This window comes from Phyllobates terribilis, unplaced genomic scaffold, assembly GCF_046119375.1.
Source record: "Phyllobates terribilis strain yellow unplaced genomic scaffold, ASM4611937v1 Scaffold_13__5_contigs__length_258822181, whole genome shotgun sequence".
NCBI lineage: Eukaryota > Metazoa > Chordata > Amphibia > Anura > Dendrobatidae > Phyllobates > Phyllobates terribilis.
The window spans coordinates 21,107,594-21,179,682 of record NW_027362773.1 but is presented as its reverse complement, the minus strand read 5'-3'; positions in this window follow the sequence as shown (position 1 = coordinate 21,179,682).

Genomic DNA, 72,089 nt, shown 5'->3' with positions numbered 1-72,089 from the left:
GGGTACCCCAGGAGAGTTCCAAATGTGTGTGGGTAGAATATATATCCCACGGGGGTAAAAATGAAAAAAGGTGAAAAATTTTTTTTGTTGGACTTAGTCATTTTTTCAGCGTTTATCAGACTTTCAGATAGGGAAAATGTCAGTGACCGTTCCGATTTCAGTTCTAGAGCAATTCGCGCAATGAGTCCTTCATATTTAGTCGTTTTCAGCCAGTTTTCAGAATTTTTGAAAATTTCACTTTTTTGTGAAAATATCCACTAAATGAGGGAATAATATGTGTGACGGTACCCCAGGAGAGTTCCAAATGTGTGTGGGTAGAATATATATCCCACGGGGGTAAAATTGAAAAAAGGTGAAAAAAATATTTTTTTTGACTTTGTCATTTTTCCGGCGTTTATCAGACTTTCAGATAGGGGAAATGTCAGTGAGCGTTCCGTTTTCAGTTCCAGAGCAATTTGCCCGATGAGTCCTTCCTATTTAGTCGTTTTCAGCCAATTTTCTGAATTTTTTAAAATTTCACTTTTTTATGAAAATATCCACTAAATGAGGGAATAATATGTGTGAGGGTACCCCAGGAGAGTTCCAAATGTGTGTGGGTAGAATATATATCCCACAGGGGTAAAATTGAAAAAAGGAGAAAAATTTTTTTTTTTGGACTTAGTCATTTTTTCAGCGTTTATCAGACTTTCAGATAGGGGAAATGTCAGTGAGCGTTCCGATTTCAGCTCCAGAGCGATTCGCCCGATGAGTCCTTCATATTTAGTTGTTTTCAGCCAATTTTCAGAATTTTTGAAAATTTCACTTTTTTGTGAAAATATCCACTAAATGAGGGAATAATATGTGTGAGGGTACCCCAGGAGAGTTCCAAATGTGTGTGGGTAGAATATATATCCCACGGGGGTAAAACTGAAAAAAGTTTTAAAAAAATTTTTTTTGGACTTAGCCATTTTTCCGGCGTTAATCAGACGTTCAATTAGGGCAAATGTCAGTGAGCGTTCCGATTTCAGTTCCAGAGCGATTCGCCCGATGAGTCCTTCATATTTAGTCGTTGTCAGCCAATTTTCTGAATATTTGAAAATTTCACTTTTTTGTGAAAATATCCACTAAATGAGGGAATAATATGCGTGAGGGTACCCCAGGAGAGTTCCAAATGTGTGTGGGTAGAATATATATCCCACGGGGGTAAAATTGAAAAAAGGTGAAAAAAAAATTTTTTTTGACTTTGTCATTTTTCCGGCGTTTATCAGACTTTCAGATAGGGGAAATGTCATTGAGCGTTCCGATTTCAGTTCCAGAGCAATTCGCCCGATGAGTCCTTCATATTTAGTCGTTTTCAGCCAATTTTCAGAATTTTTGAAAATTTCACTTTTTTGTGAAAATATCCACTAAATGAGGGAATAATATGTGTGAGGGTACCCCAGGAGAGTTGCAAATGTGTGTGGGTAGAATATATATATATTCCACGGGGGTAAAATAGAAAAAAGTTTAAAAAAAATTTTTTTTAGACTTAGTCATTTTTCCGGCATTTATCAGACTTTCAAATAGAGGAAATGTCAGTGAGCGTTCTGATTTCAGTTCCAGAGCGATTCGCCCGATGAGTCCTTCATATTTAGTTGTTTTCAGCCAATTTTCAGAATTTTTGAAAATTTCACTTTTTTGTGAAAATATCCACTAAATGAGGGAATAATATGTGTGAGGGTACCCCAGGAGAGTTCCAAATGTGTGTGGGTAGAATATATATCCCACGGGGGTAAAATTGAAAAAAGATGAAAAAAAATTTTTTTTGGACTTAGTCATTTTTTCAGCGTTTATCAAACTTTCAGATAGGGGAAATGTCAGTGAGCGTTCCGATTTCAGTTCCAGAGCGATTCGCCCGATGAGTCCTTCATATTTAGTTGTTTTCAGCCAATTTTCAGAATTTTTGAAAATTTCACTTTTTTGTGAAAATATCCACTAAATGAGGGAATAATATGTGTGAGGGTACCCCAGGAGAGTTCCAAATGTGTGTGGGTAGAATATATATCCCACGGGGGTAAAATTGAAAAAAGGTGAAAAAAATTTTTTTTTTGACTTTGTCATTTTTCCGGCGTTTATCAGACTTTCAGATAGGAGAAATGTCAGTGAGCGTTCCGATTTCAGTTCCAGAGCAATTCGCCCGATGAGTCCTTCATATTTAGTCGTTTTCAGCCAATTTTCTGAATTTTTGAAAATTTCACTTTTTTGTGAAAATATCCACTAAATGAGGGAAGAATATGTGTGAGGATACCCCAGGAGAGTTCCAAATGTGTGTGGGTAGAATATATATCCCACGGGGGTAAAATTGAAAAAAGTTTAAAAAAAATATTTTTTGGACTTAGTCATTTTTCCGGCGTTTATCAGACTTTCAGATAGGGGAAATGTCAGTGAGTGTGCCGATTTCAGTTCCAGAGCAATTATCCCGATGAGTCCTTCATATTTAGTCGTTTTCAGCCAATTTTCAGAATTTTTGTAAATTTCACTTTTTTGTGAAAATATCCACTAAATGAGGGAATAATATATGTGAGGGTACCCCAGGAGAGTTCCAAATGTGTGTGGGTAGAATATATATCCCACGGGGGTAAAATTGAAAAAAGATGAAAAAAAATTTTTTTTGGACTTAGTCATTTTTTCAGCGTTTATCAAACTTTCAGATAGGGGAAATGTCAGTGAGCGTTCCGATTTCAGTTCCAGAGCGATTCGCCCGATGAGTCCTTCATATTTAGTTGTTTTCAGCCAATTTTCAGAATTTTTGAAAATTTCACTTTTTTGTGAAAATATCCACTAAATGAGGGAATAATATGTGTGAGGGTACCCCAGGAGAGTTCCAAATGTGCGTGGGTAGAATATATATCCCACGGGGGTAAAATTGAAAAAAGGTGAAAAAAATTTTTTTTTTGACTGTCATTTTTCCGGCGTTTATCAGACTTTCAGATAGGAGAAATGTCAGTGAGCGTTCCGATTTCAGTTCCAGAGCAATTCGCCCGATGAGTCCTTCATATTTAGTCGTTTTCAGCCAATTTTCTGAATTTTTGAAAATTTCACTTTTTTGTGAAAATATCCACTAAATGAGGGAAGAATATGTGTGAGGGTACCCCAGGAGAGTTCCAAATGTGTGTGGGTAGAATATATATCCCACGGGGGTAAAAATGAAAAAAGGTGAAAATTTTTTTTTTGTTGGACTTAGTCATTTTTTCAGCGTTTGTCAGACTTTCAGATAGGGGAAATGTCAGTGAGCGTTCCGATTTCAGCTCCAGAGCGATTCGCCCGATGAGTCCTTCATATTTAGTTGTTTTCAGCCAATTTTCAGTATTTTTGAAAATTTCACTTTTTTGTGAAAATATCCACTAAATGAGGGAATAATATGTTTGAGGGTACCCCAGGAGAGTTCCAAATGTGTTTGGGTAGAATATATATCCCACGGGGGTAAAATTGAAAAAAGGTGAAAAAAAATTTTTTTTTGACTTTATCATTTTTCCGGCGTTTATCAGACTTTCAGATAGGGGAAATGTCATTGAGCGTTCCGATTTCAGTTCCAGAGCAATTCGCCCGATGAGTCCTTCATATTTAGTCGTTTTCAGCCAATTTTCAGAATTTTTGAAAATTTCACTTTTTTGTGAAAATATCCACTAAATGAGGGAATAATATGTGTGAGGGTACCCCAGGAGAGTTGCAAATGTGTGTGGGTAGAATATATATCCCACGGGGGTAAAATTGAAAAAAGTTTAAAAAAAATTTTTTTTAGACTTAGTCATTTTTCCGGCATTTATCAGACTTTCAAATAGAGGAAATGTCAGTGAGCGTTCTGATTTCAGTTCCAGAGCGATTCGCCCGATGAGTCCTTCATATTTAGTTGTTTTCAGCCAATTTTCAGAATTTTTGAAAATTTCACTTTTTTGTGAAAATATCCACTAAATGAGGGAATAATATGTGTGAGGGTACCCCAGGAGAGTTCCAAATGTGTGTGGGTAGAATATATATCCCACGGGGGTAAAATTGAAAAAAGTTTAAAAAAAATATTTTTTAGACTTAGTCATTTTTCCGGCGTTTATCAGACTTTCAGATAGGGGAAATGTCAGTCAGCATTCCGATTTCAGTTCCAGAGCAATTCGCCCAATGAGTCCTTCATATTTAGTCGTTTTCAACCAGTTTTCTGAATTTTTGAAAATTTCACTTTTTTGTGAAAATATCCACTAAATGAGGGAATAATATGTGTGACGGTACCCCAGGAGAGTTCCAAATGTGTGTGGTTAGAATATATATCCCACGGGGGTAAAATTGAAAAAAGTTGAAAAAAAATATTTTTTAGACTTAGTCATTTTTCCGGCGTTTATCAGACTTTCAGATAGGGGAAATGTCAGTCAGCATTCCGATTTCAGTTCCAGAGCAATTCGCCCAATGAGTCCTTCATATTTAATCGTTTTCAACCATTTTTCTGAATTTTTGAAAATTTCACTTTTTTGTGAAAATATCCACTAAATGAGGGAAGAATATGTGTGAGGGTACCCCAGGAGAGTTCCAAATGTGTGTGGGTAGAATATATATCCCACGGGGGTAAAAATGAAAAAAGGTGAAAATTTTTTTTTTTGGACTTAGTCATTTTTTCAGCGTTTATCAGACTTTCAGATAGGGAAAATGTCAGTGACCGTTCCGATTTCAGTTCCAGAGCAATTCGCGCAATGAGTCCTTCATATTTAGTCGTTTTCAGCCAGTTTTCAGAATTTTTGAAAATTTCACTTTTTTGTGAAAATATCCACTAAATGAGGGAATAATATGTGTGACGGTACCCCAGGAGAGTTCCAAATATGTGTGGGTAGAATATATATCCCACGGGGGTAAAATTGAAAAAAGGTGAAAAAAAATTATTTTTTGACTTTGTCATTTTTCCGGCGTTTATCAGACTTTCAGATAGGGGAAATGTCAGTGAGCGTTCCGATTTCAGTTCCAGAGCGATTCGCCCGATAAGTCCTTCATATTTAGTCGTTGTCAGCCAATTTTCTGAATATTTGAAAATTTCACTTTTTTGTGAAAATATCCACTAAATGAGGGAATAATATGTGTGAGGGTACCCCAGGAGAGTTCCAAATGTGTGTGGGTAGAATATATATCCCACGGGGGTAAAATTGAAAAAAGGTGAAAAAAATTTTTTTTTTGACTTTGTCATTTTTCCGGCGTTTATCAGACTTTCAGATAGGGGAAATGTCATTGAGCGTTCCGATTTCAGTTCCAGAGCAATTCGCCCGATGAGTCCTTCATATTTAGTCGTTTTCAGCCAATTTTCAGAATTTTTGAAAATTTCACTTTTTTGTGAAAATATCCACTAAATGAGGGAATAATATGTGTGAGGGTACCCCAGGAGAGTTGCAAATGTGTGTGGGTAGAATATATATCCCACGGGGGTAAAATTGAAAAAAGTTTAAAAAAAATTTTTTTTAGACTTAGTCATTTTTCCGGCATTTATCAGACTTTCAAATAGAGGAAATGTCAGTGAGCGTTCTGATTTCAGTTCCAGAGCGATTCGCCCGATGAGTCCTTCATATTTAGTTGTTTTCAGCCAATTTTCAGAATTTTTGAAAATTTCACTTTTTTGTGAAAATATCCACTAAATGAGGGAATAATATGTGTGAGGGTACCCCAGGAGAGTTTAAAATGTGTGTGGGTAGAATATATATCCCACGGGGGTAAAATTGAAAAAAGTTTAAAAAAAATATTTTTTAGACTTAGTCATTTTTCCGGCGTTTATCAGACTTTCAGATAGGGGAAATGTCAGTCAGCATTCCGATTTCAGTTCCAGAGCAATTCGCCCAATGAGTCCTTCATATTTAATCGTTTTCAACCAGTTTTCTGAATTTTTGAAAATTTCACTTTTTTGTGAAAATATCCACTAAATGAGGGAATAATATATGTGACGGTACCCCAGGAGAGTTCCAAATGTGTGTGGGTAGAATATATATCCCACGGGGGTAAAATTGAAAAAAGTTGAAAAAAAATATTTTTTTTGACTTAGTCATTTTTCCGGCGTTTATCAGACTTTCAGATAGGGGAAATGTCAGTCAGCATTCCGATTTCAGTTCCAGAGCGATTCGCCTGATGAGTCCTTCATATTTAGTCGTTTTCAGCCAATTTTCTGAATTTTTGAAAATTTCACTTTTTTGTGAAAATATCCACTAAATGATGGAATTATATGTGTGACGGCACCCCAGGAGAGTTCCAAATGTGTGTGGGTAGAATATATATCCCACGGGGGTAAAATTGAAAAAAGGAGAAAATTTTTTTTTTTTGGACTTAGTCATTTTTTCAGCGTTTATCAGACTTTCAGATAGGGGAAATGTCAGTGAGCGTTCCGATTTCAGCTCCAGAGCGATTCGCCCGATGAGTCCTTCATATTTAGTTGTTTTCATCCAATTTTCAGAATTTTTGAAAACTTCACTTTTTTGTGAAAATATCCACTAAATGAGGGAATAATATGTGTGAGGGTACCCCAGGAGAGTTCCAAATGTGTGTGGGTAGAATATATATCCCACGGGGGTAAAATTGAAAAATGGTGAAAAAAATATTTATTTTGACTTTGTCATTTTTCCGGCGTTTATCAGACTTTCAGATAGGGGAAATGTCAGTGAGCGTTCCAATTTCAGTTCCAGAGCGATTCGCCCGATGAGTCCTTCATATTTAGTCGTTTTCAGCCAATTTTCTGAATTTTTGAAAATTTCACTTTTTTGTGAAAATATCCACTAAATGAGGGAATAATATGTGTGAGGGTACCCCAGGAGAGTTCCAAATGTGTGTGGGTAGCATATATATCCCACGGGGGTAAAACTGAAAAAAGTTTTAAAAAAATTTTTTTTGGACTTAGTCATTTTTCCGGCGTTAATCAGACGTTCAATTAGGGCAAATGTCAGTGAGCGTTCCGATTTCAGTTCCAGAGCGATTCGCCCGATGAGTCCTTCATATTTAGTCGTTGTCAGCCAATTTTCTGAATATTTGAAAATTTCACTTTTTTGTGAAAATATCCACTAAATGAGGGAATAATATGTGTGAGGGTACCCCAGGAGAGTTCCAAATGTGTGTGGGTGGAATATATATCCCACGGGGGTAAAATTGAAAAAAGATGAAAAAAAATTTTTTTTGGACTTAGTCATTTTTTCAGCGTTTATCAGACTTTCAGATAGGGGAAATGTCAGTGAGCGTTCCGATTTCAGTTCCAGAGCGATTCGCCCGATGAGTCCTTCATATTTAGTTGTTTTCAGCCAATTTTCAGAATTTTTGAAAATTTCACTTTTTTGTGAAAATATCCACTAAATGAGGGAATAATATGTGTGAGGGTACCCCAGGAGAGTTCCAAATGTGTGTGGGTAGAATATAGATCCCACGGGGGTAAAATTGAAAAAAGGTGAAAAAAATTTTTTTTTTGACTTTGTCATTTTTCCGGCGTTTATCAGACTTTCAGATAGGGGAAATGTCAGTGAGCGTTCCAATTTCAGTTCCAGAGCGATTCGCCCGATGAGTCCTTCATATTTAGTCGTTTTCAGCCAATTTTCTGAATATTTGAAAATTTCACTTTTTTGTGAAAATATCCACTAAATGAGGGAATAATATGTGTGAGGGTACCCCAGGAGAGTTGCAAATGTGTGTGGGTAGAATATATATCCCACGGGGGTAAAATTGAAAAAAGTTGAAAAAAAATTTTTTTTAGACTTAGTCATTTTTCCGGCGTTTATCAGACTTTCAAATAGAGGAAATGTCAGTGAGCGTTCCGATTTCAGTTCCAGAGCGATTGGCCCGATGAGTCCTTCATATTTAGTTGTTTTCAGCCAATTTTCAGAATTTTTGAAAATTTCACTTTTTTGTGAAAATATCCACTAAATGAGGGAATAATATGTGTGAGGGTACCCCAGGAGAGTTCCAAATGTGTGTGGGTGGAATATATATCCCACGGGGGTAAAATTGAAAAAAGATGAAAAAAAATTTTTTTTGGACTTAGTCAATTTTCAGCGTTTATCAGACTTTCAGATAGGGGAAATGTCAGTGAGCGTTCCGATTTCAGTTCCAGAGGGATTCGCCCGATGAGTCCTTCATATTTAGTTGTTTTCAGCCAATTTTCAGAATTTTTGAAAATTTCACTTTTTTGTGAAAATATCCACTAAATGAGGGAATAATATGTGTGAGGGTACCCCAGGAGAGTTCCAAATGTGTGTGGGTAGAATATATATCCCACGGGGGTAAAATTGAAAAAAGGTGAAAAAAAATTTTTTTTGAACTTTGTCATTTTTCCGGCGTTTATCAGACTTTCAGATAGGGGAAATGTGATTGAGCGTTCCGATTTCAGTTCCAGAGCAATTCGCCCGATGAGTCCTTCATATTTAGTCGTTTTCAGCCAATTTTCAGAATTTTTGAAAATTTCACTTTTTTTGTGAAAATATCCACTAAATGAGGGAATAATATGTGTGAGGGTACCCCAGGAGAGTTCCAAATGTGTGTGGGTAGAATATATATCCCACGGGGGTAAAATTGAAAAAAGTTTAAAAAAAATATTTTTTAGACTTAGTCATTTTTCCGGCGTTTATCAGACTTTCAGATAGGGGAAATGTCAGTCAGCATTCCGATTTCAGTTCCAGAGCAATTCGCCCAATGAGTCCTTCATATTTAATCGTTTTCAACCATTTTTCTGAATTTTTGAAAATTTCACTTTTTTGTGAAAATATCCACTAAATGAGGGAAGAATATGTGTGAGGGTACCCCAGGAGAGTTCCAAATGTGTGTGGGTAGAATATATATCCCACGGGGGTAAAAATGAAAAAAGGTGAAAATTTTTTTTTTTGGACTTAGTCATTTTTTCAGCGTTTATCAGACTTTCAGATAGGGAAAATGTCAGTGACCGTTCCGATTTCAGTTCCAGAGCAATTCGCGCAATGAGTCCTTCATATTTAGTCGTTTTCAGCCAGTTTTCAGAATTTTTGAAAATTTCACTTTTTTGTGAAAATATCCACTAAATGAGGGAATAATATGTGTGACGGTACCCCAGGAGAGTTCCAAATATGTGTGGGTAGAATATATATCCCACGGGGGTAAAATTGAAAAAAGGTGAAAAAAAATTATTTTTTGACTTTGTCATTTTTCCGGCGTTTATCAGACTTTCAGATAGGGGAAATGTCAGTGAGCGTTCCGATTTCAGTTCCAGAGCGATTCGCCCGATGAGTCCTTCATATTTAGTCGTTGTCAGCCAATTTTCTGAATATTTGAAAATTTCACTTTTTTGTGAAAATATCCACTAAATGAGGGAATAATATGTGTGAGGGTACCCCAGGAGAGTTCCAAATGTGTGTGGGTAGAATATATATCCCACGGGTGTAAAATTGAAAAAAGGTGAAAAAAAATTTTTTTTTGACTTTGTCATTTTTCCGGCGTTTATCAGACTTTCAGATAGGGGAAATGTCATTGAGCGTTCCGATTTCAGTTCCAGAGCAATTCGCCCGATGAGTCCTTCATATTTAGTCGTTTTCAGCCAATTTTCAGAATTTTTGAAAATTTCACTTTTTTGTGAAAATATCCACTAAATGAGGGAATAATATGTGTGAGGGTACCCCAGGAGAGTTGCAAATGTGTGTGGGTAGCATATATATCCCACGGGGGTAAAACTGAAAAAAGTTTTAAAAAAATTTTTTTTGGACTTAGTCATTTTTCCGGCGTTAATCAGACGTTCAATTAGGGCAAATGTCAGTGAGCGTTCCGATTTCAGTTCCAGAGCGATTCGCCCGATGAGTCCTTCATATTTAGTCGTTGTCAGCCAATTTTCTGAATATTTGAAAATTTCACTTTTTTGTGAAAATATCCACTAAATGAGGGAATAATATGTGTGAGGGTACCCCAGGAGAGTTCCAAATGTGTGTGGGTGGAATATATATCCCACGGGGGTAAAATTGAAAAAAGATGAAAAAAAATTTTTTTTGGACTTAGTCATTTTTTCAGCGTTTATCAGACTTTCAGATAGGGGAAATGTCAGTGAGCGTTCCGATTTCAGTTCCAGAGCGATTCGCCCGATGAGTCCTTCATATTTAGTTGTTTTCAGCCAATTTTCAGAATTTTTGAAAATTTCACTTTTTTGTGAAAATATCCACTAAATGAGGGAATAATATGTGTGAGGGTACCCCAGGAGAGTTCCAAATGTGTGTGGGTAGAATATATATCCCACGGGGGTAAAATTGAAAAAAGGTGAAAAAAATTTTTTTTTTGACTTTGTCATTTTTCCGGCGTTTATCAGACTTTCAGATAGGGGAAATGTCAGTGAGTGTTCCAATTTCAGTTCCAGAGCGATTCGCCCGATGAGTCCTTCATATTTAGTCGTTTTCAGCCAATTTTCTGAATATTTGAAAATTTCACTTTTTTGTGAAAATATCCACTAAATGAGGGAATAATATGTGTGAGGGTACCCCAGGAGAGTTGCAAATGTGTGTGGGTAGAATATATATCCCACGGGGGTAAAATTGAAAAAAGTTGAAAAAAAATTTTTTTTAGACTTAGTCATTTTTCCGGCGTTTATCAGACTTTCAAATAGAGGAAATGTCAGTGAGCGTTCCGATTTCAGTTCCAGAGCGATTGGCCCGATGAGTCCTTCATATTTAGTTGTTTTCAGCCAATTTTCAGAATTTTTGAAAATTTCACTTTTTTGTGAAAATATCCACTAAATGAGGGAATAATATGTGTGAGGGTACCCCAGGAGAGTTCCAAATGTGTGTGGGTGGAATATATATCCCACGGGGGTAAAATTGAAAAAAGATGAAAAAAAATTTTTTTTGGACTTAGTCAATTTTCAGCGTTTATCAGACTTTCAGATAGGGGAAATGTCAGTGAGCGTTCCGATTTCAGTTCCAGAGGGATTCGCCCGATGAGTCCTTCATATTTAGTTGTTTTCAGCCAATTTTCAGAATTTTTGAAAATTTCACTTTTTTGTGAAAATATCCACTAAATGAGGGAATAATATGTGTGAGGGTACCCCAGGAGAGTTCCAAATGTGTGTGGGTAGAATATATATCCCACGGGGGTAAAATTGAAAAAAGGTGAAAAAAAATTTTTTTTGAACTTTGTCATTTTTCCGGCGTTTATCAGACTTTCAGATAGGGGAAATGTGATTGAGCGTTCCGATTTCAGTTCCAGAGCAATTCGCCCGATGAGTCCTTCATATTTAGTCGTTTTCAGCCAATTTTCAGAATTTTTGAAAATTTCACTTTTTTTGTGAAAATATCCACTAAATGAGGGAATAATATGTGTGAGGGTACCCCAGGAGAGTTCCAAATGTGTGTGGGTAGAATATATATCCCACGGGGGTAAAATTGAAAAAAGTTTAAAAAAAATATTTTTTAGACTTAGTCATTTTTCCGGCGTTTATCAGACTTTCAGATAGGGGAAATGTCAGTCAGCATTCCGATTTCAGTTCCAGAGCAATTCGCCCAATGAGTCCTTCATATTTAATCGTTTTCAACCATTTTTCTGAATTTTTGAAAATTTCACTTTTTTGTGAAAATATCCACTAAATGAGGGAAGAATATGTGTGAGGGTACCCCAGGAGAGTTCCAAATGTGTGTGGGTAGAATATATATCCCACGGGGGTAAAAATGAAAAAAGGTGAAAATTTTTTTTTTTGGACTTAGTCATTTTTTCAGCGTTTATCAGACTTTCAGATAGGGAAAATGTCAGTGACCGTTCCGATTTCAGTTCCAGAGCATTTCGCGCAATGAGTCCTTCATATTTAGTCGTTTTCAGCCAGTTTTCAGAATTTTTGAAAATTTCACTTTTTTGTGAAAATATCCACTAAATGAGGGAATAATATGTGTGACGGTACCCCAGGAGAGTTCCAAATATGTGTGGGTAGAATATATATCCCACGGGGGTAAAATTGAAAAAAGGTGAAAAAAAATTATTTTTTGACTTTGTCATTTTTCCGGCGTTTATCAGACTTTCAGATAGGGGAAATGTCAGTGAGCGTTCCGATTTCAGTTCCAGAGCGATTCGCCCGATGAGTCCTTCATATTTAGTCGTTGTCAGCCAATTTTCTGAATATTTGAAAATTTCACTTTTTTGTGAAAATATCCACTAAATGAGGGAATAATATGTGTGAGGGTACCCCAGGAGAGTTCCAAATGTGTGTGGGTAGAATATATATCCCACGGGGGTAAAATTGAAAAAAGGTGAAAAAAAATTTTTTTTTGACTTTGTCATTTTTCCGGCGTTTATCAGACTTTCAGATAGGGGAAATGTCATTGAGCGTTCCGATTTCAGTTCCAGAGCAATTCGCCCGATGAGTCCTTCATATTTAGTTGTTTTCAGCCAATTTTCAGAATTTTTGAAAATTTCACTTTTTTGTGAAAATATCCACTAAATGAGGGAATAATATGTGTGAGGGTACCCCAGGAGAGTTTAAAATGTGTGTGGGTAGAATATATATCCCACGGGGGTAAAATTGAAAAAAGTTTAAAAAAAATATTTTTTAGACTTAGTCATTTTTCCGGCGTTTATCAGACTTTCAGATAGGGGAAATGTCAGTCAGCATTCCGATTTCAGTTCCAGAGCAATTCGCCCAATGAGTCCTTCATATTTAATCGTTTTCAACCAGTTTTCTGAATTTTTGAAAATTTCACTTTTTTGTGAAAATATCCACTAAATGAGGGAATAATATATGTGACGGTACCCCAGGAGAGTTCCAAATGTGTGTGGGTAGAATATATATCCCACGGGGGTAAAATTGAAAAAAGTTGAAAAAAAATATTTTTTTTGACTTAGTCATTTTTCCGGCGTTTATCAGACTTTCAGATAGGGGAAATGTCAGTCAGCATTCCGATTTCAGTTCCAGAGCGATTCGCCTGATGAGTCCTTCATATTTAGTCGTTTTCAGCCAATTTTCTGAATTTTTGAAAATTTCACTTTTTTGTGAAAATATCCACTAAATGATGGAATTATATGTGTGACGGTACCCCAGGAGAGTTCCAAATGTGTGTGGGTAGAATATATATCCCACGGGGGTAAAATTGAAAAAAGGAGAAAATTTTTTTTTTTTGGACTTAGTCATTTTTTCAGCGTTTATCAGACTTTCAGATAGGGGAAATGTCAGTGAGCGTTCCGATTTCAGCTCCAGAGCGATTCGCCCGATGAGTCCTTCATATTTAGTTGTTTTCATCCAATTTTCAGAATTTTTGAAAACTTCACTTTTTTGTGAAAATATCCACTAAATGAGGGAATAATATGTGTGAGGGTACCCCAGGAGAGTTCCAAATGTGTGTGGGTAGAATATATATCCCACGGGGGTAAAATTGAAAAATGGTGAAAAAAATATTTTTTTTGACTTTGTCATTTTTCCGGCGTTTATCAGACTTTCAGATAGGGGAAATGTCAGTGAGCGTTCCAATTTCAGTTCCAGAGCGATTCGCCCGATGAGTCCTTCATATTTAGTCGTTTTCAGCCAATTTTCTGAATTTTTGAAAATTTCACTTTTTTGTGAAAATATCCACTAAATGAGGGAATAATATGTGTGAGGGTACCCCAGGAGAGTTCCAAATGTGTGTGGGTAGCATATATATCCCACGGGGGTAAAACTGAAAAAAGTTTTAAAAAAATTTTTTTTGGACTTAGTCATTTTTCCGGCGTTAATCAGACGTTCAATTAGGGCAAATGTCAGTGAGCGTTCCGATTTCAGTTCCAGAGCGATTCGCCCGATGAGTCCTTCATATTTAGTCGTTGTCAGCCAATTTTCTGAATATTTGAAAATTTCACTTTTTTGTGAAAATATCCACTAAATGAGGGAATAATATGTGTGAGGGTACCCCAGGAGAGTTCCAAATGTGTGTGGGTGGAATATATATCCCACGGGGGTAAAATTGAAAAAAGATGAAAAAAAATTTTTTTTGGACTTAGTCATTTTTTCAGCGTTTATCAGACTTTCAGATAGGGGAAATGTCAGTGAGCGTTCCGATTTCAGTTCCAGAGCGATTCGCCCGATGAGTCCTTCATATTTAGTTGTTTTCAGCCAATTTTCAGAATTTTTGAAAATTTCACTTTTTTGTGAAAATATCCACTAAATGAGGGAATAATATGTGTGAGGGTACCCCAGGAGAGTTCCAAATGTGTGTGGGTAGAATATATATCCCACGGGGGTAAAATTGAAAAAAGGTGAAAAAAATTTTTTTTTTGACTTTGTCATTTTTCCGGCGTTTATCAGACTTTCAGATAGGGGAAATGTCAGTGAGTGTTCCAATTTCAGTTCCAGAGCGATTCGCCCGATGAGTCCTTCATATTTAGTCGTTTTCAGCCAATTTTCTGAATATTTGAAAATTTCACTTTTTTGTGAAAATATCCACTAAATGAGGGAATAATATGTGTGAGGGTACCCCAGGAGAGTTGCAAATGTGTGTGGGTAGAATATATATCCCACGGGGGTAAAATTGAAAAAAGTTGAAAAAAAATTTTTTTTAGACTTAGTCATTTTTCCGGCGTTTATCAGACTTTCAAATAGAGGAAATGTCAGTGAGCGTTCCGATTTCAGTTCCAGAGCGATTGGCCCGATGAGTCCTTCATATTTAGTTGTTTTCAGCCAATTTTCAGAATTTTTGAAAATTTCACTTTTTTGTGAAAATATCCACTAAATGAGGGAATAATATGTGTGAGGGTACCCCAGGAGAGTTCCAAATGTGTGTGGGTAGAATATATATCCCACGGGGGTAAAATTGAAAAAAGGTGAAAAAAAATTTTTTTTGAACTTTGTCATTTTTCCGGCGTTTATCAGACTTTCAGATAGGGGAAATGTGATTGAGCGTTCCGATTTCAGTTCCAGAGCAATTCGCCCGATGAGTCCTTCATATTTAGTCGTTTTCAGCCAATTTTCAGAATTTTTGAAAATTTCACTTTTTTGTGAAAATATAGACTAAATGAGGGAATAATATGTGTGAGGGTACCCCAGGAGAGTTGCAAATGTGTGTGGGTAGAATATATATCCCACGGGGGTAAAATTGAAAAAAGTTTAAAAAAAATTTTTTTTAGACTTAGTCATTTTTCCGGCATTTATCAGACTTTCAAATAGAGGAAATGTCAGTGAGCGTTCTGATTTCAGTTCCAGAGCGATTTGCCCGATGAGTCCTTCATATTTAGTTGTTTTCAGCCAATTTTCAGAATTTTTGAAAATTTCACTTTTTTGTGAAAATATCCACTAAATGAGGGAATAATATGTGTGAGGGTACCCCAGGAGAGTTCCAAATGTGTGTGGGTAGAATATATATCCCACGGGGGTAAAATTGAAAAAAGTTTAAAAAAAATATTTTTTAGACTTAGTCATTTTTCCGGCGTTTATCAGACTTTCAGATAGGGGAAATGTCAGTCAGCATTCCGATTTCAGTTCCAGAGCAATTCGCCCAATGAGTCCTTCATATTTAGTCGTTTTCAACCAGTTTTCTGAATTTTTGAAAATTTCACTTTTTTGTGAAAATATCCACTAAATGAGGGAATAATATGTGTGAGGGTACCCCAGGAGAGTTCCAAATGTGTGTGGGTAGAATATATATCCCACGGGGGTAAAATTGAAAAAAGGTGAAAAATTTTTTTTTTTGGACTTAGTCATTTTTTCAGCGTTTATCAGACTTTCAGATAGGGAAAATGTCAGTGACCGTTCCGATTTCAGTTCCAGAGCAATTCGCCCAATGAGTCCTTCATATTTAGTCGTTTTCAGCCAGTTTTCAGAATTTTTGAAAATTTCACTTTTTTGTGAAAATATCCACTAAATGAGGGAATAATATGTGTGACGGTACCCCAGGAGAGTTGCAAATGTGTGTGGTTAGAATATATATCCCACGGGGGTAAAATTGAAAAAAGTTGAAAAAAAATTTTTTTTAGACTTAGTCATTTTTCCGGCGTTTATCAGACTTTCAAATAGAGGAAATGTCAGTGAGCGTTCCGATTTCAGTTCCAGAGCGATTCGCCCGATGAGTCCTTCATATTTAGTTGTTTTCAGCCAATTTTCAGAATTTTTGAAAATTTCACTTTTTTGTGAAAATATCCACTAAATGAGGGAATAATATGTGTGAGGGTACCCCAGGAGAGTTCCAAATGTGTGTGGGTAGAATATATATCCCACGGGGGTAAAATTGAAAAAAGGTGAAAAAAAATTTTTTTTTGACTTTGTCATTTTTCCGGCGTTTATCAGACTTTCAGATAGGGGAAATGTCATTGAGCGTTCCGATTTCAGTTCCAGAGCAATTCGCCCGATGAGTCCTTCATATTTAGTCGTTTTCAGCCAATTTTCAGAATTTTTGAAAATTTCACTTTTTTGTGAAAATATCCACTAAATGAGGGAATAATATGTGTGAGGGTACCCCAGGAGAGTTTAAAATGTGTGTGGGTAGAATATATATCCCACGGGGGTAAAATTGAAAAAAGTTTAAAAAAAATTTTTTTTAGACTTAGTCATTTTTCCGGCATTTATCAGACTTTCAAATAGAGGAAATGTCAGTGAGCGTTCTGATTTCAGTTCCAGAGCGATTCGCCCGATGAGTCCTTCATATTTAGTTGTTTTCAGCCAATTTTCAGAATTTTTGAAAATTTCACTTTTTTGTGAAAATATCCACTAAATGAGGGAATAATATGTGTGAGGGTACCCCAGGAGAGTTTAAAATGTGTGTGGGTAGAATATATATCCCACGGGGGTAAAATTGAAAAAAGTTGAAAAAAAATATTTTTTAGACTTAGTCATTTTTCCGGCGTTTATCAGACTTTCAGATAGGGGAAATGTCAGTCAGCATTCCGATTTCAGTTCCAGAGCAATTCGCCCAATGAGTCCTTCATATTTAATCGTTTTCAACCAGTTTTCTGAATTTTTGAAAATTTCACTTTTTTGTGAAAATATCCACTAAATGATGGAATTATATGTGTGACGGTACCCCAGGAGAGTTCCAAATGTGTGTGGGTAGAATATATATCCCACGGGGGTAAAATTGAAAAAAGGAGAAAATTTTTTTTTTTTGGACTTAGTCATTTTTTCAGCGTTTATCAGACTTTCAGATAGGGGAAATGTCAGTGAGCGTTCCGATTTCAGCTCCAGAGCGATTCGCCCGATGAGTCCTTCATATTTAGTTGTTTTCATCCAATTTTCAGAATTTTTGAAAACTTCACTTTTTTGTGAAAATATCCACTAAATGAGGGAATAATATGTGTGAGGGTACCCCAGGAGAGTTCCAAATGTGTGTGGGTAGAATATATATCCCACGGGGGTAAAATTGAAAAATGGTGAAAAAAATATTTTTTTTGACTTTGTCATTTTTCCGGCGTTTATCAGACTTTCAGATAGGGGAAATGTCAGTGAGCGTTCCAATTTCAGTTCCAGAGCGATTCGCCCGATGAGTCCTTCATATTTAGTCGTTTTCAGCCAATTTTCTGAATTTTTGAAAATTTCACTTTTTTGTGAAAATATCCACTAAATGAGGGAATAATATGTGTGAGGGTACCCCAGGAGAGTTCCAAATGTGTGTGGGTAGCATATATATCCCACGGGGGTAAAACTGAAAAAAGTTTTAAAAAAATTTTTTTTGGACTTAGTCATTTTTCCGGCGTTAATCAGACGTTCAATTAGGGCAAATGTCAGTGAGCGTTCCGATTTCAGTTCCAGAGCGATTCGCCCGATGAGTCCTTCATATTTAGTCGTTGTCAGCCAATTTTCTGAATATTTGAAAATTTCACTTTTTTGTGAAAATATCCACTAAATGAGGGAATAATATGTGTGAGGGTACCCCAGGAGAGTTCCAAATGTGTGTGGGTGGAATATATATCCCACGGGGGTAAAATTGAAAAAAGATGAAAAAAAATTTTTTTTGGACTTAGTCATTTTTTCAGCGTTTATCAGACTTTCAGATAGGGGAAATGTCAGTGAGCGTTCTGATTTCAGTTCCAGAGCGATTCGCCCGATGAGTCCTTCATATTTAGTTGTTTTCAGCCAATTTTCAGAATTTTTGAAAATTTCACTTTTTTGTGAAAATATCCACTAAATGAGGGAATAATATGTGTGAGGGTACCCCAGGAGAGTTCCAAATGTGTGTGGGTAGAATATATATCCCACGGGGGTAAAATTGAAAAAAGGTGAAAAAAATTTTTTTTTTGACTTTGTCATTTTTCCGGCGTTTATCAGACTTTCAGATAGGGGAAATGTCAGTGAGTGTTCCAATTTCAGTTCCAGAGCGATTCGCCCGATGAGTCCTTCATATTTAGTCGTTTTCAGCCAATTTTCTGAATATTTGAAAATTTCACTTTTTTGTGAAAATATCCACTAAATGAGGGAATAATATGTGTGAGGGTACCCCAGGAGAGTTGCAAATGTGTGTGGGTAGAATATATATCCCACGGGGGTAAAATTGAAAAAAGTTGAAAAAAAATTTTTTTTAGACTTAGTCATTTTTCCGGCGTTTATCAGACTTTCAAATAGAGGAAATGTCAGTGAGCGTTCCGATTTCAGTTCCAGAGCGATTGGCCCGATGAGTCCTTCATATTTAGTTGTTTTCAGCTAATTTTCAGAATTTTTGAAAATTTCACTTTTTTGTGAAAATATCCACTAAATGAGGGAATAATATGTGTGAGGGTACCCCAGGAGAGTTCCAAATGTGTGTGGGTGGAATATATATCCCACGGGGGTAAAATTGAAAAAAGATGAAAAAAAATTTTTTTTGGACTTAGTCATTTTTTCAGCGTTTATCAGACTTTCAGATAGGGGAAATGTCAGTGAGCGTTCCGATTTCAGTTCCAGAGGGATTCGCCCGATGAGTCCTTCATATTTAGTTGTTTTCAGCCAATTTTCAGAATTTTTGAAAATTTCACTTTTTTGTGAAAATATCCACTAAATGAGGGAATAATATGTGTGAGGGTACCCCAGGAGAGTTTCAAATGTGTGTGGGTAGAATATATATCCCACGGGGGTAAAATTGAAAAAAGGTGAAAAAAAATTTTTTTTGAACTTTGTCATTTTTCCGGCGTTTATCAGACTTTCAGATAGGGGAAATGTGATTGAGCGTTCCGATTTCAGTTCCAGAGCAATTCGCCCGATGAGTCCTTCATATTTAGTCGTTTTCAGCCAATTTTCAGAATTTTTGAAAATTTCACTTTTTTGTGAAAATATCCACTAAATGAGGGAATAATATGTGTGAGGGTACCCCAGGAGAGTTGCAAATGTGTGTGGGTAGAATATATATCCCACGGGGGTAAAATTGAAAAAAGTTTAAAAAAAATTTTTTTTAGACTTAGTCATTTTTCCGGCATTTATCAGACTTTCAAATAGAGGAAATGTCAGTGAGCGTTCTGATTTCAGTTCCAGAGCGATTTGCCCGATGAGTCCTTCATATTTAGTTGTTTTCAGCCAATTTTCAGAATTTTTGAAAATTTCACTTTTTTGTGAAAATATCCACTAAATGAGGGAATAATATGTGTGAGGGTACCCCAGGAGAGTTCCAAATGTGTGTGGGTAGAATATATATCCCACGGGGGTAAAATTGAAAAAAGTTTAAAAAAAATATTTTTTAGACTTAGTCATTTTTCCGGCGTTTATCAGACTTTCAGATAGGGGAAATGTCAGTCAGCATTCCGATTTCAGTTCCAGAGCAATTCGCCCAATGAGTCCTTCATATTTAGTCGTTTTCAACCAGTTTTCTGAATTTTTGAAAATTTCACTTTTTTGTGAAAATATCCACTAAATGAGGGAATAATATGTGTGAGGGTACCCCAGGAGAGTTCCAAATGTGTGTGGGTAGAATATATATCCCACGGGGGTAAAATTGAAAAAAGGTGAAAAATTTTTTTTTTTGGACTTAGTCATTTTTTCAGCGTTTATCAGACTTTCAGATAGGGAAAATGTCAGTGACCGTTCCGATTTCAGTTCCAGAGCAATTCGCCCAATGAGTCCTTCATATTTAGTCGTTTTCAGCCAGTTTTCAGAATTTTTGAAAATTTCACTTTTTTGTGAAAATATCCACTAAATGAGGGAATAATATGTGTGACGGTACCCCAGGAGAGTTGCAAATGTGTGTGGTTAGAATATATATCCCACGGGGGTAAAATTGAAAAAAGTTGAAAAAAAATTTTTTTTAGACTTAGTCATTTTTCCGGCGTTTATCAGACTTTCAAATAGAGGAAATGTCAGTGAGCGTTCCGATTTCAGTTCCAGAGCGATTCGCCCGATGAGTCCTTCATATTTAGTTGTTTTCAGCCAATTTTCAGAATTTTTGAAAATTTCACTTTTTTGTGAAAATATCCACTAAATGAGGGAATAATATGTGTGAGGGTACCCCAGGAGAGTCCCAAATGTGTCTGGGTGGAATATATATCCCACGGGGGTAAAATTGAAAAAAGATGAAAAAAATTTTTTTTTGGACTTAGTCATTTTTTCAGCGTTTATCAGACTTTCAGATAGGGGAAATGTCAGTGAGCGTTCCGATTTCAGTTCCAGAGCGATTCGCCCGATGAGTCCTTCATATTTAGTTGTTTTCAGCCAATTTTCTGAATTTTTGAAAATTTCACTTTTTTGTGAAAATATCCACTAAATGAGGGAATAATATGTGTGAGGGTACCCCAGGAGAGTTCCAAATGTGTGTGGGTAGAATATATATCCCACGGGGGTAAAATTGAAAAAAGGTGAAAAAAAATTTTTTTTTTACTTTGTCATTTTTCCGGCGTTTATCAGACTTTCAAATAGAGGAAATGTCAGTGAGCGTTCTGATTTCAGTTCGAGAGCGATTCGCCCGATGAGTCCTTCATATTAAGTTGTTTTCAGCCAATTTTCAGAATTTTTGAAAATTTCACTTTTTTGTGAAAATATCCACTAAATGAGGGAATAATATGTGTGAGGGTACCCCAGGAGAGTTCCAAATGTGTGTGGGTAGAATATATATCCCACGGGGGTAAAATTGAAAAAAGGTGAAAAATATTTTTTTTTTGACTTTGTCATTTTTCCGGCGTTTATCAGACTTACAGATAGGGGAAATGTCAGTGAGCGTTCCGATTTCAGTTCCAGAGCAATTCACCCGATGAGTCCTTCATATTTAGTCATTTTCAGCCAATTTTCAGAATTTTTGAAAATTTCACTTTTTTGTGAAAATATCCACTAAATGAGGGAATAATATGTGTGAGGGTACCCCAGGAGAGTTCCAAATGTGTGTGGGTAGAATATATATCCCACGGGGGTAAAATTGAAAAAAGTTTAAAAAAAATTTTTTTTGGACTTAGTCATTTTTTCAGCGTTTATCAGACTTTCAGATAGGGGAAATGTCAGTGAGCGTTCCGATTTCAGTTCCAGAGCGATTCACCCGATGAGTCCTTCATATTTAGTTGTTTTCAGAATATTTTCAGAATTTTTGAAAATTTCACTTTTTTGTGAAAATATCCACTAAATGAGGAAATAATATGTGTGAGGGTACCCCAGGAGAGTTCAAAATGTGTGTGGGTGGAATATATATCCCACGGGGGTAAAATTGAAAAAAAATGAAAAAAAATTTTTTTTGGACTTAGTCATTTTTTCAGCGCTTATCAGACTTTCAGATAGGGGAAATGTCAGTGAGCGTTCCGATTTCAGTTCCAGAGCGAATCGCCCGATGAGTCCTTCATATTTAGTTGTTTTCAGCCAATTTTCAGAATTTTTGAAAATGTCACTTTTTTGTGAAAATATCTACTAAATGAGGGAATAATATGTGTGAGGGTACACCAGGAGAGTTCCAAATGTGTGTGGGTGGAATATATATCCCACGGGGGTAAAATTGAAAAAAGGTGAAAAAAATATTTTTTTTGACTTTGTCATTTTTCCGGCGTTTATCAGACTTTCAGATAGGGGAAATGTCAGTGAGCATTCCGATTTCAGTTCCAGAGCAATTCGCCGGATGAGTCCTTCATATTTAGTCGTTTTCAGCCAATTTTCAGAATGTTTGAAAATTTCACTTTTTTGTGAAAATATCCACTAAATGAGGGAATAATATGTGTGAGGGTACCCCAGGAGAGTTCCAAATGTGTGTGGGTAGAATATATATCCCACGGGGGTAAAATTGAAAAAAGGTGAAAATAAAAAATTTTTTGACTTTGTCATTTTTCCGGCGTTTATCAGACTTTCAGATAGGGGAAATGTCAGTGAGTGTTCCGATTTCAGTTCCAGAGCGATTCGCCCGATGAGTCCTTCATATTTAGTCATTTTCAGCCAATTTTCAGAATTTTTGAAAATTTCACTTTTTTGTGAAAATATCCACTAAGTGAGGGAATAATATGTGTGAGGGTACCCCAGGAGAGTTCCAAATGTGTGTGGGTGGAATATATATCCCACGGGGGTAAAATTGAAAAAAGATGAAAAAAAATTTTTTTGGGGCTTAGTCATTTTTTCAGCGTTTATCAGACTTTCAGATAGGGGAAATGTCAGTGAGCGTTCCGATTTCAGTTCCAGAGCGATTCGCCCGATGAGTCCTTCATATTTAGTTGTTTTCAGCCAATTTTCAGAATTTTTGAAAATTTCACTTTTTTGTGAAAATATCCACTAAATGAGGGAATAATATGTGTGAGGGTACCCCAGGAGAGTTCCAAATGTGTGTGGGTAGAATATATATCCCACGGGGGTAAAATTGAAAAAAGGTGAAAAATTTTTTTTTTGGACTTAGTCATTTTTTCAGCGTTTATCAGACTTTCAGATAGGGAAAATGTCAGTGACCGTTCCGATTTCAGTTCCAGAGCAATTCGCCCAATGAGTCCTTCATATTTAGTCGTTTTCAACCAGTTTTCAGAATTTTTGAAAATTTCACTTTTTTGTGAAAATATCCACTAAATGAGGGAATAATATGTGTGACGGTACCCCAGGAGAGTTGCAAATGTGTGTGGGTAGAATATATATCCCACGGGGGTAAAATTGAAAAAAGTTGAAAAAAAATTTTTTTTAGACTTAGTCATTTTTCCGGCATTTATCAGACTTTCAAATAGAGGAAATGTCAGTGAGCGTTCTGATTTCAGTTCGAGAGCGATTCGCCCGATGAGTCCTTCATATTTAGCTGTTTTCAGCCAATTTTCAGAATTTTTGAAAATTTCACTTTTTTGTGAAAATATCCACTAAATGAGGGAATAATATGTGTGAGGGTACCACAGGAGAGTTCCAAATGTGTGTGGGTAGAATATATATCCCACGGGGGTAAAATTGAAAAAAGGTGAAAAAAATTTTTTTTTTGACTTTGTCATTTTTCCGGCGTTTATCAGACTTTCAGATAGGAGAAATGTCAGTGAGCGTTCCGATTTCAGTTGCAGAGCAATTCGCCCGATGAGTCCTTCATATTTAGTCGTTTTCAGCCAATTTTCTGAATTTTTGAAAATTTCACTTTTTTGCGAAAATATCCACTAAATGAGGGAAGAATATGTGTGAGGATACCCCAGGAGAGTTCCAAATGTGTGTGGGTAGAATATATATCCCACGGGGGTAAAATTGAAAAAAGTTTAAAAAAAATATTTTTTGGACTTAGTCATTTTTCCGGCGTTTATCAGACTTTCAGATAGGGAAAATGTCAGTGACCGTTCCGATTTCAGTTCCAGAGCAAATCGCGCAATGAGTCCTTCATATTTAGTCGTTTTCAGCCAGTTTTCAGAATTTTTGAAAATTTCACTTTTTTGTGAAAATATCCACTAAATGAGGGAATAATATGTGTGACGGTACCCCAGGAGAGTTCCAAATGTATGTGGGTAGAATATATATCCCACGGGGGTAAAATTGAAAAAAGGTGAAAAAATTTTTTTTTTTGACTTTGTCATTTTTCCGGCGTTTATCAGACTTTCAGATAGGGGAAATGTCAGTGAGCGTTCCGATTTCAGTTCCAGAGCAATTTGCCCGATGAGTCCTTCATATTTAGTCGTTTTCAGCCAATTTTCTGAATTTTTTAAAATTTCACTTTTTTATGAAAATATCCACTAAATGAGGGAATAATATGTGTGAGGGTACCCCAGGAGAGTTCCAAATGTGTGTGGGTAGAATATATATCCCACAGGGGTAAAATTGAAAAAAGGAGAAAAATTTTTTTTTTTGGACTTAGTCATTTTTTCAGCGTTTATCAGACTTTCAGATAGGGGAAATGTCAGTGAGCGTTCCGATTTCAGCTCCAGAGCGATTCGCCCGATGAGTCCTTCATATTTAGTTGTTTTCAGCCAATTTTCAGAATTTTTGAAAATTTCACTTTTTTGTGAAAATATCCACTAAATGAGGGAATAATATGTGTGAGGGTACCCCAGGAGAGTTCCAAATGTGTGTGGGTAGAATATATATCCCACGGGGGTAAACTTGAAAAAAGGTGAAAAAAATATTTTTTTTGACTTTGTCATTTTTCCGGCATTTATCAGACTTTCAGATAGGGGAAATGTCAGTGAGCGTTCCGATTTCAGTTCCAAAGCGATTCGCCCGATGAGTCCTTCATATTTAGTTGTTTTCAGCCAATTTTCAGAATTTTTGAAAATTTCACTTTTTTGTGAAAATATCCACTAAATGAGGGAATAATATGTGTGAGGGTACCCCAGGAGAGTTCCAAATGTGTGTGGGTAGAATATATATCCCACGGGGGTAAAATTGAAAAAAGTTGAAAAAAAATTTTTTTTAGACTTAGTCATTTTTCCGGCGTTTATCAGACTTTCAAATAGAGGAAATGTCAGTGAGCGTTCCGATTTCAGTTCCAGAGCGATTCGCCCGATGAGTCCTTCATATTTAGTTGTTTTCAGCCAATTTTCTGAATTTTTGAAAATTTCACTTTTTTGTGAAAATATCCACTAAATGAGGGAATAATATGTGTGAGAGTACCCCAGGAGAGTTCCAAATGTGTGTGGGTAGAATATATATCCCACGGGGGTAAAATTGAAAAAAGGAGAACATTTTTTTTTTTTGGACTTAGTCATTTTTTCAGCGTTTATCAGACTTTCAGATAGGGGAAATGTCAGTGAGCGTTCTGATTTCAGTTCGAGAGCGATTCGCCCGATGAGTCCTTCATATTTAGTTGTTTTCAGCCAATTTTCAGAATTTTTGAAAATTTCACTTTTTTGTGAAAATATCCACTAAATGAGGGAATAATATGTGTGAGGGTACCCCAGGAGAGTTCCAAATGTGTGTGGGTAGAATATATATCCCACGGGGGTAAAATTGAAAAAAGTTTAAAAAAAATATTTTTTGGACTTAGTCATTTTTCCGGCGTTTATCAGACTTTCAGATAGGGGAAATGTCAGTGAGCGTGCCGATTTCAGTTCCAGAGCAATTATCCCGATGAGTCCTTCATATTTAGTCGTTTTCAGCCAATTTTCAGAATTTTTGAAAATTTCACTTTTTTGTGAAAATATCCACTAAATGAGGGAATAATATGAGTGAGGGTACCCCAGGAGAGTTCCAAATGTGTGTGGGTAGAATATATATCCCACGGGGGTAAAATTGAAAAAAGGTGAAAAAAAATTTTTTTTTGACTTTGTCATTTTTCCGGCGTTTATCAGACTTTCAGATAGGAGAAATGTCAGTGAGCGTTCCGATTTCAGTTCCAGAGCAATTCGCCCGATGAATCCTTCATATTTAGTCGTTTTCAGCCAATTTTCTGAATTTTTGAAAATTTCACTTTTTTGTGAAAATATTCACTAAATGAGGGAAGAATATGTGTGAGGATACCCCAGGAGAGTTCCAAATGTGTGTGGGTAGAATATATATCCCACGGGGGTAAAATTGAAAAAAGTTTAAAAAAAATATTTTTTGGACTTAGTCATTTTTCCGGCGTTTATCAGACTTTCAGATAGGGGAAATGTCAGTGAGCGTGCCGATTTCAGTTCCAGAGCAATTATCCCGATGAGTCCTTCATATTTAGTCGTTTTCAGCCAATTTTCAGAATTTTTGAAAACTTCACTTTTTTGTGAAAATATCCACTAAATGAGGGAATAATATGTGTGAGGGTACCCCAGGAGAGTTCCAAATGTGTGTGGGTAGAATATATATCCCACGGGGGTAAAATTGAAAAAAGATGAAAAAAAATTTTTTTTGGACTTAGTCATTTTTTCAGCGTTTATCAAACTTTCAGATAGGGGAAATGTCAGTGAGCGTTCCGATTTCAGTTCCAGAGCGATTCGCCCGATGAGTCCTTCATATTTAGTTGTTTTCAGCCAATTTTCAGAATTTTTGAAAATTTCACTTTTTTGTGAAAATATCCACTAAATGAGGGAATAATATGTGTGAGGGTACCCCAGGAGAGTTCCAAATGTGTGTGGGTAGAATATATATCCCACGGGGGTAAAATTGAAAAAAGGTGAAAAAATTTTTTTTTTTTACTTTGTCATTTTTCCGGCGTTTATCAGACTTTCAGATACTAGAAATGTCAGTGAGCGTTCCGATTTCAGTTCCAGAGCAATTCGCCCGATGAGTCCTTCATATTTAGTCGTTTTCAGCCAATTTTCTGAATTTTTGAAAATTTCACTTTTTTGTGAAAATATCCACTAAATGAGGGAAGAATATGTGTGAGGATACCCCAGGAGAGTTCCAAATGTGTGTGGGTAGAATATATATCCCACGGGGGTAAAATTGAAAAAAGTTTAAAAAAAATATTTTTTGGACTTAGTCATTTTTCCGGCGTTTATCAGAGTTTCAGATAGGGGAAATGTCAGTGAGCGTGCCGATTTCAGTTCCAGAGCAATTATCCCGATGAGTCCTTCATATTTAGTCGTTTTCAGCCAATTTTCAGAATTTTTGAAAATTTCACTTTTTTGTGAAAATATCCACTAAATGAGGGAATAATATGTGTGAGAGTACCCCAGGAGAGTTCCAAATGTGTGTGGGTAGAATATATATCCCACGGGGGTAAAATTGAAAAAAGGAGAACATTTTTTTTTTTTGGACTTAGTCATTTTTTCAGCGTTTATCAGACTTTCAGATAGGGGAAATGTCAGTGAGCGTTCTGATTTCAGTTCGAGAGCGATTCGCCCGATGAGTCCTTCATATTTAGTTGTTTTCAGCCAATTTTCAGAATTTTTGAAAATTTCACTTTTTTGTGAAAATATCCACTAAATGAGGGAATAATATGTGTGAGGGTACCCCAGGAGAGTTCCAAATGTGTGTGGGTAGAATATATATCCCACGGGGGTAAAATTGAAAAAAGTTTAAAAAAAATATTTTTTGGACTTAGTCATTTTTCCGGCGTTTATCAGACTTTCAGATAGGGGAAATGTCAGTGAGCGTGCCGATTTCAGTTCCAGAGCAATTATCCCGATGAGTCCTTCATATTTAGTCGTTTTCAGCCAATTTTCAGAATTTTTGAAAATTTCACTTTTTTGTGAAAATATCCACTAAATGAGGGAATAATATGTGTGAGGGTACCCCAGGAGAGTTCCAAATGTGTGTGGGTGGAATATATATCCCACGGGGGTAAAATTGAAAAAAAATGAAAAAAAATTTTTTTTGGACTTAGTCATTTTTTCAGCGTTTATCAGACTTTCAGATAGGGGAAATGTCAGTGAGCGTTCCGATTTCAGTTCCAGAGCGAATCGCCCGATGAGTCCTTCATATTTAGTTGTTTTCAGCCAATTTTCAGAATTTTTGAAAATGTCACTTTTTTGTGAAAATATCTACTAAATGAGGGAATAATATGTGTGAGGGTACACCAGGAGAGTTCCAAATGTGTGTGGGTGGAATATATATCCCACGGGGGTAAAATTGAAAAAAGGTGAAAAAAATATTTTTTTTGACTTTGTCATTTTTCCGGCGTTTATCAGACTTTCAGATAGGGGAAATGTCAGTGAGCGTTCCGATTTCAGTTCCAGAGCAATTCGCCGGATGAGTCCTTCATATTTAGTCGTTTTCAGCCAATTTTCAGAATGTTTGAAAATTTCACTTTTTTGTGAAAATATCCACTAAATGAGGGAATAATATGTGTGAGGGTACCCCAGGAGAGTTCCAAATGTGTGTGGGTAGAATATATATCCCACGGGGGTAAAATTGAAAAAGGGTGAAAATAAAAAATTTTTTGACTTTGTCATTTTTCCGGCGTTTATCAGACTTTCAGATAGGGGAAATGTCAGTGAGCGTTCCGATTTCAGTTCCAGAGCGATTCGCCCGATGAGTCCTTCATATTTAGTCATTTTCAGCCAATTTTCAGAATTTTTGAAAATTTCACTTTTTTGTGAAAATATCCACTAAATGAGGGAATAATATGTGTGAGGGTACCCCAGGAGAGTTCCAAATGTGTGTGGGTGGAATATATATCCCACGGGGGTAAAATTGAAAAAAGATGAAAAAAAATTTTTTTTGGGCTTAGTCATTTTTTCAGCGTTTATCAGACTTTCAGATAGGGGAAATGTCAGTGAGCGTTCCGATTTCAGTTCCAGAGCGATTCGCCCGATGAGTCCTTCATATTTAGTTGTTTTCAGCCAATTTTCAGAATTTTTGAAAATTTCACTTTTTTGTGAAAATATCCACTAAATGAGGGAATAATATGTGTGAGGGTACCCCAGGAGAGTTCCAAATGTGTGTGGGTAGAATATATATCCCACGGGGGTAAAATTGAAAAAAGGTGAAAAATTTTTTTTTTGGACTTAGTCATTTTTTCAGCGTTTATCAGACTTTCAGATAGGGAAAATGTCAGTGACCGTTCCGATTTCAGTTCCAGAGCAATTCGCCCAATGAGTCCTTCATATTTAGTCGTTTTCAACCAGTTTTCAGAATTTTTGAAAATTTCACTTTTTTGTGAAAATATCCACTAAATGAGGGAATAATATGTGTGACGGTACCCCAGGAGAGTTGCAAATGTGTGTGGGTAGAATATATATCCCACGGGGGTAAAATTGAAAAAAGTTGAAAAAAAATTTTTTTTAGACTTAGTCATTTTTCCGGCATTTATCAGACTTTCAAATAGAGGAAATGTCAGTGAGCGTTCTGATTTCAGTTCGAGAGCGATTCGCCCGATGAGTCCTTCATATTTAGCTGTTTTCAGCCAATTTTCAGAATTTTTGAAAATTTCACTTTTTTGTGAAAATATCCACTAAATGAGGGAATAATATGTGTGAGGGTACCACAGGAGAGTTCCAAATGTGTGTGGGTAGAATATATATCCCACGGGGGTAAAATTGAAAAAAGGTGAAAAAAATTTTTTTTTTGACTTTGTCATTTTTCCGGCGTTTATCAGACTTTCAGATAGGAGAAATGTCAGTGAGCGTTCCGATTTCAGTTGCAGAGCAATTCGCCCGATGAGTCCTTCATATTTAGTCGTTTTCAGCCAATTTTCTGAATTTTTGAAAATTTCACTTTTTTGCGAAAATATCCACTAAATGAGGGAAGAATATGTGTGAGGATACCCCAGGAGAGTTCCAAATGTGTGTGGGTAGAATATATATCCCACGGGGGTAAAATTGAAAAAAGTTTAAAAAAAATATTTTTTGGACTTAGTCATTTTTCCGGCGTTTATCAGACTTTCAGATAGGGAAAATGTCAGTGACCGTTCCGATTTCAGTTCCAGAGCAAATCGCGCAATGAGTCCTTCATATTTAGTCGTTTTCAGCCAGTTTTCAGAATTTTTGAAAATTTCACTTTTTTGTGAAAATATCCACTAAATGAGGGAATAATATGTGTGACGGTACCCCAGGAGAGTTCCAAATGTATGTGGGTAGAATATATATCCCACGGGGGTAAAATTGAAAAAAGGTGAAAAAATTTTTTTTTTTGACTTTGTCATTTTTCCGGCGTTTATCAGACTTTCAGATAGGGGAAATGTCAGTGAGCGTTCCGATTTCAGTTCCAGAGCAATTTGCCCGATGAGTCCTTCATATTTAGTCGTTTTCAGCCAATTTTCTGAATTTTTTAAAATTTCACTTTTTTATGAAAATATCCACTAAATGAGGGAATAATATGTGTGAGGGTACCCCAGGAGAGTTCCAAATGTGTGTGGGTAGAATATATATCCCACAGGGGTAAAATTGAAAAAAGGAGAAAAATTTTTTTTTTTGGACTTAGTCATTTTTTCAGCGTTTATCAGACTTTCAGATAGGGGAAATGTCAGTGAGCGTTCCGATTTCAGTTCCAGAGCAATTCGCCGGATGAGTCCTTCATATTTAGTCGTTTTCAGCCAATTTTCAGAATGTTTGAAAATTTCACTTTTTTGTGAAAATATCCACTAAATGAGGGAATAATATGTGTGAGGGTACCCCAGGAGAGTTCCAAATGTGTGTGGGTAGAATATATATCCCACGGGGGTAAAATTGAAAAAAGGTGAAAATAAAAAATTTTTTGACTTTGTCATTTTTCCGGCGTTTATCAGACTTTCAGATAGGGGAAATGTCAGTGAGCGTTCCGATTTCAGTTCCAGAGCGATTCGCCCGATGAGTCCTTCATATTTAGTCATTTTCAGCCAATTTTCAGAATTTTTGAAAATTTCACTTTTTTGTGAAAATATCCACTAAATGAGGGAATAATATGTGTGAGGGTACCCCAGGAGAGTTCCAAATGTGTGTGGGTGGAATATATATCCCACGGGGGTAAAATTGAAAAAAGATGAAAAAAAATTTTTTTTGGGCTTAGTCATTTTTTCAGCGTTTATCAGACTTTCAGATAGGGGAAATGTCAGTGAGCGTTCCGATTTCAGTTCCAGAGCGATTCGCCCGATGAGTCCTTCATATTTAGTTGTTTTCAGCCAATTTTCAGAATTTTTGAAAATTTCACTTTTTTGTGAAAATATCCACTAAATGAGGGAATAATATGTGTGAGGGTACCCCAGGAGAGTTCCAAATGTGTGTGGGTAGAATATATATCCCACGGGGGTAAAATTGAAAAAAGGTGAAAAATTTTTTTTTTGGACTTAGTCATTTTTTCAGCGTTTATCAGACTTTCAGATAGGGAAAATGTCAGTGACCGTTCCGATTTCAGTTCCAGAGCAATTCGCCCAATGAGTCCTTCATATTTAGTCGTTTTCAACCAGTTTTCAGAATTTTTGAAAATTTCACTTTTTTGTGAAAATATCCACTAAATGAGGGAATAATATGTGTGACGGTACCCCAGGAGAGTCGCAAATGTGTGTGGGTAGAATATATATCCCACGGGGGTAAAATTGAAAAAAGTTGAAAAAAAATTTTTTTTAGACTTAGTCATTTTTCCGGCATTTATCAGACTTTCAAATAGAGGAAATGTCAGTGAGCGTTCTGATTTCAGTTCGAGAGCGATTCGCCCGATGAGTCCTTCATATTTAGTTGTTTTCAGCCAATTTTCAGAATTTTTGAAAATTTCACTTTTTTGTGAAAATATCCACTAAATGAGGGAATAATATGTGTGAGGGTACCCCAGGAGAGTTCCAAATGTGTGTGGGTAGAATATATATCCCACGGGGGTAAAATTGAAAAAAGGTGAAAAAAATTTTTTTTTTGACTTTGTCATTTTTCCGGCGTTTATCAGACTTTCAGATAGGAGAAATGTCAGTGAGCGTTCCGATTTCAGTTGCAGAGCAATTCGCCCGATGAGTCCTTCATATTTAGTCGTTTTCAGCCAATTTTCTGAATTTTTGAAAATTTCACTTTTTTGCGAAAATATCCACTAAATGAGGGAAGAATATGTGTGAGGATACCCCAGGAGAGTTCCAAATGTGTGTGGGTAGAATATATATCCCACGGGGGTAAAATTGAAAAAAGTTTAAAAAAAATATTTTTTGGACTTAGTCATTTTTCCGGCGTTTATCAGACTTTCAGATAGGGAAAATGTCAGTGACCGTTCCGATTTCAGTTCCAGAGCAAATCGCGCAATGAGTCCTTCATATTTAGTCGTTTTCAGCCAGTTTTCAGAATTTTTGAAAATTTCACTTTTTTGTGAAAATATCCACTAAATGAGGGAATAATATGTGTGACGGTACCCCAGGAGAGTTCCAAATGTATGTGGGTAGAATATATATCCCACGGGGGTAAAATTGAAAAAAGGTGAAAAAAATTTTTTTTTTGACTTTGTCATTTTTCCGGCGTTTATCAGACTTTCAGATAGGGGAAATGTCAGTGAGCGTTCCGATTTCAGTTCCAGAGCAATTTGCCCGATGAGTCCTTCATATTTAGTCGTTTTCAGCCAATTTTCTGAATTTTTTAAAATTTCACTTTTTTATGAAAATATCCACTAAATGAGGGAATAATATGTGTGAGGGTACCCCAGGAGAGTTCCAAATGTGTGTGGGTAGAATATATATCCCACAGGGGTAAAATTGAAAAAAGGAGAAAAATTTTTTTTTTTGGACTTAGTCATTTTTTCAGCGTTTATCAGACTTTCAGATAGGGGAAATGTCAGTGAGCGTTCCGATTTCAGTTCCAGAGCAATTCGCCGGATGAGTCCTTCATATTTAGTCGTTTTCAGCCAATTTTCAGAATGTTTGAAAATTTCACTTTTTTGTGAAAATATCCACTAAATGAGGGAATAATATGTGTGAGGGTACCCCAGGAGAGTTCCAAATGTGTGTGGGTAGAATATATATCCCACGGGGGTAAAATTGAAAAAAGGTGAAAATAAAAAATTTTTTGACTTTGTCATTTTTCCGGCGTTTATCAGACTTTCAGATAGGGGAAATGTCAGTGAGCGTTCCGATTTCAGTTCCAGAGCGATTCGCCCGATGAGTCCTTCATATTTAGTCATTTTCAGCCAATTTTCAGAATTTTTGAAAATTTCACTTTTTTGTGAAAATATCCACTAAATGAGGGAATAATATGTGTGAGGGTACCCCAGGAGAGTTCCAAATGTGTGTGGGTGGAATATATATCCCACGGGGGTAAAATTGAAAAAAGATGAAAAAAAATTTTTTTTGGGCTTAGTCATTTTTTCAGCGTTTGTCAGACTTTCAGATAGGGGAAATGTCAGTGAGCGTTCCGATTTCAGTTCCAGAGCGATTCGCCCGATGAGTCCTTCATATTTAGTTGTTTTCAGCCAATTTTCAGAATTTTTGAAAATTTCACTTTTTTGTGAAAATATCCACTAAATGAGGGAATAATATGTGTGAGGGTACCCCAGGAGAGTTCCAAATGTGTGTGGGTAGAATATATATCCCACGGGGGTAAAATTGAAAAAAGGTGAAAAATTTTTTTTTTGGACTTAGTCATTTTTTCAGCGTTTATCAGACTTTCAGATAGGGAAAATGTCAGTGACCGTTCCGATTTCAGTTCCAGAGCAATTCGCCCAATGAGTCCTTCATATTTAGTCGTTTTCAACCAGTTTTCAGAATTTTTGAAAATTTCACTTTTTTGTGAAAATATCCACTAAATGAGGGAATAATATGTGTGACGGTACCCCAGGAGAGTCGCAAATGTGTGTGGGTAGAATATATATCCCACGGGGGTAAAATTGAAAAAAGTTGAAAAAAAATTTTTTTTAGACTTAGTCATTTTTCCGGCATTTATCAGACTTTCAAATAGAGGAAATGTCAGTGAGCGTTCTGATTTCAGTTCGAGAGCGATTCGCCCGATGAGTCCTTCATATTTAGCTGTTTTCAGCCAATTTTCAGAATTTTTGAAAATTTCACTTTTTTGTGAAAATATCCACTAAATGAGGGAATAATATGTGTGAGGGTACCACAGGAGAGTTCCAAATGTGTGTGGGTAGAATATATATCCCACGGGGGTAAAATTGAAAAAAGGTGAAAAAAATTTTTTTTTTGACTTTGTCATTTTTCCGGCGTTTATCAGACTTTCAGATAGGAGAAATGTCAGTGAGCGTTCCGATTTCAGTTGCAGAGCAATTCGCCCGATGAGTCCTTCATATTTAGTCGTTTTCAGCCAATTTTCTGAATTTTTGAAAATTTCACTTTTTTGCGAAAATATCCACTAAATGAGGGAAGAATATGTGTGAGGATACCCCAGGAGAGTTCCAAATGTGTGTGGGTAGAATATATATCCCACGGGGGTAAAATTGAAAAAAGTTTAAAAAAAATATTTTTTGGACTTAGTCATTTTTCCGGCGTTTATCAGACTTTCAGATAGGGAAAATGTCAGTGACCGTTCCGATTTCAGTTCCAGAGCAAATCGCGCAATGAGTCCTTCATATTTAGTCGTTTTCAGCCAGTTTTCAGAATTTTTGAAAATTTCACTTTTTTGTGAAAATATCCACTAAATGAGGGAATAATATGTGTGACGGTACCCCAGGAGAGTTCCAAATGTATGTGGGTAGAATATATATCCCACGGGGGTAAAATTGAAAAAAGGTGAAAAAATTTTTTTTTTTGACTTTGTCATTTTTCCGGCGTTTATCAGACTTTCAGATAGGGGAAATGTCAGTGAGCGTTCCGATTTCAGTTCCAGAGCAATTTGCCCGATGAGTCCTTCATATTTAGTCGTTTTCAGCCAATTTTCTGAATTTTTTAAAATTTCACTTTTTTATGAAAATATCCACTAAATGAGGGAATAATATGTGTGAGGGTACCCCAGGAGAGTTCCAAATGTGTGTGGGTAGAATATATATCCCACAGGGGTAAAATTGAAAAAAGGAGAAAAATTTTTTTTTTTGGACTTAGTCATTTTTTCAGCGTTTATCAGACTTTCAGATAGGGGAAATGTCAGTGAGCGTTCCGATTTCAGTTCCAGAGCAATTCGCCGGATGAGTCCTTCATATTTAGTCGTTTTCAGCCAATTTTCAGAATGTTTGAAAATTTCACTTTTTTGTGAAAATATCCACTAAATGAGGGAATAATATGTGTGAGGGTACCCCAGGAGAGTTCCAAATGTGTGTGGGTAGAATATATATCCCACGGGGGTAAAATTGAAAAAAGGTGAAAATAAAAAATTTTTTGACTTTGTCATTTTTCCGGCGTTTATCAGACTTTCAGATAGGGGAAATGTCAGTGAGCGTTCCGATTTCAGTTCCAGAGCGATTCGCCCGATGAGTCCTTCATATTTAGTCATTTTCAGCCAATTTTCAGAATTTTTGAAAATTTCACTTTTTTGTGAAAATATCCACTAAATGAGGGAATAATATGTGTGAGGGTACCCCAGGAGAGTTCCAAATGTGTGTGGGTGGAATATATATCCCACGGGGGTAAAATTGAAAAAAGATGAAAAAAAATTTTTTTTGGGCTTAGTCATTTTTTCAGCGTTTATCAGACTTTCAGATAGGGGAAATGTCAGTGAGCGTTCCGATTTCAGTTCCAGAGCGATTCGCCCGATGAGTCCTTCATATTTAGTTGTTTTCAGCCAATTTTCAGAATTTTTGAAAATTTCACTTTTTTGTGAAAATATCCACTAAATGAGGGAATAATATGTGTGAGGGTACCCCAGGAGAGTTCCAAATGTGTGTGGGTAGAATATATATCCCACGGGGGTAAAATTGAAAAAAGGTGAAAAAAATTTTTTTTTTGACTTTGTCATTTTTCCGGCGTTTATCAGACTTTCAGATAGGAGAAATGTCAGTGAGCGTTCCGATTTCAGTTGCAGAGCAATTCGCCCGATGAGTCCTTCATATTTAGTCGTTTTCAGCCAATTTTCTGAATTTTTGAAAATTTCACTTTTTTGCGAAAATATCCACTAAATGAGGGAAGAATATGTGTGAGGATACCCCAGGAGAGTTCCAAATGTGTGTGGGTAGAATATATATCCCACGGGGGTAAAATTGAAAAAAGTTTAAAAAAAATATTTTTTGGACTTAGTCATTTTTCCGGCGTTTATCAGACTTTCAGATAGGGAAAATGTCAGTGACCGTTCCGATTTCAGTTCCAGAGCAAATCGCGCAATGAGTCCTTCATATTTAGTCGTTTTCAGCCAGTTTTCAGAATTTTTGAAAATTTCACTTTTTTGTGAAAATATCCACTAAATGAGGGAATAATATGTGTGACGGTACCCCAGGAGAGTTCCAAATGTATGTGGGTAGAATATATATCCCACGGGGGTAAAATTGAAAAAAGGTGAAAAAATTTTTTTTTTTGACTTTGTCATTTTTCCGGCGTTTATCAGACTTTCAGATAGGGGAAATGTCAGTGAGCGTTCCGATTTCAGTTCCAGAGCAATTTGCCCGATGAGTCCTTCATATTTAGTCGTTTTCAGCCAATTTTCTGAATTTTTTAAAATTTCACTTTTTTATGAAAATATCCACTAAATGAGGGAATAATATGTGTGAGGGTACCCCAGGAGAGTTCCAAATGTGTGTGGGTAGAATATATATCCCACAGGGGTAAAATTGAAAAAAGGAGAAAAATTTTTTTTTTTGGACTTAGTCATTTTTTCAGCGTTTATCAGACTTTCAGATAGGGGAAATGTCAGTGAGCGTTCCGATTTCAGTTCCAGAGCAATTCGCCGGATGAGTCCTTCATATTTAGTCGTTTTCAGCCAATTTTCAGAATGTTTGAAAATTTCACTTTTTTGTGAAAATATCCACTAAATGAGGGAATAATATGTGTGAGGGTACCCCAGGAGAGTTCCAAATGTGTGTGGGTAGAATATATATCCCACGGGGGTAAAATTGAAAAAAGGTGAAAATAAAAAATTTTTTGACTTTGTCATTTTTCCGGCGTTTATCAGACTTTCAGATAGGGGAAATGTCAGTGAGCGTTCCGATTTCAGTTCCAGAGCGATTCGCCCGATGAGTCCTTCATATTTAGTCATTTTCAGCCAATTTTCAGAATTTTTGAAAATTTCACTTTTTTGTGAAAATATCCACTAAATGAGGGAATAATATGTGTGAGGGTACCCCAGGAGAGTTCCAAATGTGTGTGGGTGGAATATATATCCCACGGGGGTAAAATTGAAAAAAGATGAAAAAAAATTTTTTTTGGGCTTAGTCATTTTTTCAGCGTTTATCAGACTTTCAGATAGGGGAAATGTCAGTGAGCGTTCCGATTTCAGTTCCAGAGCGATTCGCCCGATGAGTCCTTCATATTTAGTTGTTTTCAGCCAATTTTCAGAATTTTTGAAAATTTCACTTTTTTGTGAAAATATCCACTAAATGAGGGAATAATATGTGTGAGGGTACCCCAGGAGAGTTCCAAATGTGTGTGGGTAGAATATATATCCCACGGGGGTAAAATTGAAAAAAGGTGAAAAATTTTTTTTTTGGACTTAGTCATTTTTTCAGCGTTTATCAGACTTTCAGATAGGGAAAATGTCAGTGACCGTTCCGATTTCAGTTCCAGAGCAATTCGCCCAATGAGTCCTTCATATTTAGTCGTTTTCAACCAGTTTTCAGAATTTTTGAAAATTTCACTTTTTTGTGAAAATATCCACTAAATGAGGGAATAATATGTGTGACGGTACCCCAGGAGAGTTGCAAATGTGTGTGGGTAGAATATATATCCCACGGGGGTAAAATTGAAAAAAGTTGAAAAAAAATTTTTTTTAGACTTAGTCATTTTTCCGGCATTTATCAGACTTTCAAATAGAGGAAATGTCAGTGAGCGTTCTGATTTCAGTTCGAGAGCGATTCGCCCGATGAGTCCTTCATATTTAGCTGTTTTCAGCCAATTTTCAGAATTTTTGAAAATTTCACTTTTTTGTGAAAATATCCACTAAATGAGGGAATAATATGTGTGAGGGTACCACAGGAGAGTTCCAAATGTGTGTGGGTAGAATATATATCCCACGGGGGTAAAATTGAAAAAAGGTGAAAAAAATTTTTTTTTTGACTTTGTCATTTTTCCGGCGTTTATCAGACTTTCAGATAGGAGAAATGTCAGTGAGCGTTCCGATTTCAGTTGCAGAGCAATTCGCCCGATGAGTCCTTCATATTTAGTCGTTTTCAGCCAATTTTCTGAATTTTTGAAAATTTCACTTTTTTGTGAAAATATCCACTAAATGAGGGAATAATATGTGTGAGGGTACCCCAGGAGAGTTCCAAATGTGTGTGGGTAGAATATATATCCCACGGGGGTAAACTTGAAAAAAGTTGAAAAAAAATTTTTTTTAGACTTAGTCATTTTTCCGGCGTTTATCAGACTTTCAAATAGAGGAAATGTCAGTGAGCGTTCCGATTTCAGTTCCAGAGCGATTCGCCCGATGAGTCCTTCATATTTAGTTGTTTTCAGCCAATTTTCTGAATTTTTGAAAATTTCACTTTTTTGTGAAAATATCCACTAAATGAGGGAATAATATGTGTGAGAGTACCCCAGGAGAGTTCCAAATGTGTGTGGGTAGAATATATATCCCACGGGGGTAAAATTGAAAAAAGGAGAACATTTTTTTTTTTTGGACTTAGTCATTTTTTCAGCGTTTATCAGACTTTCAGATAGGGGAAATGTCAGTGAGCGTTCTGATTTCAGTTCGAGAGCGATTCGCCCGATGAGTCCTTCATATTTAGTTGTTTTCAGCCAATTTTCAGAATTTTTGAAAATTTCACTTTTTTGTGAAAATATCCACTAAATGAGGGAATAATATGTGTGAGGGTACCCCAGGAGAGTTCCAAATGTGTGTGGGTAGAATATATATCCCACGGGGGTAAAATTGAAAAAAGTTTAAAAAAAATATTTTTTGGACTTAGTCATTTTTCCGGCGTTTATCAGACTTTCAGATAGGGGAAATGTCAGTGAGCGTGCCGATTTCAGTTCCAGAGCAATTATCCCGATGAGTCCTTCATATTTAGTCGTTTTCAGCCAATTTTCAGAATTTTTGAAAATTTCACTTTTTTGTGAAAATATCCACTAAATGAGGGAATAATATGTGTGAGGGTACCCCAGGAGAGTTCCAAATGTGTGTGGGTAGAATATATATCCCACGGGGGTAAAATTGAAAAAAGGTGAAAAAAAATTTTTTTTTGACTTTGTCATTTTTCCGGCGTTTATCAGACTTTCAGATAGGAGAAATGTCAGTGAGCGTTCCGATTTCAGTTCCAGAGCAATTCGCCCGATGAATCCTTCATATTTAGTCGTTTTCAGCCAATTTTCTGAATTTTTGAAAATTTCACTTTTTTGTGAAAATATCCACTAAATGAGGGAAGAATATGTGTGAGGATACCCCAGGAGAGTTCCAAATGTGTGTGGGTAGAATATATATCCCACGGGGGTAAAATTGAAAAAAGTTTAAAAAAAATATTTTTTGGACTTAGTCATTTTTCCGGCGTTTATCAGACTTTCAGATAGGGGAAATGTCAGTGAGCGTGCCGATTTCAGTTCCAGAGCAATTATCCCGATGAGTCCTTCATATTTAGTCGTTTTCAGCCAATTTTCAGAATTTTTGAAAACTTCACTTTTTTGTGAAAATATCCACTAAATGAGGGAATAATATGTGTGAGGGTACCCCAGGAGAGTTCCAAATGTGTGTGGGTAGAATATATATCCCACGGGGGTAAAATTGAAAAAAGATGAAAAAAAATTTTTTTTGGACTTAGTCATTTTTTCAGCGTTTATCAAACTTTCAGATAGGGGAAATGTCAGTGAGCGTTCCGATTTCAGTTCCAGAGCGATTCGCCCGATGAGTCCTTCATATTTAGTTGTTTTCAGCCAATTTTCAGAATTTTTGAAAATTTCACTTTTTTGTGAAAATATCCACTAAATGAGGGAATAATATGTGTGAGGGTACCCCAGGAGAGTTCCAAATGTGTGTGGGTAGAATATATATCCCACGGGGGTAAAATTGAAAAAAGGTGAAAAAAATTTTTTTTTTTACTTTGTCATTTTTCCGGCGTTTATCAGACTTTCAGATAGGAGAAATGTCAGTGAGCGTTCCGATTTCAGTTCCAGAGCAATTCGCCCGATGAGTCCTTCATATTTAGTCGTTTTCAGCCAATTTTCTGAATTTTTGAAAATTTCACTTTTTTGTGAAAATATCCACTAAATGAGGGAAGAATATGTGTGAGGATACCCCAGGAGAGTTCCAAATGTGTGTGGGTAGAATATATATCCCACGGGGGGAAAATTGAAAAAAGTTTAAAAAAAATATTTTTTGGACTTAGTCATTTTTCCGGCGTTTATCAGAGTTTCAGATAGGGGAAATGTCAGTGAGCGTGCCGATTTCAGTTCCAGAGCAATTATCCCGATGAGTCCTTCATATTTAGTCGTTTTCAGCCAATTTTCAGAATTTTTGAAAATTTCACTTTTTTGTGAAAATATCCACTAAATGAGGGAATAATATGTGTGAGAGTACCCCAGGAGAGTTCCAAATGTGTGTGGGTAGAATATATATCCCACGGGGGTAAAATTGAAAAAAGGAGAACATTTTTTTTTTTTGGACTTAGTCATTTTTTCAGCGTTTATCAGACTTTCAGATAGGGGAAATGTCAGTGAGCGTTCTGATTTCAGTTCGAGAGCGATTCGCCCGATGAGTCCTTCATATTTAGTTGTTTTCAGCCAATTTTCAGAATTTTTGAAAATTTCACTTTTTTGTGAAAATATCCACTAAATGAGGGAATAATATGTGTGAGGGTACCCCAGGAGAGTTCCAAATGTGTGTGGGTAGAATATATATCCCACGGGGGTAAAATTTAAAAAAGTTTAAAAAAAATATTTTTTGGACTTAGTCATTTTTCCGGCGTTTATCAGACTTTCAGATAGGGGAAATGTCAGTGAGCGTGCCGATTTCAGTTCCAGAGCAATTATCCCGATGAGTCCTTCATATTTAGTCGTTTTCAGCCAATTTTCAGAATTTTTGAAAATTTCACTTTTTTGTGAAAATATCCACTAAATGAGGGAATAATATGTGTGAGGGTACCCCAGGAGAGTTCCAAATGTGTGTGGGTAGAATATATATCCCACGGGGGTAAAATTGAAAAAAGGTGAAAAAAATTTTTTTTTTGACTTTGTCATTTTTCCGGCGTTTATCAGACTTTCAGATAGGAGAAATGTCAGTGAGCGTTCCGATTTCAGTTCCAGAGCAATTCGCCCGATGAATCCTTCATATTTAGTCGTTTTCAGCCAATTTTCTGAATTTTTGAAAATTTCACTTTTTTGTGAAAATATCCACTAAATGAGGGAAGAATATGTGTGAGGATACCCCAGGAGAGTTCCAAATGTGTGTGGGTAGAATATATATCCCACGGGGGTAAAATTGAAAAAAGTTTAAAAAAAATATTTTTTGGAATTAGTCATTTTTCCGGCGTTTATCAGACTTTCAGATAGGGGAAATGTCAGTGAGCGTGCCGATTTCAGTTCCAGAGCAATTATCCCGATGAGTCCTTCATATTTAGTCGTTTTCAGCCAATTTTCAGAATTTTTGAAAACTTCACTTTTTTGTGAAAATATCCACTAAATGAGGGAATAATATGTGTGAGGGTACCCCAGGAGAGTTCCAAATGTGTGTGGGTAGAATATATATCCCACGGGGGTAAAATTGAAAAAAGATGAAAAAAAATTTTTTTTGGACTTAGTCATTTTTTCAGCGTTTATCAAACTTTCAGATAGGGGAAATGTCAGTGAGCGTTCCGATTTCAGTTCCAGAGCGATTCGCCCGATGAGTCCTTCATATTTAGTTGTTTTCATCCAATTTTCAGAATTTTTGAAAATTTCACTTTTTTGTGAAAATATCCACTAAATGAGGGAATAATATGTGTGAGGGTACCCCAGGAGAGTTCCAAATGTGTGTGGGTAGAATATATATCCCACGGGGGTAAAATTGAAAAAAGGAGAACATTTTTTTTTTTTGGACTTAGTCATTTTTTCAGCGTTTATCAGACTTTCAGATAGGGGAAATGTCAGTGAGCGTTCTGATTTCAGTTCGAGAGCGATTCGCCCGATGAGTCCTTCATATTTAGTTGTTTTCAGCCAATTTTCAGAATTTTTGAAAATTTCACTTTTTTGTGAAAATATCCACTAAATGAGGGAAGAATATGTGTGAGGATACCCCAGGAGAGTTCCAAATGTGTGTGGGTAGAATATATATCCCACGGGGGTAAAATTGAAAAAAGTTTAAAAAAAATATTTTTTGGACTTAGTCATTTTTCCGGCGTTTATCAGACTTTCAGATAGGGGAAATGTCAGTGAGCGTGCCGATTTCAGTTCCAGAGCAATTATCCCGATGAGTCCTTCATATTTAGTCGTTTTCAGCCAATTTTCAGAATTTTTGAAAACTTCACTTTTTTGTGAAAATATCCACTAAATGAGGGAATAATATGTGTGAGGGTACCCCAGGAGAGTTCCAAATGTGTGTGGGTAGAATATATATCCCACGGGGGTAAAATTGAAAAAAGATGAAAAAAAAATTTTTTTGGACTTAGTCATTTTTTCAGCGTTTATCAAACTTTCAGATAGGGGAAATGTCAGTGAGCGTTCCGATTTCAGTTCCAGAGCGATTCGCCCGATGAGTCCTTCATATTTAGTTGTTTTCAGCCAATTTTCAGAATTTTTGAAAATTTCACTTTTTTGTGAAAATATCCACTAAATGAGGGAATAATATGTGTGAGGGTACCCCAGGAGAGTTCCAAATGTGTGTGGGTAGAATATATATCCCACGGGGGTAAAATTGAAAAAAGGTGAAAAAAATTTTTTTTTTGACTTTGTCATTTTTCCGGCGTTTATCAGACTTTCAGATAGGAGAAATGTCAGTGAGCGTTCCGATTTCAGTTCCAGAGCAATTCGCCCGATGAGTCCTTCATATTTAGTCGTTTTCAGCCAATTTTCTGAATTTTTGAAAATTTCACTTTTTTGTGAAAATATCCACTAAATGAGGGAAGAATATGTGTGAGGATACCCCAGGAGAGTTCCAAATGTGTGTGGGTAGAATATATATCCCAAGGGGGTAAAATTGAAAAAAGTTTAAAAAAAATATTTTTTGGACTTAGTCATTTTTCCGGCGTTTATCAGACTTTCAGATAGGGGAAATGTCAGTGAGCGTGCCGATTTCAGTTCCAGAGCAATTATCCCGATGAGTCCTTCATATTTAGTCGTTTTCAGCCAATTTTCAGAATTTTTGAAAATTTCACTTTTTTGTGAAAATATCCACTAAATGAGGGAATAATATGTGTGAGGGTACCTACCCCAGGAGAGTTCCAAATGTGTGTGGGTAGAATATATATCCCACGAGGGTAAAATTGAAAAAAGATGAAAAAAAATTTTTTTTGGACTTAGTCATTTTTTCAGCGTTTATCAAACTTTCAGATAGGGGAAATGTCAGTGAGCGTTCCGATTTCAGTTCCAGAGCAATTCGCCCGATGAGTCCTTCATATTTAGTCGTTTTCAGCCAATTTTCTGAATTTTTGAAAATTTCACTTTTTTGTGAAAATATCCACTAAATGAGGGAATAATATGTGTGAGGGTACCCCAGGAGAGTTCCAAATGTGTGTGGGTAGAATATATATCCCACGGGGGTAAAAATGAAAAAAGGTGAACATTTTTTTTTGTTGGACTTAGTCATTTTTTCAGCGTTTATTAGACTTTCAGATAGGGAAAATGTCAGTGACCGTTCCGATTTCAGTTCCAGAACAATTTGCGCAATGAGTCCTTCATATTTAGTCGTTTTCAGCCAGTTTTCAGAATTTTTGAAAATTTCACTTTTTTGTGAAAATATCCACTAAATGAGGGAATAATATGTGTGACGGTACCCCAGGAGAGTTCCAAATATGTGTGGGTAGAATATATATCCCACGGGGGTAAAATTGAAAAAAGGTGAAAAAAATTTTTTTTTTGACTTTGTCATTTTTCCGGCGTTTATCAGACTTTCAGATAGGGGAAATGTCAGTGAGAGTTCCGATTTCAGTTCCAGAGCGATTCGCCCGATGAGTCCTTCATATTTAGTTGTTTTCAGCCAATTTTCTGAATTTTTGAAAATTTCACTTTTTTGTGAAAATATCCACTAAATGAGGGAATAATATGTGTGAGGGTACCCCAGGAGAGTTCCAAATGTGTGTGGGTAGAATATATATCCCACGGGGGTAAAATTGAAAAAAGGAGAACATTTTTTTTTTTTGGACTTAGTCATTTTTTCAGCGTTTATCAGACTTTCAGATAGGGGAAATGTCAGTGAGCGTTCCGATTTCAGCTCCAGAGTGATTCGCCCGATGAGTCCTTCATATTTAGTTGTTTTCAGCCAATTTTCAGAATTTTTGAAAATTTCACTTTTTTGTGAAAATATCCACTAAATGAGGGAATAATATGTGTGAGGGTACCCCAGGAGAGTTGCAAATGTGTGTGGGTAGAATATATATCCCACGGGGGTAAAATTGAAAAAAGTTTAAAAAAAATTTTTTTTAGACTTAGTCATTTTTCCGGCATTTATCAGACTTTCAAATAGAGGAAATGTCAGTGAGCGTTCTGATTTCAGTTCGAGAGCGATTCGCCCGATGAGTCCTTCATATTTAGTTGTTTTCAGCCAATTTTCAGAATTTTTGAAAATTTCACTTTTTTGTGAAAATATCCACTAAATGAGGGAATAATATGTGTGAGGGTACCCCAGGAGAGTTCCAAATGTGTGTGGGTAGAATATATATCCCACGGGGGTAAAATTGAAAAAAGTTTAAAAAAAATATTTTTTGGACTTAGTCATTTTTCCGGCGTTTATCAGACTTTCAGATAGGGGAAATGTCAGTGAGCGTGCCGATTTCAGTTCCAGAGCAATTATCCCGATGAGTCCTTCATATTTAGTCGTTTTCAGCCAATTTTCAGAATTTTTGAAAATTTCACTTTTTTGTGAAAATATCCACTAAATGAGGGAATAATATGTGTGAGGGTACCCCAGGAGAGTTCCAAATGTGTGTGGGTAGAATATATATCCCACGGGGGTAAAATTGAAAAAAGGTGAAAAAAAATTTTTTTTGGACTTAGTCATTTTTCCGGCGTTTATCAGACTTTCAGATAGGAGAAATGTCAGTGAGCGTTCCGATTTCAGTTCCAGAGCAATTCGCCCGATGAGTCCTTCATATTTAGTCGTTTTCAGCCAATTTTCTGAATTTTTGAAAATTTCACTTTTTTGTGAAAATATCCACTAAATGAGGGAAGAATATGTGTGAGGATACCCCAGGAGAGTTCCAAATGTGTGTGGGTAGAATATATATCCCACGGGGGTAAAATTGAAAAAAGTTTAAAAAAAATATTTTTTGGACTTAGTCATTTTTCCGGCGTTTATCAGACTTTCAGATAGGGGAAATGTCAGTGAGCATGCCGATTTCAGTTCCAGAGCAATTATCCCGATGAGTCCTTCATATTTAGTCGTTTTCAGCCAATTTTCAGAATTTTTGAAAATTTCACTTTTTTGTGAAAATATCCACTAAATGAGGGAATAATATGTGTGAGGGTACCCCAGGAGAGTTCCAAATGTGTGTGGGTAGAATATATATCCCACGGGGGTAAAATTGAAAAAAGATGAAAAAAAATTTTTTTTGGACTTAGTCATTTTTTCAGCGTTTATCAAACTTTCAGATAGGGGAAATGTCAGTGAGCGTTCCGATTTCAGTTCCAGAGCGATTCGCCCGATGTGTCCTTCATATTTAGTTGTTTTCAGCCAATTTTCAGAATTTTTGAAAATTTCACTTTTTTGTGAAAATATCCACTAAATGAGGGAATAATATGTGTGAGGGTACCCCAGGAGAGTTCCAAATGTGTGTGGGTAGAATATATATCCCACGGGGGTAAAATTGAAGAAAGGTGAAAAAAATTTTTTTTTTGACTTTGTCATTTTTCCGGCGTTTATCAGACTTTCAGATAGGAGAAATGTCAGTGAGCGTTCCGATTTCAGTTCCAGAGCAATTCGCCTGATGAGTCCTTCATATTTAGTCGTTTTCAGCCAATTTTCTGAATTTTTGAAAATTTCACTTTTTTGTGAAAATATCCACTAAATGAGGGAAGAATATGTGTGAGGATACCCCAGGAGAGTTCCAAATGTGTGTGGGTAGAATATATATCCCACGGGGGTAAAAATGAAAAAAGGTGAAAATTTTTTTTTGTTGGACTTAGTCATTTTTTCAGCGTTTATCAGACTTTCAGATAGGGAAAATGTCAGTGACCGTTCCGATTTCAGTTCCAGAGCAATTCGCGCAATGAGTCCTTCATATTTAGTCGTTTTCAGCCAGTTTTCAGAATTTTTGAAAATTTCACTTTTTTGTGAAAATATCCACTAAATGAGGGAATAATATGTGTGACGGTACCCCAGGAGAGTTCCAAATATGTGTCAGTAGAATATATATCCCACGGGGGTAAAATTGAAAAAAGGTGAAAAAAAATTTTTTTTTGACTTTGTCATTTTTCCGGCGTTTATCAGACTTTCAGATAGGGGAAATGTCAGTGAGCGTTCCGATTTCAGTTCCAGAGCAATTTGCCCGATGAGTCCTTCATATTTAGTCGTTTTCAGCCAATTTTCTGAATTTTTTAAAATTTCACTTTTTTATGAAAATATCCACTAAATGAGGGAATAATATGTGTGACGGTACCCCAGGAGAGTTCCAAATGTGTGTGGGTAGAATATATATCCCACAGGGGTAAAATTGAAAAAAGGAGAAAAATTTTTTTTTTTGGACTTAGTCATTTTTTCAGCGTTTATCAGACTTTCAGATAGGGGAAATGTCAGTGAGCGTTCCGATTTCAGCTCCAGAGCGATTCGCCCGATGAGTCCTTCATATTTAGTTGTTTTCAGCCAATTTTCAGAATTTTTGAAAATTTCACTTTTTTGTGAAAATATCCACTAAATGAGGGAATAATATGTGTGAGGGTACCCCAGGAGAGTTCCAAATGTGTGTGGGTAGAATATATATCCCACGGGGGTAAAATTGAAAAAAGGTGAAAAAAATATTTTTTTTGACTTTGTCATTTTTCCGGCATTTATCAGACTTTCAGATAGGGGAAATGTCAGTGAGCGTTTCGATTTCAGTTCCAAAGCGATTCGCCCGATGAGTCCTTCATATTTAGTCGTTGTCAGCCAATTTTCTGAATATTTGAAAATTTCACTTTTTTGTGAAAATATCCACTAAATGAGGGAATAATATGTGTGAGGGTACCCCAGGAGAGTTGCAAATGTGTGTGGGTAGAATATATATCCCACGGGGGTAAAATTGAAAAAAGGAGAAAAATTTTTTTTTTTGGACTTAGTCATTTTTTCAGCGTTTATCAGACTTTCAGATAGGGGAAATGTCAGTGAGCGTTCCGATTTCAGCTCCAGAGCGATTCGCCCGATGAGTCCTTCATATTTAGTTGTTTTCATCCAATTTTCAGAATTTTTGAAAATTTCACTTTTTTGTGAAAATATCCACTAAATGAGGGAATAATATGTGTGAGGGTACCCCAGGAGAGTTCCAAATGTGTGTGGGTAGAATATATATCCCACGGGGGTAAAATTGAAAAAAGGTGAAAAAAAAATTTTTTTTGACTTTGTCATTTTTCCGGCGTTTATCAGACTTTCAGATAGGGGAAATGTCAGTGAGCGTTCCGATTTCAGTTCCAGAGCAATTCGCCCGATGAGTAGTGTTGAGCGATACCTTCCGATATCAGGAAATATCGTATCGGATTGGATCGGGCCGATACCCAAAAAGTATCGGATATCGCCGATTCCGATACCGGAAACCAATGCAAGTCAATGGGACACAAATATCGGAATGAAAATAAACCCTTTCTTTCCTTGTAGGTTAATTCTACATGAAGGAAAACAACTAAGAATAATGTAGAATGACATGAAAAGCCGGCAATTCATCAGAGGCATTCACCGGTACCCGACAATTTACAACAGAGAGAATAGAGCTTCACACATAGATTAGGTAGATAGAAACATGTCAGTCACATATATATGAAGTACAGTGACAGTGTTGCTTACTGTACTTGTCATTTAGTGTAAAGGATTTATTTAAAAAAATATTAGTGTTTTCGTGCACCGTCTCTTTAAAAAAGCCGGCCGGCAATTCAGCATCTGTACCCGACAATTTATAACAGACAGAATAGAGCTTCACACATAGATTAGATAGATAGAAACATGTCAGTCACATATATATGAAGTACAGTGACAGTGTTGATTACTGTACTTGTCATTTAGTGTAAAGGATTTATTTAAAAAAATATTAGTGTTTTCGTGCACCGTCTCTTTAAAAAAGCCGGCCGGCAATTCAGCATCTGTACCCGACAATTTATAACAGACAGAATAGAGCTTCACACATAGATTAGATAGATAGAAACATGTCAGCCACATATATATGAAGTACAGTGACAGTGTTGATTACTGTACTTGTCATTTAGTGTTAAAATAAAGGATTTATTTAAAAAAAAATTGGCGTGGGGTTCCCCTTAATTTTAGGCTCTAGCGGAGGTTAAGCAGACGGCTGGGGCAGATGTTTGAAGCCTGGGAAGGGGGTAATACCCACGGAGCTTCCCAGGCTACTAATATCAGCCCCCAGCTGAATACCTAGCCTTTACTAACTATTAAAATGTAGGACCCCCCCCAAAAAAATAACGTGGGGTCCCCCCTAATTTAATAGCAAGCAAAGGCTAGGCAGACAGCTGGGGGCTGATTTTAATAGCCCAGGAAGGGTGCCATGAATATTGGCCCCCTCCCAGGCTAGAAACACCAGCCGTCAGCCGCCCCAGAAATGGCGCATCCATAGGATGCGCCAATTCTGGCACTTAGCCTCGCTCTTCCCACTGCCCTGTAGCGGTGGCAGTGGGGTAATAGGGCTGGGGTTGATGTCAGCTTATAATTAGAGATGAGCGTTGTTCTACTCGAACTGTTCGCCAATCTCAAATTCGAGCTGTTTTGGGCGGTGTTCGAGCCGGTCGGCGAACACGAACAATTTGAGAAAAATTCGGCTGTTCGAGGTTATGTTCGATAACTGTTCGTGCACCAAAATCATAACTGGATTTTTTCTCAGTAATGATGAAAATTAATGTTAATACGCAGTTTGAGTGCACAGCGGGGCGGGGGGAGGGGCAGGGGATGCATCTCTGCAGGAACAATGAAGATCTCCATTTTTTTTTCTCTTTCCCGCATTTGCAGTGGGGAGGTGCAATCTGTCAGCCTATCAGCAGCGCACACACGGAGCGAAGTGCTTTTTTTCACACAAGCAAGGGCATGTGTGATTGGCAGTGTATGTCACATGTCCTTGCCCTATAAGACCAAGCCATTTTCCCCGTCGCCACCATTTTCTCACTGCTGCAGCTGCGTGTTAGACGGCACCGCTGTTGCTGTGTGCGCTATACCTTGTTAATTTCAAGCCAATTTTCGCACAAATATACAGATAGCTTGGGAGTAGGGAATAGTTGTGATTGCAGTCCTTTTAAGGACTAGGTTACAGCATTTCCTACGACTTTTATCAAGCAGGTCTGTGCTCTTAAATAGATAGATTGTGGGAGTAAAGACTAATTGTAATTGGAGTCCTTTTCAGGACTAGGTTACATGAGTTCCTATCAGTTTTTGCCAGGCAGGTCTGTGCCAGTGCTGTGCAAGTTTTTTTCACAGCATTTGGCTGAATCTAGCAAAGCTAATCCTTTTTGGCCTATTGCAGAGTGTGTTAGTCAGTGGAGTAGCCTATCTGTGTTGCAAGATATACCACCTGTGTATAGAATACCAATTTTTTTACTGCACCTAGTGAAGTAAAATCTTTTGGGCATAGCATCATTCTATTAGTCCATCTATACTGACCTCCATCAGGTTGCAAATTAAAAATAATTTTTTTCTTCATTTATCTCTGAAAAAATATTTGGGCTTCTAGCAGTGTGTGGGACTTGTTCTATTAGTCCTTCTATACTGACCTCCAGCAGGTTGCAAATTGAATATAATTTTTTTCTGCATCTAGCTCTGAAAAAATATTTGGGCTTCTAGCGGTGTGTGGGACTTGGTCTATTAGTCCATCTATACTGACCTCCATCAGGTTGCAAATTAAAAATAATTTTTTTCTGCATCTAGCTCTGAAAAAATATTTGGGCTTCTAGCAGTGTGTGGGACTTGGTCTATTAGTCCATCTATACTGACCTCCATCAGGTTGCAAATTAAAAATAATTTTTTTCTTCATTTATCTCTGAAAAAATATTTGGGCTTCTAGCAGTGTGTGGGACTTGTTCTATTAGTCCTTCTATACTGACCTCCAGCAGGTTGCAAATTGAATATAATTTTTTTCTGCATCTAGCTCTGAAAAAATATTTGGGCTTCTAGCGGTGTGTGGGACTTGGTCTATTAGTCCATCTATACTGACCTCCATCAGGTTGCAAATTAAAAATAATTTTTTTCTGCATCTAGCTCTGAAAAAATATTTGGGCTTCTAGCAGTGTGTGGGACTTGGTCTATTCGTCCATCTATACTGACCTCCATCAGGTTGCAAATTGAATAAAAAAATTTTCTGCATCTAGCTCTGAAAAAATATTTGGGCTTCTAGCGGTGTGTGGGACTTGGTCTATTAGTCCATCTATACTGACCTCCATCAGGTTGCAAATTAAAAATAATTTTTTTCTGCATCTAACCCAGCCAATAGTTTTGGCCTAATACCACAGTTTGGCCACTCAGCTCTGCTCGGTTACCATCCATTGTTTTTTTGTGCAAACAACTCCAGAGTTGTGAATTAGTTAACCACCAAAATGAGTGGAAAAAGGCCTGCTGCTGGTGGAAAGGGGAATAGGCGTGTTGGGAAGGGGAAAAAAGGTTGTGTCCGTGGGGTAGGTGCAGAAGAAAGACCATCTTCCAGCCAAACTAAAATGTCTACTTCTTTTAGCGGACAATGTGATAAGATCCCTTTCTTACGGCCACGCCAATCGCTACAAATTCCAGATGAGGCACAAAAACAGCAGGTGCTTCAACGGATATCAAGTGCTCCTTTAAGTGGGCTCTCCTCCACATCAACTTCAACATCACAAATACTCCAGTCCTCAAAGGTGTCACCCAAATCGCACTTGCTTCCTCACAGCTCCCAAATCTCCAGCTGCCCGTCTGAGTATGAGGTAGAACAGATGGTTGAGTCTGCAGAGCTGTTTACTCATACTATAGCCTGGGAATCAGAGGTCGACTCCAGCGCTTCTGTGAATCCAGACGAGGAAATGATCTGCACTGATGCCCAGAATCTTTATGAGTCGGATCCAGGACCAGACGCAGAAGGTTCTGACCATAATGTAGACCCTCATTCCCAAACTGTAACTCCTGTTGGTGGAGACAATGAGGAAGACGATGATAAGACTCAAATACCTGATTGGAGCGACAACTTTAGTTTTTTGTCAGGGCAGGAACAGGTTGGCTCTGAGGACGATGGGTGTGATAACACACAGGGTGATGATGATGAGGTTGGAGATCCCACTTACTGTCAACCCACAGTCAGCCAAGAGATAAGGTCAGCAGAGGAGGTGGAGGAAGATGCTAGTGACGACGAGGTCAGGTTGCGCCTTCCTGGACAGAGACGTAGTACTGGAAGCACGTCAACAACTGCATCCTCAAACACAACTCTGCCTCTCACCACAAGTCGTGGTGGCTCTTCAGGTCGCATGGGTGCTAAGCCTTGCATAGCCTGGGCATTTTTTCAGATCGATAAAGATGACCCAACTCGTGTTATCTGTAACATTTGTCAGCAAAAGCTAAGTAGAGGCCAAAAAATACATAGTTTGAGTACTTCATGCATGAACCGGCACATGGACATGAAGCATAAGTTGCAGTGGGAAGCTCAGTGTGCTACAATGCGGCCTAGCCGGCCGGGCCAACCACCGTCTGCCATATCTTGTGCATCCGCGGCCTCTTCATCCTCTGTGACTGGGGGGACAGCAGTCACACCTGTTTTGGGGCGCAGACCTGCCACCTCTTTACCCGCAACAGCCAGCGTGATTGGCAGGTCATCATTTTCTTTGGAGGTGGTAACACCAGCTGGTGTTGAGCGCTGTCCGACATCGATAGCACCACCTTTGGATCAAGGCAACCTAACATGTCCGCCTGCATCTTCCTCACAGACCGGCAGTTTGCCGGGGACACCCTTATCAACCCCGTCTAAGCACAATAGCCAGCCCTCGGTCCCTCAGATGTGGACAAGTAAAAGACCATTTCCTCCTAGCCATGAGAAAGCTAAAAGGTTGAATTTCACCATCTGCAAGCTCTTGGCTACAGAAATGCTGCCTTTCCGCCTGGTGGACACAGAGGATTTTCGAGACCTTATGTCCGTCGCAGTGCCCCAGTACCAGATGCCCAGTCGGCACTACTTCTCAAAGAAAGGTGTGCCTGCGCTCCACCAGCATGTCGCACACAACATCACCGCTTCTTTGAGAAACTCTGTGTGTGACAGGGTGCATTTCACCACAGACACTTGGACGAGTAGGCATGGACAGGGGCGTTACATGTCGCTGACTGGGCACTGGGTAACTATGGTGACAGCAGGACAAGGGGCTGCTGTCCAAGTCTTGCCGTCCTCACGAGTTGTGCGTCAATCCTCTTTATGTCAAAGTTCCTCCACTGCTTCTGCCTCCTCAACCTTCTCTCGGTCTTCCACCTGCACCCAAAGCCTGTCTGGTCATGCCACAAGCTTTCTAACTGCGCAGAAGGGATCCTGCACACCTCCTTACTATGCTGGCAGTAGGGCTCAACGTCATCAGGCGGTTTTTACATTGAAATGTCTGGGAAATGTGAGTCACACAGCTGAGGAGTTGTGGTCAGCTCTGGAGAACCAATTTCATGAATGGTTGTCTCCACTGGACCTGAAACCAGGGAAGGCCGTGTGCGACAATGCTGCAAACCTGGGTGCGGCCCTTCGCCGGGGCAATGTCACACACGTGCCTTGTATGACTCACGTGTTGAACCTGGTTGTCCAGCAATTTTTAGCCCACTATCCCAGACTAGATGGCCTTCTGCAGAGGGCACGGTCGCTGTGTGCTCACTTCCGCCATTCGCATCCCGCAGCTCAGCGACTTACATCTCTACAGAAGTCGTTGGGCCTGCCACTTCACCGGCTAAAATGCGATGTGCCTACCCAGTGGAATTCAACTCTGCACATGTTGCAGCGACTGTGGCAGCACCGACAAGCCCTGGTGCAATACGTTCTGACGTATAGCCTGGGCCAACGAGATTCAGAGGTGGGGCAAATCACGCTGGAGGAGTGGTCTCAGATCAGGGACCTATGCACCCTTCTGCACAGTTTTGAAATGGCGACGAAGATGTTTAGTGCTGACGATGCCATTATCAGCATGACTATTCCGGTGATTTACATGCTGGAGCACATGTTAAACAGAATTCGGAGTCAGGTGGTGGCACAAGAGGAGGTGGAGGAAGTAGAGGAGGAGGAGTTGTATGCGGAAGGGCTAACATCTGCAAGGTCCAGAAGGTCGGCAGCACCAAGGCGGCAGGCATGTGAGGGTGGGGGAGATGGTTTTACCAGGGCGCATGGTAGCAGCCAAACTAGTGAGGAAGGTGCAGGAGCCCAGGAAGAAGTGGAGGACGAACTGATGGAAGACTCATCAGATGAGGGAGACCTTGATCACATTTCTGTTGTGCGAGGTTGGGGGGAGAGGACAGAGGAAGGAAGCATGATTGTTACCTCGCCACCAACACAACAGGGACTTGGTGCTCCTGGATGCGCAACACACATGAGTGCCTTCTTGCTGCACTACCTGCAACATGACCCTCGAATTGTGAGAATTAGAAATAATCCTGACTACTGGGTTGCCACACTGTTAGATCCCCGGTACAAAAGTAAATTTTCAGAAATTATTCCTGCCATAGAAAGGGATGCACGCATGCAGGAGTATCAGCAGAGACTGTTGCAGAATCTTACATGTGCTTTTCCACAAAATACCAGTGGTGCACGTAGTGAATCTCACAGTTCCAACTTGCCAACCGTGGGACCGTCAAGTGTTCAGCACTCAAACCGTAACAGAACCACAGTATCTGGTGGTAACATCAATTTTGCGGAATCATTTCACCACTTTTTTAGCCCATCCTTTGCAAGGCCACAGGAGACAAGAAGTCTGACACATAGTCAACGCCTAGAGACGATGGTACAGGAGTATCTCCAAGTAAACATTGAAGCCACGACTGTGTCACTGGACCCTTGCTCTTTTTGGGCTTCCAATCTGGATAAATGGCCGGAGCTAGCCACTTACGCCTTGGAGATCTTGTCATGCCCCGCAGCCAGCGTTCTGTCTGAACGTGTGTTCAGCGCTGCTGGTGGTGTGCTGACAGATAAGCGCACGCGGCTCTCCACTGATAATGTAGACAGAGTCACGTTCATAAAGATGAACAAATCATGGATCCGAAACGACTTTTCTACCCCTGTGTCATCCTGGGGAGAGTAAAAGCTTGATGATTGGTTAAAATCACCCTACCAACCGTTGTAAGCTTTCAAATTACTAATCATGTTTATCTGTATCTTGACTGGAAAATAATTTGGGCTTTGTAGCAGTGTGCAGCACTGATCCTATTAGGCCATCTATAATAAGCTTCACCAGATTTAAAATTAAAAATAATTTTTAGCTGCATCTAGCCCGGAAAATAATTTTGGGGCTCCGAGATGCGCAAGACACATAAGTGCCTTCTTGCTGCACTACCTGCAACATGACCCTCATATTGTCAGAATTCGAAGTAATCATGACTACTGGGTTGCCACACTCTTAGATCCCCCAAACTTTTCGATCAACCTTTTCATTTTAATAAAGACCAAAAAAATGGTCATTTTTGAAATTATAAGCATTAGCAGGTTGTTATAAACTGAAATCAAACAGTTTTCAACTCAAAACTTTATTCTAGGTGATGTTCGATTTTCACATAGGACCCCTTGTTCGAAAGGAGCTTCTGAACTCTCTCGTCCATTAAATTTGTCAGGTTTTGGATGGTTTCTGCTTCAATTGTTTTGCATGAGGACAGAATACCCTCCCAGAGCTGTTGCTTAGATGTGAACTGCCTCCCGCCATCATAGACACTCCTTTTAATGATGCTCCAAAGGTTCTGAATGGGGTAGAGGTCAGGGGAGCATGGGGGTCACACCATAAGTTTGTCCCCTTTTATGCCCATATCAGCCAGAGATGCAGATGTTTTATGTGCAGCATGAGATGGTGCATTATCATGCAGAAAAATGATCTTGCTGTGAAATACACGGTTCTTCTTCTTGAACCATGGCAGGAAGTGCTGTTTGAGAAAATCCACATACATTATGGAGTTCATCTTTAGCGCCTTCAGGGATCCTAAAGGGGCCGACAATCTCTCTCCCCATGATTCCAGCCCAAAACATTACTCCACCTCCTCCTTGTTGGCGCTGTAGCCGTGTTTGCGTGGGGTGTCCATCAACCAGCCATCCTCCACTCCATTCATCTGGACCATCGAGCGCTGCACGGCACTCATCCGTGAACAAAACAGTTTTGAAATCAGTCTTCATGTAATGTTTGGCCCACTGGAGCCGTTTCTGCTTGTGTGAAGTGGATAGAGGAGGTCGACAGGATGGCGTATGCACAGCTGCAAACCTCTGAAGGACCCTGCATCTTGTTGTTCGGGGGACGTTGGAGGCACAAGCAGCTTCAAAAACTTGTCTGCTGCTATGACAAGGCTTTTTTGCCGCTGCTCTTTCAACCTGACGTAATTGCCTGTAGGAAAGAGTCCTCAATTTGCCCTTATCAGCACGCACACGTGTGTACTGTGAATCAGCTACATACTTCTTGATTGCCAAGACACTTCATCCTGATCATCGCACAATGTTGATTGTAGTCATGCCTTGACCTAAACACTCCACAATTTGTTGCTTCTCAGCAGCCGACACATCCTTTTTCTTTCCCATTTTGGCAGAAAATGTAGACTGCTTAATAATGTGAGAGAGCCTTCTTAAGTAGTCTTGCCTTTCATTGGACACACCTGCCAAACTAATTAGCACAGGTGTCTGCAATTGCTTACAGTGATATAAAGAGCCCTGACACACATCACCATCAATGAGTTTAACTGACAAACAAACAAATTCTTCCCTTATCACTCCTAAACACTTTTTGCATAATAATTTGGAACGCGGTGTACATGTGCTTTTCCACAAAACACCAGTGGTTCACGTAGTGAATCTTACAGTTCTAACTTGCCAACCGTGGTCTGTATGGAATTGTTCAATAAAGGGCCCAAAATTAAGATAACATAGATGGGAGAGGTCTCTATGAATAGGAATTCCTAAGTATTTGATACCCTGTGAGGGCCAGGCAAAGGGAAAGTTGGACTGGATGGAATCCTATATGGATTTAGGGAGGGAGACATCGAGGGCCTCAGACTTCGCTGCATTGATTTTAAAATTTTACCATGTAACAAAGTGATCTATTTCAGCCATAACAGCAGGGATGGATATATGTGATTGAGTGATATATACTAGGACATCATCAGCAAATAGAGAGCACTTGTACTCGGTGCCTCCCACCTCAATCCACCTAATATTGGGGTTATGGCGAATTGATGAGAGCAGGTGCTCCGTCACTAGGATGTATAAGAGAGGGGACAGAGGACATCCCTGCCTTGTCCCATTGGTGATTGTGAAAGGTGATGAAAATGTTCTGACGCACCCCCTGGGCCTTGGGACACCCGGAGCCGGACCCTTTTTGGTGGATGCTGGTGGTTGTAGTCTTCGTGGCGGCGATCCGGTTCCGTGGCTCAGGGCGGTCAAACCAGTGGCGGAACTATTTATGTGGTTTTGATGTTTAAATGTCCGACTACGCCACCCGTGGATTGCGGTCAGAGTGAACCGCCGCTACAGGGCAGACCGCTAAGGCTGGTGTTGTGGGTGCAGCAGAGCGTAGCATAACTCCCCACGGGAGGAGTATAGCCTCAGGGCAGTGTATGCGGAGGATGGGGGTGATGGTGCAGGGCAGCAGCAGTAACGACACGGAGTCAGTGATGCAGTTCAGGGCCTTTACTCACAGTTCTTATTATCCAGACCACGTCTGCAGGTAACGGCTGCCCACGTCGTACTGTGCTCACCAGGTGAGGGGCTCAGACAACTCCCAGATAACTTTGGAGCGCTTCACAGGACCCCCTTTGTGTGTCCTTTGTCTGGCCTTTCTTACCAACACTTCTGTCCGGCTGCCTCGGGCCTCCTCTTGGTAAACTTGGCGCCAGTTTCCCTGACCCTATGTGGTGCCTTCCTAGCGGGTGGAGCAAGGGGCTGCGCCACATAAAATGTCAGAGCCTCCGGTTTCTAGCTGAGGGTCGTTTCCTGCCTCCACTAGTTCGGGGACCGGTCTCCCCCTTTGGCCTGACCCCTCCACGCAGGTGGATTCGGGCGTGCGGTGGCAACTCGCCCGTCCGCACCCCTGGGATCCCTTCATTCCTCGTTCCTGGAGCCTTCTCCGCTCCTCTTCCTTCCTTCTCCCTCTTGCAGGCCTGGGCCTCTGTTACTAGGCCCGCCTCCGGAGCAGAGCTCATGCAGAGCCCCTGCTCCCTGCCACTTCTGCTCAGACTTCTCTGCACTGAACTAAGATGGTGCCCACCTTTTATACTCCCTTCTCAATGCACCCAGGAACTGCTTCCTCCCTGCTCCTGCACTGCAGGGTTCCCCTTCCTCAGTGTTCCCTCCCCCCACTCCAGCCAGGGACAGGGACTGTCGTGCCCATCTCAGGGGCATATTGGTCGCCCTGCCCCACGGCAATGTGGTGTAATGCATGCAGGTGTCGGGTCCTGATCCACACTCCATCCTTATCTGAGAGTGAGATATCACACCTCTGGGTGAGGTGCAATACGTCTGTAGCAACCGAGCCCTCGGTGCTACAGTTCCATTTATCTTCAGCCTAGGTGACGTATTGTGATACAGGGCCGTGATTTTGGCTATAAAAGGGTCCCCTAGACCCCTACCCCAAGCTTTTTAAGAGAATCATATATGGCGTGCCAGGAGACTCTATGGAATGCTTTCTCAGCATCCAACGAGAGTATCTACTTACAAATTTTTAACTGCATCTAGCCCAGGAAATACTTTGTGCCTAGTAGCAGTGTCTGCTAGTCAGCGGATTATCCCGGCTGTTAAGCAAGCTACACCACCTGTAGTTTGGACACTTAATTTTTTCAAAGGAAATGCTTCGGGACCACGGGATACTCAGTGAAGAGCATCAGGAGGCACCCCAAGGCATAGGGGCTGGGACTGGCACTAGGATGCCTTGCGGTGGACAGCCGAGCTCGATCCTTATAAAAGCTTTTTAACTGCAGCAGCTTTAGTGGACGCTACTGGAGCTGGAATTACGCGGCTGCTGGCATGAGACTTGCCCTCCAATAGATCCTTGTAAATGGATTTAAAGTGTATTCATTCAAATTAGAGGGACAATTTAAATTAAAAAGCTTAGAGCTGCCTCCACCACAGGGGGGCTCTCTCGACCCACCAGCGGACAGGCACCAGTATTGGGAGAGGGGGGCTGGCCGTCAGGGTTCACCGCGGCTCTGGCACAAACCCGGCGACACGGAGGTGGCACGGGCAGGAGCGGACTGGCCGTGTCGGCTTCTCACTTTTTGGATTTTAGAAGGGCATGACATGCCTATATCTGTGTCTCCCCCTCCTTTTACTCCTCCACCTCTTTTCTTTTCGCATGACTATATGTACTTGTCACTTTTCCATGTGTTAGTTGTGTCTTCTGAGCAGTTTGTCAGCTTTTGGACACCTTTGAAGGTGTTTTCTATGTGCTTCTATGTGTTTTTGTTTGCCTGCCATTGGTTTTAATGGTGTTCGAAGGTGTTCGACGAACAGTTCGACGAACAGTTCGGCGAACACACGGGTGTTCGACGAACCAAACCGAACTCGAACACTACGGGGGTGGCTCAACACTACTTATAATGCCAGCTGACATCAAGCCCAGGTTAGTAATGGAGAGGCGTCTATAAGACACCCCCATTACTAACCCCATAGTCAAAGTTAAAGAAAAACACAAACACCCAGAATAAAGTCCTTTAATTGAAATAAACACACAATTCTTTATTGTTCTAAATTAAACCATACTTACAGTCACGCCCATTCCAGCTGAAGCCAACGATCTCCTGCAATAAAAGAAAAATAATAAAGCAACCTCATCCTTACCTTTCCATGGTTCCCACGACAGCTTCAGCTCTGCTACATCGAGATGACAGGCTGGACCGCAGCAGAACGCTGCCATACAGCCTGTCATCCCGCAGACACTGAGAAGCGCAGGCATGCTTGCGCTCCTCAGTGTCTCTCTGTGACGTCATCCAGATGAGCCGAGTTCATGTCCAATGAACTCAGCTCACCTCATGCACGTCACTGACAGCGTGGGAAAATTCTCACGCTGAAGCGCTGAGTGCAGGAGAATTTTCCCACGCTGTCAGTGACGTGCATGAGGTGAGCTCATGTCCAATGAACTCAGCTCACCTCATGCACGTCACTGACAGCGTGGGAAAATTCTCACGCTGAAGTGCTGAGTGCAGGAGAATTTTCCCACGCTGTCAGTGACGTACATGAGGTGAGCTGAGTTCATTGGACATGACCTCGGCTCATCTGGATGCCATCACAGCCAGACACTGAGTAGCGCAAGCATGCCTGCGCTTCTCAGTGACTGCGGGATGACAGGCTGGATGGCAGCGTTCTGCTGCGGTCCAGCCTGTCATCTCGATGTAGCAGAGCTGAAGCTGTCGTGGGAACCATGGAAAGGTAAGGATGAGGTTGCTTTATTATTTTACTTTTATTGCAGGAGATCATTGGCTTCAGCTGGAATGGGCGTGATGGCAAGTATGGTTTAATTTAGAACAATAAAAAATTGTGTGTTTATTTCAATTAAAGGACTTTATTCTGGGTGTTTGTGTTTTTTTAAATATTTTACTAGAAATTCATGGTGGTCATGTCTAATATTGGCGTGACCCCATGAATTTCGGGCTTAGGGCCAGCTGATAATGCCAAGCTGGCCTTAACCCCTTTATTACCCAGTGAGCCACCGCACCAGGGCCCTGGATGAGTTGGGTACAGCGCAAGAAGATGGCGCTTCTATGAACGCGCCATTTTCTGGGGCGGCTGCGGATTGCAATTTGCAGCGGGGGTGGCCCAGAAAGCTTGGGTCTCCCTGCGCTGCGGATTCCAGTCCCCAGCTGCCTAGTTGTACCTGGCTGGGCACAAAAATAAGGCGAAGCCCCACGCATTTTTTTTTTTAATTATTTCATGAAATTCATGAAATAATTAAGAAAAAAAGGGCTTCCCTATATTGCTGTGTCCAACCAGGTACAAATAGGCAGCTGGTGGTTGGGGGCAGCCCATTCCTGCCTGCTGTACCTGGCTGGACACAAATATAGTGCGAAGCCCCACGTCAATTTTTTTTAAATTATTTCATGAAATAATTTTTTTAAAAAAGGGCTTCCCTATATTGTTGTGTCCGGCCAGGTACAAATAGGCAGCTGGTGGTTGGGGGCAGCCTGTTCCTGCCTGCTGTACCTGGCTGGACACAAACATAGGGCGAAGCCCCACATCAATTTTTTTTAAAATAAATCCTTTATTTTAACACTAAATGACATTTGAGGAGTTAATAAAGATGCAGTCCCTAAATTATTATTTATTTTTTAATTAATTTTTCCCAAAACTTTTGACGTGGGCTTCGCCATATTTTTGTATGCCAGCCAGGTACAGCATCCAGCTTCTATGAACGCGTCATTTTCCGGGGTGGCTGCGGACTGCAATTTTCAGCGGGGGGGGGCAGAAAGCTTGGGCCTCCCTGCGCTGCAGATTCCATCCCCCAGCTGCCTAGTTGTACCTGGCTGGACACAAAAATAGGGAGAAGCTTCACGTATTTTTTTTTTTTAATTATTTCATGAAATTCATGAAATAATTAAGAAAAAAGGGCTTCCCTATATTGTTGTGTCCAACCAGGTACAAATAGGCAGCTGGTGGTTGGGGGCAGCCCGTTCCTGCCTGCTGTACCTGGCTGGACACAAATATAGTGCGAAGCCCCACGTCAATTTTTTTTAAATCATTTCAGGAAATTCATGAAATAATTAAAAAAAATTGATGTGGGGCTTCGCCCTATATTTGTGTCCAGCCAGGTACAGCAGGCAGGAACGGGCTGCCCCCAACCACCAGCTGTCTATTTGTACCTAGCCGGACACAACAATATAGGGAAGCCCTTTTTTTCTTAATTATTCCATGAATTTCATGAATTTAAAAAAAAAATACGTGGAGCTTCGCCCTATTTTTGTGTCCAGCCAGGTACAACTAGGCAGCTGGGGGCTGGAATCTGCAGCGCAGGGAGGCCCAAGCTTTCTGGGCCCCACCCGCTGCAAATTGCAGTCCGCAGCCGCCCCGGAAAATGGCGCGTTCATAGAAGCGCCATCTTCTGGCGCTGTACCCAACTCATCCAGGGCCCTGGTGCGGTGGCTCACTGGGTAATAAAGGGGTTAAGGCCAGCTTGGCATTATCAGCTGGCCCTAAGCCCGAAATTCATGGGGTCACGCCAATATTAGACATGACCACCATGAATTTCTAGTAAAGTATTTAAAAAAACCACAAACACCCAGAAAAAAGTCCTTTAATTGAAATAAACACACAATTCTTTATTGTTCTAAATTAAACCATACTTACAGTCACGCCCATTCCAGCTGAAGCCAACGATCTCCTGCAATAAAAGTAAAATAATAAAGCAACATCATCCTTACCTTTCCATGGCTCCCACGACAGCTTCAGCTCTGCTACATCGAGATGACAGGCTGGACCGCAGAAGAACGCTGCCATCCAGCCTATCATCCCGCAGACACTGAGAAGCGCAGGCATGCTTGCGCTCCTCAGTGTCTGGCTGTGACGGCATCCAGATGAGCCGAGGTCATGTCCAATGAACTCGGCGCACCTCATGCACGTCACTGACAGCGTGGGAAAATTCTCACGCTGAAGCGCTGAGTGCAGGAGAATTTTCCCACGCTGTCAGTGACGTGCATGAGGTGAGCTGAGTTCATTGGACATGACCTCACCTCATGTATGTCACTGACAGCGTGGGAGAATTCTCACGCTGAAGCGCTGAGTGCAGGAGAATTTTCCCACGCTGTCAGTGACGTGCATGAGGTGAGCTGAGTTCATTGGACATGACCTCGGCTCATCTGGATGCCGTCACAGCCAGACACTGAGGAGCGCAAGCATGCCTGCTCTTCTCAGTGTCTGCGGGGTGACAGGCTGGATGGCAGCGTTCTGCTGCGGTCCAGCCTGTCATCTCGATGTAGCAGAGCTGAAGCTGTCGTGGGAACCATGGAAAGGTAAGGATGAGGTTGCTTTATTATTTTTCTTTTATTGCAGGAGATCATTGGCTTCAGCTGGAATGGGCGTGACTGTAAGTATGGTTTAATTTAGAACAATAAAGAATTGTGTCTTTATTTCAATTAAAGGACTTTTTTCTGGGTGTTTGTGTTTTTTTTAAATACTTTACTAGAAATTCATGGCGGTCATGTCTAATATTGGCGTGACCCCATGAATTTCGGGCTTAGGGCCAGCTGATAATGCCAAGCTGGCCTTAACCCCTTTATTACCCAGTGAGCCACCGCACCAGGGCCCTGGATGAGTTGGGTACAGCGCCAGAAGATGGCGCTTCTATGAACGCGCCATTTTCCGGGGCGGCTGCGGACTGCAATTTGCAGCGGGTGGGGCCCAGAAAGCTTGGGCCTCCCTGCGCTGCGGATTCCAGCCCCCAGCTGCCTTGTTGTACCTGGCTGGACACAAAAATAGGGCGAAGCCCCACGTATTTTTTTTTTTTAATTATTTCATGAAATTCATGGAATAATTAAGAAAAAAAGGGCTTCCCTATATTGTTGTGTCCGACTAGGTACAAATAGGCAGCTGGTGGTTGGGGGCAGCCCGTTCCTGCCTGCTGTACCTGACTGGACACAAATATAGGGCGAAGCCCCACATAATTTTTTTTAAATTATTTCATGAATTTCCTGAAATAATTAAAAAAAAATTGACGTGGGGCTTTGCACTATATTTGTGTGCAGCCAGGTACAGCAGGCAGGAACGGGCTGCCCCCAACCACCAGCTGCCTATTTTTACCTGGTTGGACATAACAATATAGGGAAGCCCTTTTTTTCTTAATTATTCCATGAATTTCATGAAATAATTAAAAAAAAAAAAACGTGGAGCTTCTCCCTATTTTTGTGTCCAGCCAGGTACAACTAGGCAGCTGGGGGATGGAATCTGCATCGCAGGGAGGCCCAAGCTTTCTGCCCCCCCCCCCGCTGAAAATTGCAGTCTGCAGCCGCCCCGGAAAATGGCGCGTTCATAGAAGCTGGATGCTGTACCTGGCTGGCATACAAAAATATGGCGAAACCCACGTCAAAAGTTTTGGGAAAAATTAATTAAAAAATAAATAATAATTTAGGGACTGCATCTTTATTAACTCCTCAAATGTCATTTAGTGTTAAAATAAAGGATTTATTTAAAAATTAAATGGCGTGGGATCCCCCATAATTTTAGTCTCTAGCGGAGGTTAAGCAGACGGCTGGGGCAGATGTTTGAAGCCTGGGAAGGGGGTAAAACCCACGGAGCTTCCCAGGCTACTAATATCAGCCCCCAGCTGAATACCTAGCCTTTACTAGCTATTAAAATGGGGGACCCCCCCCAAAAAAATGACGTGGGGTCCCCCCTATTTTAATAGCTAGCAAAGGCTAGGCAGACAGCTGGGGGCTAATATTAATAGCCCAGGAAGGGTGCCATGAATAATGGCCCCCTCCCAGGCTAGAAACACCAGCCGTCAGCCGCCCCAGAAATGGCGCATCCATAGGATGCGCCAATTCTGGCACTTAGCCTCGCTCTTCCACGCTGCCCTGGTGCGGTGGCAGGGGGTAATAGTGGTGGGGTTCATGTCAGCGCCAGCTGCCATGAAGCCCAGGTTAGTAATGATGGCCGTCTATAAGACACCCCCATTACTAACCTACAAAGTGTTAAAAAGAAAAAACACACTACACCCAGAAAAAAATTTATTTGAAATAAAACACACCATTTTATTTAATTCTTAGTTTACTAAAAAAAAATAGTTACCTGTCCACGTTCCTGCGCTGATCTCCCATGCACAGCTGTCACATCTGGAGATGGTGACAGCTGTGCATGGCTGCTGTAAGCTCACACTGCCGGGAACACGTCCGCTCCCGGCAGCTGGAGCCACTGACTGAGGTCGCCGGAGTGCATTCAGGCAGCGCAGCTCCGGAGACCTCCTTTACGGCACTGCTGTACCGTGGGAATTTCTCACGATACAGCGGGGCCGTAAAGCAGCTAACCGGAGCAGCGCTGCCTGAACTCCGGTGAACCCTTACGGCCCCGTCATTCTAGCGGCGGCAGCGGTTCAGAGCGGTCACATTCTATGTGGCTGTTCTGAACTGGAGATCATCGTGGGACACTCGTGGACTACTACGGAGGGGTAAGGATAAGGTTGTGGTTTATTATTTTATATTTTATTACAGGAGATCGATGGCTTCGGGGAATTAGGTGTCTAGGTGAGTATAGGTAGTAGTTTTTTATTTTTTACTTTATTTTAGGTGGCGATCGGCGGGGACAGGTAATGTATGAACTAACTTATTTTAGGTTACCACTGTCCCCCAATGACATGTATCTAATATTTATTGGGGAAACAGTAGGGCAATTTAAATAGCAGGATCAGACTGATGGGAACTACTGCTTCCATCGAGCTGATCCTGCTGGCACGAGTGGACGGGGGACAGACATAGGCCGATGGGAGTAGTAGTGTCACATCGGCCTATGTCTGCCTGCACGCACAGACACCGCGCACACCCGCACAAACATCGCACAGACACCCCGCACACAGACACCGCACACAGACACCGCACACAGACACCCCGCACAGACACCCCGCACACAGACACCGCACACAAACACCACACACACCCCGCACACACACCCCGCACAGACACCCCGCACACAGACACCGCACACAGACACCGCACACAGACACCGCACACACACCCCGCACACACACGCCGCACACACACTAATCATGACGGGCTGATGGTCTGGGAGGTGAGGCTGACCTGTGTGGCCGTGGGAAAGTTCATGTGAGTTCATGCAGTCAAGCATGAACTCACATGAACCCTCCGAGGGCACCGCGGCTACTTCAAATGAACAGCTGATCAGCATCACCTGATACCTCAGCTGTTCATTTGAAATAACCGGCGGGAAAGCGCAGCACAGAACGGGAAAGCCGGCGGTGAAGTCTTTTCACTGCCGGCTTCCCCGCCCGGGTCCTTCGCTCCTTGGAGCTGCGTTCCCCGCCGGTCCTAACTTACGATCGGGATGGGAGGTGGCGAGGGGAGCGGAGGATCGGGGTGGGAGGCTGCGGGGAAGCAGTATGGGGCTGTGTGATTGTTTAAAAGCCGGCGGCTTTGTACCGCGCGCCGGCTTTTAAACAATCAGGAGAATTCTCCCCCGCTGGGATGGCATTCTGATGACAGGCTGGATCGCGCTGCCATCCAACTTGTCATCCTTCACAGACACTGCAGAGCGCAGGCATTATGGGAACTTCCGATTCCGGTATTCGATATTGTAAAAGTATAGGAATTAAATATCGGAATTCCGATACCGCGAATATCGGCCGATACCCAATATTACAGTATCGGAATGCTCAACACTACCGATGAGTCCTTCATATTTAGTCGTTTTCAGCCAATTTTCTGAATTTTTGAAAATTTCACTTTTTTGTGAAAATATCCACTAAATGAGGGAATAATATGTGTGAGGGTACCCCAGGAGAGTTCCAAATGTGTGTGGGTAGAATATATATCCCACGGGGGTAAAATTGAAAAAAAGGAGAAAAATTTTTTTTTTTGGACTTAGTCATTTTTTCAGCGTTTATCAGACTTTCAGATAGGGGAAATGTCAGTGAGCGTTCCGATTTCAGCTCCAGAGCGATTCGCCCGATGAGTCCTTCATATTTAGTCGTTTTCAGCCAATTTTCTGAATTTTTGAAAATTTCACTTTCTTGTGAAAATATCCACTAAATGAGGGAATAATATGTGTGAGGGTACCCCAGGAGAGTTCCAAATGTGTGTGGGTAGAATATATATCCCACGGGGGTAAAATTGAAAAAAGGAGAAAAATTTTTTTTTTTGACTTTGTCATTTTTTCAGCATTTATCAGACTTTCAGATAGGGGAAATGTCAGTGAGCATTCCGATTTCAGTTCCAGAGCGATTTGCCTGATGAGTCCTTCGTATTTAGTCGTTTTCAGCCAATTTTCTGAATTTTTGAAAATTTCACTTTCTTGTGAAAATATCCACTAAATGAGGGAATAATATGTGTGAGGGTACCCCAGGAGAGTTCCAAATGTGTGTGGGTAGAATATATATCCCACGGGGGTAAAATTGAAAAAAGGTGAAAACATTTTTTTTTTTGACTTTGTCATTTTTCCGGCGTTTATCAGACTTTCAGATAGGGGAAATGTCAGTGAGCGTTCCGATTACAGTTCCAGAGCAATTCGCCGGATGAGACCTTCATATTTAGTCGTTTTCAGCCAATTTTCAGAATTTTTGAAAATTTCACTTTTTTGTGAAAATATCCACTAAATGAGGGAATAATATGTGTGAGGGTACCCCAGGAGAGTTCCAAATGTGTGTGGGTAGAATATATATCCCACGGGGGTAAAATTGAAAAAAGATGAAAAAATATTTTTTTTTGGACTTAGTCATTTTTTCAGCGTTTCTCAGACTTTCAGATAGGGGAAATGTCAGTGAGCGTTCCGATTTCAGTTCCAGAGCGATTCGCCCGATGAGTCCTTCATATTTAGTCGTTTTCAGCCAATTTTCTGAATTTTTGAAAATTTCATTTTTTTGTAAAAAAATATCCACTAAATGAGGGAATAATATGTGTGAGGGTACCCCAGGAGAATTCCAAATGTGTGTGGGTAGAATATATATCCCACGGGGTAAAATTGAAAAAAGGTGAAAAATTTTTTTTTTTGGACTTAGTCATTTTTTCAGCGTTTATCAGACTTTCAGATAGGGGAATTATCAGTGAGCGTTCCGATTTCAGTTCCAGAGCGATTCGCCCGATGAGTAGTGTTGAGCGATACCTTCCGATATCAGGAAATATCGTATCGGATTGGATCGGGCCGATACCCAAAAAGTATCGGATATCGCCGATTCCGATACCGGAAACCAATGCAAGTCAATGGGACACAAATATCGTAATGAAAATAAACCCTTTCTTTCCTTGTAGGTTATTTCTACATGAAGTAAAACAACTAAAAATAATGTAGAATGACATGAAAAGCCGGCAATTCATCAGCGGCATTCACCGTACCCGACAATTTACAACAGAAAGAATAGAGCTTCACACATAGATTAGGTAGATAGAACCATGTCAGTCACATATATATGAAGTACAGTGCCAGTGTTGCCTACTGTACTTGTCATTTAGTGTAAAGGATTTATTTTAAAAAATATTAGTGTTTTCGTGCACCGTCTCTTTAAAAAAGCCGGCCGGCAATTCAGCAGCGGTACCCGACAATTTATAACAGACAGAATAGAGCTTCACACATAGATTAGATAGATAGAAACATGTCAGTCACATATATATGAAGTACTGTGACAGTGTTGCTTACTGTACTTGTCATTTAGTGTAAAGGATTTATTTAAAAAAATATTAGTGTTTTCGTGCACCGTCTCTTTAAGAAAGCCGGCCGGCAATTCAGCATCTGTACCCGACAATTTAGAATAGAAAGAATAGAGAATCACACATAGATTAGATAGATAGAAACATGTCAGTCACATATATATGAAGTACAGTGACAGTGTTGATTACTGTACTTGTCATTTAGTGTTAAAATAAAGGATTTATTTAAAAAAAAAATTTGCGTGGGGTTCGCCTTAATTTTAGGCTCTAGCGGAGGTTAAGCAGACAGCTGGGGCAAATGTTTGAAGCCTGGGAAGGGGGTAATACCCACAGAGCTTCCCAGGCAACTAATATCAGCCCCCAGCTGAATACCTAGCCTTTACTAGCTATTAAAATGGGGGAACCCCCCAAAAAAATAACGTGGGGTCCCCCCTAATTTAATAGCTAGCAAAGGCTAGGCAGACAGCTGGGGGCTGATTTTAATAGCCCAGGAAGGGTGCCATGAATATTGGCCCCCTCCCAGGCTAGAAACACCAGCTGTCAGCCGCCCCAGAAATGGCGAATCCATAGGATGCGCCAATTCTGGCACTTAGCCTCGCTCTTCCCACTGCCCTGTAGGGGTGGCAGTGGGGTAATAGGGCTGGGGTTGATGTCAGCTTATAATGCCAGATGACATCAAGCCCAGGTTAGTAATGGAGAGGCGTCTATAAGCGTCTATAAGACACGCCCATTACTAACCCCATAGTCAAAGTTAAAGAAAAACACAAACACCCAGAATAAAGTCCTTTAATTGAAATAAAGACACAATTCTTTATTGTTCTAAATTAAACCATACTTACCATCACGCCCATTCCAGCTGAAGCCAACGATCTCCTGCAATAAAAGAAAAATAATAAAGCAACATCATCCTTACCTTTCGATGGTTCCCAGGACAGCTCCAGCTCTGCTACATCGAGATGACAGGCTGGACCGCAGCAGAACGCTGCCATCCAGCCTGTCATCCCGCAGACACTGAGAAGCGCAGGCTTGCTTGCGCTCCTCAGTGTCTCTCTGTGACGTCATCCAGATGAGCCGAGTTCATGTCCAATGAACTCAGCTCACCTCATGCACGTCACTGACAGCGTGGGAAAATTCTCCTGCACTCAGCGCTTCAGCGTGAGAATTCTCCCACGCTGTCAGTGACATACATGAGGTGAGGTCATGTCCAATGAACTCAGCTCACCTCATGCACGTCACTGACAGCGTGGGAAGATTCTCACGCTGAAGTGCTGAGTGCAGGAGAATTTTCCCACGCTGTCAGTGACGTGCATGAGGTGAGCTGAGTTCATTGGACATGACCTCGGCTCATCTTTATGCCGTCACAGCCAGACACTGAGGAGTGGAAGTATGCCTGCGCTTCTCAGTGTCTGCGGAATGACAGGCTGGATGGCAGCGTTCTCCTGCGGTCCAGCCTGTCATCTTGATGTAGCAGAGCTGAAGCTGTCATGGGAGCCATGGAAAGGTAAGGATGAGGTTGCTTTATTATTTTAATTTTATTGCAGGAGAACGTTGGCTTCAGCTGGAATGGGCGTGACGGTAAGTATGGTTTAATTTAGAACAATAAAGAATTGTGTGTTTATTTCAATTAAAGGACTTTATTCTGGGTGTTGTGTTTTTTTAAATATTTTACTAGAAATTCATGGTGGTCATGTCTAATATTGGCGTGACCCCATGAATTTCGGGCTTAGCGCCAGCTGATAATGCCAAGCTGGCCTTAACCCCTTTATTACCCAGTGAGCCACCGCACCAGGGCCCTGGATGAGTTGGGTACAGCGCCAGAAGATGGCGCTTCTATGAACGCGCCATTTTCCGGGGCGGCTGCGGACGGCAATTTGCAGCGGGGGTGGCCCAGAAAGCTTGGGTCTCCCTGCGCTGCGGATTCCAGCCCCCAGCTGCCTAGTTGTACCTGGCTGGGCACAAAAATAGGGCGAAGCCCCACGCATTTTTTATTTAAATTATTTTATGAAATTCATGGAATAATTAAGAAAAAAAGGGCTTCCCTATATTGTTGTGTCCAACCAGGTACAAATAGGCAGCTGGTGGTTGGGGGCAGCCCATTCCTGCCTGCTGTACCTGGCTGGACACAAATATAGTGCGAAGCCCCACGTCAATTTTATTTTAATTATTTCATGAAATAATTTTTTTAAAAAAGGGCTTCCCTATATTGTTGTGTCCGGCCAGGTACAAATAGGCAGCTGGTGGTTGGGGGCAGCCTGTTCCTGCCTGCTGTACCTGGCTGGACACAAATATAGGGCGAAGCCCCACATCAATTTTTTTTAAAATAAATCCTTTATTTTAACACTAAATGACATTTGAGGAGTTAATAAAGATGCAGTCCCTAAATTATTATTTATTTTTTAATTAATTTTTCCCAAAACTTTTGACGTGGGCTTCGCCATATTTTTGCATGCCAGCCAGGTACATCATCCAGCTTCTATGAACGCGTCATTTTCCGGGGTGGCTGTGGACTGCAATTTTCAGCGGGGGGGGGCAGAAAGCTTGGGCCTCCCTGCGCTGCAGATTCCATCCCCCAGCTGCCTAGTTGTACCTGGCTGGACACAAAAATAGGGAGAAGCTTCACGTATTTTTTTTTTAAAATTATTTCATGAAATTCATGAAATAATTAAGAAAAAAAGGGCTTCCCTATATTGTTGTGTCCAACCAGGTACAAATAGGCAGCTGGTGGTTGGGGGCAGCCCGTTCCTGCCTGCTGTACCTGGCTGGACACAAATATAGTGCGAAGCCCCACGTCAATTTTTTTTAAATCATTTCAGGAAATTCATGAAATAATTAAAAAAAATTGATGTGGGGCTTAGCCCTATATTTGTGTCCAGTCAGGTACAGCAGGCAGGAACGGGCTGCCCCCAACCACCAGCTGCCTATTTGTACCTAGCCGGACACAACAATATAGGGAAGCCCTTTTTTTCTTAATTATTCCATGAATTTAAAAAAAAAATACGTGGAGCTTCACCCTATTTTTGTGTCCAGCCAGGTACAACTAGGCAGCTGGGGGCTGGAATCTGCAGCGCAGGGAGGCCCAAGCTTTCTGGGCCCCACCCGCTGCAAATTGCAGTCCGCAGCCGCCCCGGAAAATGGCGCGTTCATAGAAGCGCCATCTTCTGGCGCTGTACCCAACTCATCCAGGGCCCTGGTGCGGTGGCTCACTGGGTAATAAAAGGGTTAAGGCCAGCTTGGCATTATCAGCTGGCCCTAAGCCCGAAATTCATGGGGTCACGCCAATATTAGACATGACCACCATGAATTTCTAGTAAAGTATTTAAAAAAAACACAAACACCCAGAAAAAAGTCCTTTAATTGAAATAAACACACAATTCTTTATTGTTCTAAATTAAACCATACTTACAGTCACGCCCATTCCAGCTGAAGCCAACGATCTCCTGCAATAAAAGTAAAATAATAAAGCAACATCATCCTTACCTTTCCATGGCTCCCACGACGGCTCCAGCTCTGCTACATCGAGATGACAGGCTGGACCGCAGCAGAACGCTGCCATCCAGCCTATCATCCCGCAGACACTGAGAAGCGCAGGCATGCTTGCGCTCCTCAGTGTCTGGCTGTGACGACATCCAGATGAGCCGAGGTCATGTCCAATGAACTCGGCGCACCTCATGCACGTCACTGACAGCGTGGGAAAATTCTCACGCTGAAGCGCTGAGTGCAGGAGAATTTTCCCACGCTGTCAGTGACGTGCATGAGGTGAGCTGAGTTCATTGGACATGACCTCACCTCATGTATGTCACTGACAGCGTGGGAGAAGTCTCACGCTGAAGCGTTGAGTGCAGGAGAATTCTCCCACGCTGTCAGTGACGTGCATGAGGTGAGCTGAGTTCATTGGACATGACCTCGGCTAATCTGGATGCCGCCACAGCCAGACACTGAGGAGCGCAAGCATGCCTGCGCTTCTCAGTGTCTGCGGGATGACAGGCTGGATGGCAGCGTTCTGCTGCGGTCCAGCCTGTCATCTCGATGTAGCAGAGCTGAAGCTGTCGTGGGAACCATGGAAAGGTAAGGATGAGGTTGCTTTATTATTTTTCTTTTATTGAAGGAGATCGTTGACTTCAGCTGGAATGGGCGTGACTGTAAGTATGGTTTAATTTAGAACAATAAAGAATTGTGTCTTTATTTCAATTAAAGGACTTTTTTCTGGGTGTTTGTGTTTTTTTTAAATACTTTACTAGAAATTCATGGCGGTCATGTCTAATATTGGCGTGACCCCATGAATTTCGGGCTTAGGGCCAGCTGATAATGCCAAGCTGGCCTTAACCCCTTTATTACCCAGTGAGCCACCGCACCAGGGCCCTGGATGAGTTGGGTACAGCGCCAGAAGATGGCGCTTCTATGAACGCGCCTTTTTCCGGGGCGGCTGCCGACTGCAATTTGCAGCGGGTGGGGCCCAGAAAGCTTGGGCCTCCCTGCGCTGCGGATTCCAGCCCCCAGCTGCCTTGTTGTACCTGGCTGGACACAAAAATAGGGCGAAGCCCCACGTATTTTTTTTTTTAATTATTTCATGAAATTCATGGAATAATTAAGAAAAAAAGGGCTTCCCTATATTGTTGTGTCCGGCTAGGTACAAATAGGCAGCTGGTGGTTAGGGGCAGCCCGTTCCTGCCTGCTGTACCTGACTGGACACAAATATAGGGCGAAGCCCCACATAATTTTTTTTAAATTATTACATGAATTTCCTGAAATAATTAAAAAAAAATTGACGTGGGGCTTTGCACTATATTTGTGTCCAGCCA